Genomic DNA, 72,089 nt, shown 5'->3' on the forward strand with positions numbered 1-72,089 from the left:
AGCTCCAGCAAACCACACCACCTACTCCCTCAGTGTCAATTTCCTCCTTAGACAGGAACGCCAATAGTCCTGCAGGCCATGTCACTGGCAAGTCTGACGAGTCCTCTCCTAACTGGCTTTACTCCGTTGGATCCTTGAGTGTAACGCCTACTGCTGCTGGCGCTGCTATTGTTGCTGCTGGGAGTCGATCGTCATCCCAGAGGGGAAGTCGGAAGACCACTTGTACTACTTCCAGTAAGCAATTGACTGTACAACAGTCCTTTGCGAAGAAGATTAAATATCACAGCAGTAATCCTGGCAATTGCAGTAATCTTGGCAATTGCGGTGATGTTAAATGTATGTCCGGTATCCACCGTTAATTCACAGGGAATTAGAAAATTGTTTGAGGTACTGTGTCCCCGGTACCAAATACCATCTAGGTTCCATTTCTCTAGGCAGAATGTACACAGACATCAGAAAAAGAGTCACCAGTGTTCTAAAAAAATGCAGTTGTACCCAATGTCCACTTAACCACAGACATTTGGACAAGTGGAGTAGGGCAGACTGAGGACTATATGACTGTGACAGCCCACTGGGTAAATGTATTGCCTCCTGCAGCAAGAACAGCAGCGGCGACACCAGTAGCAGCATCTCGCAAACTCCATCTTATTCCTAGGCAGGCTACACTTGGTATCACCACTTTCCATAAGAGGCACACAGCTGACAACTTCCTACGGGAACTGTGTAACATCATCGCAGAATGGCTTATTACAATTGGACTCTCCTGGGGATTTTTGACATCGGACAACGCCACCAATATTATACATGCATTACATATGGGAAAATTCCAGCACTTCCCATGTTTTGCACATACATTGAATTTGGTGGTGCAGAATTTTTTTTAAATGACAGGGGCGTGCAAGAAATGCTGTCAGTGTCCCGAAGAATTGCAGGCCACATTCGCATTCAGCCACCGTGTGCCGAAGACTGGAGCACCAGAAAATACTCACGAACCTGCCCCGCCATCATCTGAAGCAAGAGGTTGTAACGAGGTGGAATTCAACCCTCTATGTGCTTCAGAGGATCGAGGAGCAGCAAAAGGCCATTCAAGCCTATACATCTGCCTACAATATAGGCAAAGGAGGGGGAATGCACCTGACTCAAGCACAGTGGAGAATGATTTCAACGTTGTCAAGGTTCTGCAACCCTTTGAACTTGCCACACGTGAAGTCAGTTCAGACACTGCCAGCCTGAGTCAGGTCATTCCCCTCATCAGGCTTTTGCAAAAGCAGCTGAAGAGATTGAAAGAGGAGCTAAAACAGAGCGATTCCGCTAGGCATGTGGGACTTGTGGAGGGAGCCCCTAATTCGCTTAACCAGGATTCACGGGTGGTCATTCTGTTGAAATCAGAGCACTATATTTTGGCCACTGTGCTCGATCCTAGGTTTAAAGCCTACATTGTATCTCTCTTTCCGGAAGACACAAGTCTGCAGAGGTGCAAATACCTGCTGGTGAGACACTTGTCAAGTCAAGCGGAATGTGACCAGTCAACAGCTCCTCCTTCACATCCTCCCGCAACTGGGATTGTGTGGAAAAGGCTAAGAATTCTGATCCCACCCGATGGCGGTGATGCAGGGCAGTCTGGAGCGAGTGCTGACATCTGGTCCGGACTGAAGGACCTGCCAACGATTACTGACATGTTGTGTACTGTCACTGCATATGATTCTGTCACCATTGAAAGAATGGTGGAGGATTATATGAGTGACCGCATCCAAGTAGGCACGTTAGACAGTCCGTACGTATACTGGCAGGAACAAGAGGCAATTTGGAGGCCCTTGCACAAACTGGCTTGATTTTACCTAAGTTGCCCCCCCTCCAGTGTGTACTCCGAAAGAGTGTTTAGTGCAGCCGCTCACCTTGTCAGCAATCGGCGTACAAGGTTACTTCCACAAAATGTGGAGAAGATGATGTTCATCAAAATTAATTATAATAAATTCCTCCGTGGAGACATTTACCAGCAATTGCCTCCAGAAAGTACACAGGGACCTGAGATGGTGGATTCCAGTGGGGGCGAATTAATACTCTGTGAAGAGTATGTACATGGTGAAAGGGCTGAGGAATCAGAGGAATGATGAGGTGGACATCTTGCCTCTGTAGAGCCAGTTTGTACAAGGAGAGATTGATTGCTTCTTTTTTGGTGGGGGCCCAAAACAACCAGTCATTCAGCCACAATCGTGTGGCAGCCCCTGTGGCTGAAATGATGGGTTTGTTAAAGTGTGCATGCCCTGTTTATACAACATAAGGGTGGGTGGGAGGGCCCAAGGACAATTCCATCTTGCATCTCTTTTTTTTATTTATCTCTGCATCATGTGATGTTTGGGGCTTATTTTTTTAAATGCCATCCTGTCTGACACTGCAGTGCCACTTCTAGATGGGCCAGGTGTTTGTACCGCCCACTTGGGTCGCTTATCTTAGTCATCCAGTGACCTCGGTGCAAATTTTAGGACTAAAAATAATATTTTGAGGTGGTGTGAGGTGTTCAGAATAGACTGGAAATGAGTGGAAATTATGGTTATTGAGGTTAATAATACCATGGGATCAAAATTACCACCAAATTCTATGATTTAAGCCGTTTTTTTAGGAGGTTTTGAAAAAAAACACCCGAATCCGACAAAAAATTTTCAGGGAGCTTTTGCCAAAATGCGTCCGAATCCAAAACACGGCCGCAGAACCGAATCCAAAACCAAAATACAAAACCCGAAAAATTTCCGGTGCACATCTCTAATTAAAATCACCATGCAACATTATGGCACCCTTAGCATATTTATGTACCAGCGAACATAGCTTCGTACAAAAAGGGAGTTGTTTAAAATTTGGGGCATAACACGAAAACAGAGTGACATCAACGTCAGCTAGGTGTTCTACTAAGATTAGATAACGTCCCGCTGGGTCTATATATTGGGAAGATAATATAAAAGGGCAGTGAAGTGAAATAAGAATAGCTACTCCTGCCTTTTTAGTGGAGCTGTTTGACATATGGCAGGTTGGGAAATTATTATCAGAAAAGCGCAGCATGTCAGACTTCTTAAAACGGGTTTCCTGAATAGAAACTATGGCCCTCATTCCGAGTTGTTCGCTCGCTAGCTACTTTTCACAGCAGTGCACACGCTAAGCTGCCGCCCTCTGGGAGTGTATTTTAGCTTAGCAGAAGGTCGAACGAAGTATTCGCAAAATATAGCAAAGAGATTTTTCTTTGCAGTTTCTGAGTAGCTCGAGACTTCCTCCTCCAGTGCAATCAGTTCAGTGCTTGTCGTTCCTGGTTTGACATCACAAACACACCCAGCGTTCGCCCAGACACTCCCCCGTTTCTCCAGCCACTCCCACATTTTTCCCAGAAACGGCAGCATTTTTCCAAACACTCCCCTAAAACGGCCAGTTTCCTCCCAGAAACACCCACTTCCTGCCAATCACACTATGCTCAGCAGAACGAATAAAAAACCTTGTAATGCCGTGAGTAAAATACAAAACTTCATAGCAAATTTACTTGGCGCAGCCGCAGTGCGAATATTGCGCATGCGCAGTTAGCGGAAAATCGCACCGATGCGAAAGAAAATAACGAGCGAACAACTCGGAATGAGGGCCTATGTCTGCTTTCATTTCATAAAAGGAAAGGGCCAACCTACGTTTTTGCGGGGAATTCAAACCCTTAACATTCAAAGATACAAAATTGACCATAGAGAATACAGAAAAGTCTGATATTGACAAGAAAACCTAGAAACTTGAAAAAGCCACATTCTGATTCCTGGGCACATAAAGGGGGAAACAAAAAAATAACAGACAACACACATGAGGGAGATAAAACAGGAAGATAGAAAAAAAAGATAAACAAACATACTCTATGTAGAGTTATGGTAAGGTGCCAAAAGAGCAAAGCCTCACCCATCAAAACAGAGGGGGTAGTAACTGACGACCCCACAATCACCAGGTTAGCAAACATACAAAACACCTGGCATAACAGATATAAAACTATCATTAGAGTGAGAACCCCATATACAGGGCACAGAACTAATTTCCCACAAAGTAGTAAATCCACTGAGAACACATAGCGGAAAACGCTGAGCAAATCAATTCAGCTAGGACCAGAGATCCATGCATATATCCAGGGGGCTCACATCTGCAGTGACAACACCAATAAAAAAAATATTTTTCCTTTTTTTTTCTTTTTTCAAACCCAAAAGACAAAACATCAAAACAGAAAAGAAAGGGTCGTAGCAAGAAAAGTCAAAGAAACAAATAGCAACAACCCTTCAAATGAGCCATGGTCACATTAACAATTGGAGATGTCAACAGAAGTATAGAAGGCATCATTAGCGTAGTTAGCGGTAAAGATGAGCATATAAGGTTACTTCACCACCGTCAACTAGTCCTGCTGAAGCCGTTGATCTGGAGTAGGAACATTCTGGCCTCCAGGCAAGTTCCATTTAATGATAAGGTTCAAGCCATCTTCCACATTAGATATAGCAATAGTAGAGCCCTCACGGGAATAAGTCATCGAGCGTGGAAACCCTACCTACTGCCTTAAGGGAGGGCAACTGTAACCGGTTGAAAGTAGCGTCTTTTAGAGAGTGTAGCTTGTGACAGGTCTCCAAAATGTTGAAGCGATCCCAACACATCTGCTGTGTCCAATGAGGGTCTTGCCACTTTGAGTAGAGATTCCTTAATGTGAAAGAAGTGGACCCTCATCAGGACATCTCTAGAGGTACCCTCAGGAGCATTCCGAGCTTTCGGTACACTGTGGATACGGTCCAGAAGCAAATTGGTGAAGGAAGCAGAGGGCAAAAGCTTCTTGAAAACATTAATAGCATAATCATGGAGGCTACTGTTAGATACAGTCTCTAGGACCCCCCAAAGCTTTAGGTTATTTCTTCTCGAATGATCCTCCAAATCCGCCACCTTGTCTCGCAAAGCTGCCACCTCTCCCTTGAGAGAATCATGTGAGTCAATTAAGGCATTATGGGATCCAACCATTTCACCATTTTAGTCTCTAGATGACCATTGCACCCCCCGGTCATCAATAGAATGTTGACATGTCTGCAACATGACAAGTAACTCAGACTCTTCATCTTTCAATTGGTGCAGTGAAAGCTTCATCGTGCTAACTGTTAAGGCTTCACTGTCTTCAAACTGTAGCGGGAGAGAGGAACAATGAGATGTAGATCGGTCCGCCATAAGGGTTGAGGCGCAGGGGGGGGGGGCAGGGCATACGCTAGGGTTACCTACACCTTGAGAGTTAGAGCACTGGGGGGATGGCTTAAAAAAGGAGTGACAGACTTGGAGACTTTCTGTTTCTTCAGAGGCATAATGTGAGGAATTCAAAGAAATAAAATATCACTTCAAAGAGCCCACGAGGAGACTCGGAGAAAAAAATAAAATAAATAGCTGCTATGCCATATGAATAGATCAATCCGAGGAAGGTGACTGTGGGGTGTCACGGGGAAGGACCATTAACAGTGGCAGCTACATCCAGCCATAAATCAGCCACCAACGAGAAGCATGTAAGACAGCTTGAAGGGGAGCACTGAATAGTTGTGTACACATATATTGAAAGTAGTGATGAGCGGATTCGGTTTTACTCGGTTTTACTCGGTTTTACTCGGTTCTCAAAACGGCATCTTATTGGCTCACGGATGTCACGTGTTTTGGATAGCCAATAAGATGCCGTTTTGAGAACCGAGTAAAACCGAGTAAAACCGAGTAAAACCGAACCTCGCTCATCACTAATTGAAAGTCCAGACCAATATATCAGCTGTCGTAGGAACTGCAGGCTATAGGGTGAAGACAGCTGTATTATCCCCTCATAGTAACAGCTGTGACTGTCACCAGCAAGAAGGTCTCACAAAACAATCACAGGGGGGAGACATAATGGCTGTGTCAGAATAATACAGGCTCAATTAGTGTAGTCAGAGAAGCCCTGCAGCAAGAGCTACAGCCCTGCAGTATGCAGCCAAGATGGCCTCAGCAGTACAGGAGGAAGTCAGAGAGAGCCAGTCACCACGTAGTTCATAGCCCTGCTATGCTGCCTATCCAGGCTCTGGGACGGCCGCCCAGTGTGTGGAGAGAGGTCCGCAGTTGCCAGGCAGATCATGCAGCGGCAGTGACAGGAATGATTTCTGCGCACCTGTCACTGAGCTTAGGGAACAGGACCGTGCCGACCACAGCCCCTGGCCGCACACTAAAGGGAGGCCGCAACCTGCAGGGAGGGATTACTTCATCCCCTGGCTCCACGGCTCACTCCACTTCAGCACAAAGAGGGTCAGGAAGGTAAGTGCAGACAGGGAATGAGGGGAATTAGAGGATATTTAGGAGTCTTTATGCCGGAGCTCCAGGAAAGTGCTGCCGGTTTCCTTTCCATCCAGGCCATGCCCCCCCTGCACCCCTGTTTTTTGACAGCATTCAGGACCAGTGCACTTTTATTTAACAACAGCACCCCTGTATTTTTACAGCATATAGGACCAGTGTACTTTTATTTTAACAACAGCACGACTGAATTTGTACAGAATACAAGACAGGGCCAGTGTACATTTATTTTAACAACAGCACTCCTGAATATTTTTTAGCATACAAGACAGGGCTAGTGTACATTTATTTTCACTGCACCCCATAATTTTAACAACATACAGGACAGTGCCAGCACCCCTGTATTTTCACTGCATACAGGAGGACAATGTCCCTGCCCCCTGTACAACACAGTGACCAACCAGGACATCAACGCCCATGTACAGCTGCAGCACTCCTAACAGCACATGAAACACCAGTGACAGCCAGGACAGCACCCCTAACATCACAGGGACACCACAGTGACAGGAACAGCACCACTACAGAGCACACACTGACCCCACCCGATGCCACCACCCACAGAGAGGCAGAGGCCTGTCTCCATCACTCTCCAAGTCCAGAGTGAAAATGGCGGTGATGCGCGAGAATCCAACAGCGGGATGATGATGTTTTGCCTCATTCTGGTTTCCGAGTCTGGCGGGAAGTACCGAGCTGGACTCGGATTCTGACTCGTAGCATGAAGTTCGTGGGTGGAGGGGGGGGGGAGGGATCGGTTCTCTGAGAACCGAACCCGGTCTTCTCTAACAGTTACCATTAGAGAGCAAAGGTGTCACAATCTCAGTCAGGATTAAAAAAAAAATCTGTATATAGGAGTATTCCTTATTTTGGCATTTGTGCGACCATTGTTTATTCAGGTCACTATGCCTGATGTATTTTGTAAAGTGCTACTTGCACTTTATGTGTGTCACTTATATTTATGGAAGATATACATTTATAAATATTAATTTAATCTTGTTGAACACACTTATGTTCAAAAACAGTTTATGCTCCTTAAACAGGTATGAATCTACTATTTCTGTCATTCAATGGGATAGAATAGAAGTTCACATTTTTCTGATTATTCCAGAATATATTATATCTAACCTGTTCAGGAATGAGTATAAAAGTACACGTTTACACTAGGGATGTGCACCTGAAATTTTTCGGGATTTGTGTTTTGGTTTTGGGTTCGGTTCCGTGGCCGTGTTTTGGGTTCGAACGCGTTTTGGCAAAACCTCACCGATTTTTTTTTGTCGGATTCGGGTGTGTTTTGGATTCGGGTGTTTTTTTCAAAAAACCCTAAAAAACAGCTTAAATCATAGAATTTGGGGGTCATTTTGATCCCATAATATTATTAACCTCAATAACCATAATTTCCACTCATTTTCAGTCTATTCTGAACACCTCACACCTCACAATATTATTGTTAGTCCTAAAATTTGCACCGAGGTCGCTGGATGGCTAAGCTAAGCGACCCTAGTGGCCGACACAAACACCTGGCCCATCTAGGAGTGGCACTAGAGTGTCACGAAGGATGGCCCTTCCAAAAACTACTCCCCAAACAGCACATGACGCAAAGAAGAAAAAAAAGAGGCGCAATGAGGTAGCTGTGTGAGTAAGCTTAGCGACCCTAGTGGCCGACACAAACACCCGGGCCCATCTAGGAGTGGCACTGCAGTGTCACGCAGGATGGCCCTTCCAAAAACTACTCCCCAAACAGCACATGACGCAAAGAAGAAAAAAAAGAGGCGCAATGAGGTAGCTGTGTGAGTAAGCTAAGCGACCCTAGTGGCCGACACAAACAACTGGCCCATCTAGGAGTGGCACTGCAGTGTCACGCAGGATGGCCCTTCCAAAAACTACTCCCCAAACAGCACATGACGCAAAGAAGAAAAAAAAGAGGCACAATGAGGTAGCTGTGTGAGTAAGCTAAGCGACCCTAGTGTCCGACACAAACACCTGGCCCATCTAGGAGTGGAACTGCAGTGTCACACAGGATGGCCCTTCCAAAAACTACTCCCCAAACAGCACATGACGCAAAGAAGAAAAAAAAGAGGCGCAATGAGGTAGCTGTGTGAGTAAGCTAAGCGACCCTAGTGGCCGACACAAACACCTGGCCCATCTAGGAGTGGCACTGCAGTGTCAGGCAGGGTGGCCCTTCCAAAAAATACTCCCCAAACAGCACATGACGCAAAGAAGAAAAAAAGAAAAAGGAGGTGCAAGATGGAATTGTCCTTGGGCCCTCCCACCCACCCTTATGTTGTATAAACAGGACATGCAAACTTTAACCAACGCATCATTTCAGCGACAGGGTCTGCCACACGACTCTGATTGAAATGACTGGTTGGTTTGGGCCCCCACCAAAAAAGAAGCAATCAATCTCTCCTTGCACAAACTGGCTCTACAGAGGCAAGATGTCCACCTCATCATCATCGTCCGATTCATCAGCCCTTTCACTGTGTACATCCCCCTCCTCACAGATTATTAATTTGTCCCCACTGGAATCCACCATCTCAGATCCCCGTGTACTTTCTGGAGGCAATTGCTGCTGGTGAATGTCTCCAAGGAGTAATTGATTATAATTAATTTTAATGAACATCATCTTCTCCACATTTTCTGGAAGTAGCCTCGTACGCCGATTGCTGAAAAGGTGAGCAGCGGCACTAAACACTCTTTCGGAGTACACACTGGAGGGAGGGCAACTTAGGTAGAATAAAGCCAGTTTGTGCAAGGGCCTCCAAATTGCCTCTTTTCCCTGCCAGTATACGTGCGGACAGTCTGACGTGCCTACTTGGATGCGGTCACTCATATAATCCTCCACCATTCTTTCAATGGTGAGAGAATCATATGCAGTGACAGTAGACGACATGTCAGTAATCGTTGGCAGGTCCTTCAGTCCGGACCAGATGTCAGCATCAGCAGTCGCTCCAGACTGCCCTGCATCACCGCCAGCGGGTGGGCTCGGAATTCGTAGCCTTTTCCTCGCACCCCCAGTTGCGGGAGAATGTGAAGGAGGAGATGTTGACAGGTCGCGTTCCGCTTGACTTGACAATTTTCTCACCAGCAGTTCTTTGAACCCCTGCAGACTTGTGTCTGCCGGAAAGAGAGATCCAACGTTGGTTTTAAATCTAGGATCGAGCACGGTGGCCAAAATGTAGTGCTCTGATTTCAACAGATTGACCTAACGTGAATCCTGGTTAAGCGAATGAAGGGCTCCATCCACAAGTCCCACATGCCTAGCGGAATCGCTCTGTTTTAGCTCCTCCTTCAATGCCTCCAGCTTCTTCTGCAAAAGCCTGATGAGGGGAATGACCTGACTCAGGCTGGCAGTGACTGAACTGACTTCACGTGTGGCAAGTTCAAAGGGCCAGAACCTTGCACAATGTTGAAATCATTCTCCACTGTGCTTGAGACAGGTGCATTCCACCTCCTTTGCCTATATCGTGGGCAGATGTATAGGCTTGAATGGCCTTTTGCGGCTCCTCCATCCTCTGAAGCATATAGAGGGTTGAATTCCACCTCATTACCACCTCTTGCTTCAGATGATGGCAGGGCAGGTTCAGGTTTTTTTGGTGGTGCTCCAGTCTTCTGTACACGGTGCATTGCACGCCGAAAGTGGCCCGCAATTCTTCTGGTCACCGACAGCATCTCTTGCACGCCCCTGTCGTTTTTTAAATAATTCTGCACCACCAAATTCAAGGTATGTGCAAAACATGGGAAGTGCTGGAATTTGCCCAGATGTAATGCGCGCACAATATTGCTGGCGTTGTCCGATGTCACAAATCCCCAGGAGAGTCCAATTGGGGTAAGCCATTCTGCGATGATCTTCCTCAGTTGCCGTAAGAGGTTTTCAGCTGTGTGCGTATTCTGGAAAGTGGTGATACAAAGCGTAGCCTGCCTAGGAACGAGTTGGCGTTTGCAAGATCCTGCTACTGGTGCCGCCGCTGCTGTTCTTGCAGCGGGAGGCAATACATCTACCCAGTGGGCTGTCACAGTCATGTAGTCCTGAGTCTGCCCTGCTCCACTTGTCCACATGTCCGTGGTTAAGTGGACATTGGGTACAACTGCATTTTTTAGGACACTGGTGAGTCTTTTTCTGACGTCCGTGTACATTCTCGGTATCGCCTGCCTAGAGAAGTGGAACCTAGAAGGTATTTGGTAACGGGGCACACTGCCTCAATAAATTGTCTAGTTCCCTGTGAACTAACGGCGGATACCGGATGCACGTCTAACACGAACATAGTTGTCAAGGCCTCAGTTATCCGCTTTGCAGCAGAATGACTGCTGTGATATTTCATCTTCCTCGCAAAGGACTGTTGGACAGTCAATTGCTTACTGGAAGTAGTACAAGTGGTCTTCCGACTTCCCCTCTGGGATGATGATCGACTCCCAGCAGCAACTACAGCAGCGCCAGCAGCAGTAGGCATTACACTCAAGGATGCATCGGAGGAATCCCAGGCAGGAGAGGACTCGTCAGACTTGCCAGTGACATGGCCTGCAGGACTATTGGCTTTCCTGGGTAAGGAGGAAATTGACACTGAGGGAGTTGGTGGTGTGGTTTGCGTGAGCTTGGTTACAAGAGGAAGGGATTTACTGGTCAGTGGACTGCTTTCGCTGTCGCCCAAAGTTTTTGAACTTGTCACTGACTTATTATGAATGCGCTGCAGGTGACGTATAAGGGAGGATGTTCCGAGGTGGTTAACGTCCTTACCCCTACTTATTACAGCTTGACAAAGGCAACACACGGCTTGACACCTGTTGTCCGCATTTCTGTTGAAATACTTCCACACTGAAGAGCTGATTTTTTTGGTATTTTCACCAGGCATGTCAATGGCCATATTCCTCCCACGGACAACAGGTGTCTCCCCGGGTGTCTGACTTAAACAAACCACCTCACCATCAGAATCCCCCTTGTCAATTTCCTCCCCAGCGCCAGCAACACCCATATCCTCATCCTGATGGACTTCAACACTGACATCTTCAATTTCACTATCAGGAACTGGACTGCGGGTGCTCCTTTCAACACTTGCAGGGGGCGTGCAAATGGTGGAAGGCGCAAGCTCTTCCCGTCCAGTGTTGGGAAGGTCAGGCATCGCAACCGACACAATTGGACTCTCCTTTGGGATTTGTGATTTCGAAGAACGTACAGTTCTTTGCTGTGCTTTTGCCGCAAGTCTTTTCTTTTTCTCTAGCGAGAGGATGAGTGCTTCCATCCTCATGTGAAGTTGAACCACTAGCCATGAACATAGGCCAGGGCCTCAGCCGTTCCTTGCCACTCCGTGTCGTAAATGGCATATTGGCAAGTTTACGCTTCTCCTCAGACGCTTTTAATTTGGATTTTTGGGTCATTTTTTTACTGATCTTTTGTGTTTTGGATTTTACATGCTCTGTACTATGACACTGGGCATCGGCCTTGGCAGACGACGTTGATGGCATTTCATCGTCTCGTCCATGACTAGTGGCAGCAGCTTCAGCATGAGGTGGAAGTGGATCTTGATCTTTCCCTATTTTTTTAACCTCCACATTTTTGTTCTCCATATTTTGCGCACAAGTAAAAGCCACCACAGGTATACAATGTAGATGGATGGATAGTATTACTTATACTTATGGACGACGAGTGACGAGTCGACACAGAGGTAGGTACAGCCGTGGCCTACTGTACTGCTGCTTAGTGCTTATATATAAATATAATATACTGTATAACGGACCTGGTGGACAGTGTCAGCAGACTGCTAAACTAGTATGAAGAAAGAAAAAAAAACACCACAGGTATACAATGTAGATGGATGGATAGTATTACTTATACTTATGAACGACGAGTGACGAGTCGACACAGAGGTAGGTACAGCCATGGCCTACCGTACTGCTGCTTAGAGCTTATATATAAATATAATATACTGTATAACGGACCTGGTGGACAGTGTCAGCAGACTGCTAAACTAGTTTGAAGAAAGAAAAAAAAACACCACAGGTATACAATGTAGATGGATGGATAGTATTACTTATACTTATGGACGACGAGTGACGAGTCGACACAGAGGTAGGTACAGCCGTGGCCTACTGTACTGCTGCTTAGTGCTTATATATAAATATAATATACTGTATAACGGACCTGGTGGACAGTGTCAGCAGACTGCTAAACTAGTATGAAGAAAGAAAAAAAAACACCACAGGTATACAATGTAGATGGATGGATAGTATTACTTATACTTATGGACGACGAGTGACGAGTCGACACAGAGGTAGGTACAGCCTTGGCCTACCGTACTGCTGCTTATTGCTTATATATAAATATAATATACTGTATAACGGACCTGGTGGACAGTGTCAGCAGACTGCTAAACTAGTATGAAGAAAGAAAAAAAAACACCACATGTATACAATGTAGATGGATGGATAGTATTACTTATACTTATGGATGACGAGTGACGAGTCGACACAGAGGTAGGTACAGCCGTGGCCTACCGTACTGCTGCTTAGTGCTTATATATAAATATAATATACTGTATAACGGACCTGGTGGACAGTGTCATCAGACTGCTAAACTAGTATGAAGAAAGAAAAAAAAACACCACAGGTATACAATGTAGATGGATGGATAGTATTACTTATACTTATGGACGACGAGTGACGAGTCGACACAGAGGTAGGTACAGCCGTGGTCTACTGTACTGCTGCTAGGTGCTTATATATAAATATAATATACTGTATAACGGACCTGGTGGACAGTGTCAGCAGACTGCTAAACTAGTATGAATAAAGAAAAAAAAACACCACATGTATACAATGTAGATGGATGGATAGTATTACTTATACTTATGGATGACGAGTGACGAGTCGACACAGAGGTAGGTACAGCCGTGGCCTACCGTACTGCTGCTTAGTGCTTATATATAAATATAATATACTGTATAACGGACCTGGTGGACAGTGTCAGCAGACTGCTAAACTAGTATGAAGAAAGAAAAAAAAACACCACAGGTATGCAATGTAGATGGATGGATAGTATTACTTATACTTATGGACGACGAGTGACGAGTCGACACAGAGGTAGGTACAGCCGTGGTCTACTGTACTGCTGCTAGGTGCTTATATATAAATATAATATACTGTATAACGGACCTGGTGGACAGTGTCAGCAGACTGCTAAACTAGTATGAATAAAGAAAAAAAAACACCACAGGTATAATGTAGATCCGCGTTTTTCAACCGCTGTGCCGCGGCACACTAGTGTGCCGCGAGCGGTTGCCAGGTGTGCCTCTGCCCGCCACTGACATCACCCACCGGAAATGCCCGCCGCCTGTCAGAGGTGGATGCCGCTGCCATCACTCGCTGCCTCGGCCAGCGATGTCCTCTTCCGCAGGCAGACCTATGGTGACGTGCGTGACTCATAGGTCACGCACGTCACGTAGCCCTGCCACCCGCCTGCTGCTGCCGGAGTCTCCGTCCCTTCTCAGCGTTAGTCACTGCTCTTGCCACAGACTGAGAGGGAGAACTCTTTTTTATGTACAGCAGCAGGGTAAATTAAATGAATGATGTTTTTATTTGTGTGTGTAATTACTGTGCGGGGGAAGGGGGGAGTAGGAAAGAGAGGGAGGCAGGCTATGTGTGCTATTACTGGTGTGGGGGCTGTGTGTGGTATCACTGGGGGGGGGGGAGAGGCAAGCTGTGTGTGGTATTACATGGGGGGGCAGGCTACAGAGTGTGTGGAATTACTGGGGGGGGGGGAGGGGTGGCGAGCTGTGTGTGGAATTGATGGGGGGGGAGACTGTGGAATAATATGGGGGGACAGTTTGTAGGTTTACTGGAAAGGGGGAGGGGGAGGTGAGGCCAATGAGTGGAATTACTATGGGGAGCAGTGTGTGGAATTAATGTGGGGGCCAAGGTGTTTTATTACTGCAGGGACTGATGTGCTTTATTACTTCTGGTGGCCAAAGTTCTTTATTAAAGTAGGGACCAATGTGTTTTATTACTGTGGGGGCCAATGTGCTTTATTACAGTGAGGGTGAAAGCATTAGTTTTATTACAGTGTTGGCTAATATATGTTGAGATTTGTAATTATATATTATATTTGATTTAAAAAAAAAAAACTGATGGTGTGCCTTGCCAATTATAAAATCTTTTTCAGTGTGCCACGGGTTTAAAAAGGTTGAAAATCACTGATGTAGATGGATGGATAGTATTACTTATACTTATGGACGACGAGTGACGAGTCGACACAGAGGTTGGTACAGCCGTGGCCTACCGTACTGCTGCTTAGTGCTTATATATAAATAAAATATACTGTATAGCGGACCTGGTGGACAGTGTCATCAGACTGCTAAACTAGTATGAAGAAAGAAAAAAAAACACCACAGGTATAATGTAGATGGATGGATAGTATTACTTATACTTATGGACGACGAGTGACGAGTCGACACAGAGGTAGGTACAGCCGTGGCCTACCATACTGCTGCTTAGTGCTTATATGTAAATATAATATACTGTATAACGGACCTGGTGGACAGTGTCATCAGACTGCTAAACTAGTATGAAGAAAGAAAAAAAAAACAGGTATACAATGTAGATGGATGGATAGTATTACTTATACTTATGGATGACGAGTGACGAGTCGACACAGAGGTAGGTACAGCCGTGGCCTACCGTACTGCTGCTTAGTGCTTATATATAAATAAAATATACTGTATAGCGGACCTGGTGGACAGTGTCATCAGACTGCTAAACTAGTTTGAAGAAAGAAAAAAAAACACCACAGGTATAATGTAGATGGATGGATAGTATTACTTATACTTATGGACGACGAGTGACGAGTCGACACAGAGGTAGGTACAGCCGTGGCCTACCATACTGCTGCTTAGTGCTTATATGTAAATATAATATACTGTATAACGGACCTGGTGGACAGTGTCAGCAGACTGCTAAACTAGTATGAAGAAAGAAAAAAAAACACCACAGTTATAATGTAGATGGATGGATAGTATTACTTATACTTATGGACGACGAGTGACGAGTCGACACAGAGGTAGGTACAGCCGTGGCCTACCGTACTGCTGCTTAGTGCTTAATTATATATATAATATACTGTATAACGGACCTGGTGGACACTGTCAGCAGACTGCTAAACAAACTAGCATGAACAAAGAAAAAAAAAACACCACAGTGTTTTTCAGGCAGACAAACGTATACTGGACTGGTGGTCACTGTCAGCAAAACTGTGCACTGTACTCCTGCTATAACTGCTCCCCAGTCCCCACAATTAGGCAGTGTGAGCAGTGCAGTCAGCACAGATATATCATGCAGCAGTGCAGCACACTGAGTGAGCACAGATATGGTGGAGCGTTTTTTTTCAGGCAGAGAAACAACGGATTAATTAAACTCAAAACCCTGCACTCCCTAACAGCTGCTCCCCGTCCCCAATCCTCCCCACAATTTATAACGAACTAAATTTTACTATAGTTCTACTATAAAGGAGAGGACGCCAGCCACGTCCTCTCCCTATCAATCTCAATGCACGTGTGAAAATGGCGGCGACGCGCGGCTCCTTATATAGAATCCGAGTCTCGCGCGAATCCGACAGCGGGATGATGACGTTCGGGTGCGCTCGGGTTAACCGAGCAAGGCGGTAGGATCCGAGTCTGCTCGGACCCGTGCAAAAAAGGGTGAAGTTCGGGCAGGTTCGGATTCCGAGGAACCGAACCCGCTCATCACTAGTTTACACACATATATTATTTAAATATTTTAAAAAAATCAATTTGATCTTAATAACTTTATAATAAAAAGTAAATAAGGTCATAAAGTCTGTAACTATTTTATTTTTTATTTTTCTAGCAGCATTCATTCGTTGTTTTCATTGACATTATTTTTCATGAATAATTTGACACCATTGCCTGTAGATAATATTGTTAAACAATGGCACTGTGTACTGAAGCTGTGCTGCACTTTTTTGTTAAGTGCTAAATATGCTTATTTATGGTAGTCTCTCACTATGGGGTAAATTACTAAAGTCCGTGTTTGCCCAAGTTTAAATTTGGTGGATATCAATTGTACATGGGAGTATTTTTCCAAATTTAACACAGGTATTTTCTATAATACTGCATTTTTTGTGACATGTATACACATATAGCTCCTCTCCGCAAACCCCTGTGGTGTCCATCATTTGCAGGGTCACCATCCAATTTGCAGCTGCTGCTATGTAAAATCCCACTGATTGATTAAGAGTGGCCTGACTCAGTCAGACTGTCATTTAGCAGCAGCTTGGCTCTTGACTGAAAGTAAGGCCGCTCACAGCTAATCAGAGGGCTGTTCTAACAAAAGTGGCAGCTGATTGGCAGCTGATTGGCTGGCAGCCTTGCAAATGATGGAAACCATGAGGGTTCCGGCAATGGTGGAGAGGAGCAATTTGTGTATACACATCAAGATCCTCTTGGTCCGGCCTGGTTTGGGACATTTGTTTTTTTTATTGTTAACCCCCTGGATGCCTGCTGGAGAAGAGGACCAATCTCCATGTGGTAGGTGAGTATGTTTTATTATTTCCTATCCATGTAGCAGAAACTACTTGGAGAAGCAGACTAAGCAGCACCATGGACAAGGTAAGTATATGTGTGAGTGTGTATTTTAAACTTGTACTGTCTGCAGAGTGTGTGTACTGTCTTTGTTTTAATATTTATTTTGCAAGAGGACTGTGGATACTAGGTACCAGTGGGCCCTTAATGCCCCGCTTGCTAATACTTGTGGTTTTTCTAGTATTGGCATATGGGTGAGGCTTGCTGGGACTTTTAGTCCTTCTGTAAAAGACAAAATTAGTCTAACTATAACAGAATGCTATCAACTCAGCACCCACAGCTCAGGGATTGTGAGAAGTCACATGCCCAGCCCAGGCATTGGACACCGTGGAAAGTGGAAACCCCATTATTGGGGGACCCCACTTCCTCAGCAATCCCCAGCTTGGGCTGTCTAGTTGGGGGGGATGCTTTGACCAGAGGACTCTGTCAAGAATGTCTTCCCCCACCTAGTGGAGCCTGGTGCTGGTTTATTAAATGCAGGGGGCCCTACGCATTTTCCCCCTCTATTTTTTGATCTGGGTCCGGCAGTTCATTTTCGTTTTTTTTTAACCCTATAACTACTTTTACACTGGGAAGCACTGCACAGATTACACTGATTTGTGCAGGATTCTCAAAATACACAGATCAGTCTATTTCAAATTAATATTTTGGTTCGAGGTTACACGATTCACGGGTATGTTTGCAAACACGATTATTAGTAAATTCACATGTTTCACTGTCTATGGAAAGTCCTCCCTAGTTTGGCTGATTATGTATTTGATTGTGTTAGCGTGTTTGCCCGGAAGTACTATTCCATTTAAAACTCCCATATTTTTGCCTATAGTAAATTCCTATGTTTGCAAAAATGGCCAAACACACCTGAGATTGCAAACCCAGGCAAACACAGACCTTAATAAATTTGCCCCTATGTTACAGTACTGTGATTTGCTTCACTATTTATACCAGTGTGTGCACTGTTAGTGTTATCATATTACACCGATCACAGTATGCCACTGAAGTGTTGCAGTGTTGTTCAAAGTAATAAATTATTACATTAGGTGCTTGGTTACAGAAATGTCAATGCATCAGCGTGATTGCAAATTGATGATAGTTTTTATAACTGAAGTCCTGTCCTCATTCGATATTGTCACTATTACATCATCAAGGGTTGTGTTTCTTTTTTTAATTGATGATTGGTTCTTCAAGTTGAGATATCAGCCTTCCAGCAGCTGGTCCCTGCTCCAACTCCAGACTCTTGGTATGCAGTTTTATATTTTCAATGGTGGATTGCTCTGACTCCTGAAATCTGATCACTAAGTCCCCATTATTTCCTTAAAGATGGGACTCTCTAGATTTGTATCCAACTGAAAGCCATTAAATTTATTTCCAGGATCTGGAGATATCTCCAGTAAAGCAAGCTGCCCTCCCACCGTAAAATGATGAATATGAAGCCCACTCCACTATCCACCCCTTTCCTGCATAGTAAACACCCCCTTCCACCCTGGAAGTGATGTAACAGGGCCCCTTAATTCAGCTCATTGCCCCCTTCTACTGTTCTGTGTTCTCCTACCATCTGTGCAGTAAAGGAGTAATTAGAAGAAATGACTGCTCCAGGTCATACAGGCTGTGCAGAAGATAGAATACATCTTACTGCCAGCGGGACATCAAATCTGCTGCTGATAGCACCCCCACCCCTGCCACTGGAGGATGGTTAGGGGCTCCAGTGCATTGCTTTTCCCAGGGGCCTACATTGCTGCTAAGATGGCCCTGTGGGTGGACCGAGTTTACTGTGGCAAAGAGACGCAGGGTGGAGATTCGGTTCTTGAAATTCAACTGCTTAGAGAGGGAAATGGCAGCATTGTAGGATGGGAGCATAAATTTGAAATGGATAAGTCCTCCTTTGAGCTTGATTTTCTCCACTGTTGTTTGGAAGATATCTGGTATGTTTGGAATTCCATTGTTGAGGTGTTGATCTACAAGGGTGAATATTGGATGCCAGAGGAACCTAGTCAAGAGCAGAAGTAAGGTAAGTATAGTATATGGAAGTGGCATGCTCAGCATGGGATAGATAGATAAAAGGAGAGAAAATTCAAGCAGGGAGGATTAGGAAACCGTGTTGATGGCCTCAATGTTATGCTTAGTGATAGTAGCCTTACTGTAGTAGGCAGAGGCGGAGAAGCAGAGGGAGATAAGTTAAAAGAGAGTAGGTGGTGATCAGGGAGGGGAAATGGAGCTTTGGAGTAGTCATAAATATAACAATAGTGAGTGAAGGCAAGATCAAGTGGGTGCCCACTCACATGAGAGGGTGAGGAGGTCCACTTGGAGAGACCAAGAGATTATTGGAGGTTAAGGAGTTTAGAGGCAGAGGATTCTGTGAAGATGTCAATAGGGATGTTAAAGTCACCTAAGATAATGGAAGGAATGTCTGAAGAGAGGAATTTAGTGAGCCAGGAAGAAAAGGGATTGAGGAATTTGGTGGGAATTCCAGAGGGATGGTAAATGACAGCTACTTGTCTGGGTCTGGTGGTATGAGTTGGTAGGAGTACCCGGAGGATAGAAGGGCCCCAACACCACTAAGACATCAACCACCAGGCTGGGATGTGTGTGTGTGAGAATGTGAGGCCCCCAGTGGAGAGAGCAGCAGGAGATGTTGTGTCAGAGGGGGAAACCCAGGATTCAGTAAAGGCTAGGAGATTCAAAGAGTTGGAGATGAAAAGGTCATGGGTTTGGACCAATTTGTTACTGACAGATCTGGAATTCCACAGGGCACAGGAGAGGGAGAGAGTTTGAGGGAGTTTGAGGGAGAGAGTTTGTGGGAGTGATGTGAATGAGATTGTCAGGGATGCTGTAGTGTTGAGGTGAGATTCATTTAGAAGGAAGGGATGATGTGAGAGTAGTGATAGGGTACCTGAGCTAAGAAGGGAAACTGCAGGTGGTGGGCAGGGAGGGAGTTCAGTATGAAGGTGAAGGTGAGGTGAGAAGACATAGAGATGAGGGAGGAAGCAGGGCTGAGAGGTGATGTAGAAAGACAGTGTTGACATAGAAGAACAGTGGTGCAGAGGTGAATGAAAGTGTTGTAATAGGAGTGGAGGGGAAGATGAGCAGAAGGATGGACAGGAAACAATGGAGGGTACAAAAGAGGAGATGTAGGAGCCTATGGGGGAAGGATAGAGGAGGGAACAGGGGGCAAAATAAAGTATTAGGTAGACCCAGAGTTATGTGAGGGTTGATGAAAAACTAGTCATACTGTTGTATGGATGAGGTAAATGGTTGGTGAAAAAATTGGAAATAGGAGTGAAGACTGAGACAGAACAGTAGAATTGCAGGAGTACAGGTGAAAGTACAGTGGCCTCATTCAGACCTGATCGTACACTGCTGATTATCACAGCGGTGCAATCAGGTCTAAAGTGCACCTGCACATGGGTCGCAATGTGCAGGCGTGTCACTCCCTGGCAACGCCCATCGCCAGGGAGTGACGGATTTAACGAAGAAAGTGATCACACTGGCGATTGACAAGAAGAGGTCGTTCGTGGGCGTCAACTGACCGTTTTCAGGGAGTGTCCATCTGAACTCATGTGTGCCCGGCCGTTTCCGGGGAGGGATCCTGACGTCAGCTCCATACTGGATCATCGCAGTGGGTAGAGTAAGTCCTGAGCTGTGCAGAGACTGCACAATCTTTTGTTTGTGTAGCTCTCTGCACAAGCATTTGCAGCCCTGCACATTGAATCCCCCCCTCCCCTGTAGGCGGTGACTACCTGATTGCAGCGGTACTAAAAAAAGCCTGTGAGCGATCAGGTCTGAATTATCCCAAGTGTTGATAAATGTGTGCGCTGTTACATGTGTATACTCAATGCAATAATACAGTCTCAAGATTATAAGGATGCATAAGTTGTATTATAAAGTAGACTCTTAAGACAATATTAAAATCTTTCTGCCCCTTCCACACCCGTTCTGTATCTGCTGTCTGGTGTGGTATAATAACTTCAGCTCACTACCCCAGGGTAGTGAGGTGCCCAACCCTTTATGCAGCTAAACCTGATTACTTTGGGATGCAATATGCGCGATAGCGGGGATCACTTTAGAAAGGAGATTGGGCGTGATATATCATTTGAATACAGCCCTTAGAATTGAGAGGTTGTGAGAGGTTGCGAGACTAGGGAAAAAGCAATGGTAAATCTGACAGGATTTAAAAAAATATATAAAAGGAAAATTTACATTGTTACAGCTGTGAGCTCAGATGTTTGTGGTAAACTAATAGCGTAAATATAAGTAGTTGCAGATTGGAATCACTATGATTTACCGGCAGGCGGGATGTCGGCTGTCTATTTCCCCACAGCGGCATCCCGCCTGCCAGAATGCTGGCAGTGGGGCAAGTGCAAAGAGTCCCCGTGCGGGCTCACTGTGCTTGCTACACTGTGCTTGCCATGCTGTGGGCTCGGTGGCTCACTGATCTCACTATGTGTGTCGTGGACACCCAAGAGTGGGAATAGTCCTGTTTTACCGGTATTCCGGCTGGCGGCATTGTCAGCTGTCAGGATTCTGGCATAAGGATCCTGACCATTGGGATCCCGACAGCTGGCAAATTGAACTTGATCCCTGCAGTTTAAGAGGAAAGGTCTCACAGTGTTCCTAACTCAGAATTAAGTGATGTGTGCTTAGGTCAGTGGTGCCAGAAGGCGTGTATGGGGGGTGCCGCCCACACCCAAGTGTCACCCTCTGAAGGGGTGACACCAAAGTGCCGGCTTTTCTGCAGTGACAGGAGCTGAGTGCTGCAGTGTGATAATCCCCTGCAGCACTCGGCTTCTGTCACAGATAAGGAGCCAGCACTGCAGCTGCACAGTTTCCAGGGGTAGCCAGCATCTCCGGGGAATCTAGACACACCTCAGGAGAGAAGGAGAAGCAGAGATCTGTGAGACCACTCCTCTTTAAGTTAGGCCATGCCTTCTTTTCGGGCAGCCATGGCTCTGGCGGGGTGAGTGGGGGGGGGTGTAGTAATGCAGAGTGCACACCAGGTGTCACCACACCTGATGATGCCTCTGGTTCAGGTGAAGCGTAAGTGGACTGATATTTGTTGTTTGAAAGCTGTCCTTATTTATGCCAGATTTTGTGCAGAATGTTCTCCTTCTGTTTTCCTTTAGTTTAACGTTAGTATAACGTAAAAATTATGTTTGCAATTTTAGCTATGCTTTCAATAGGTGTACAGTATTTAGAATAGATGGACACAACCCTCTATCAGCCAAACCTCTATAATTCTCATTAAAGCTTATCATTTTAATCAATTGCTGTATTGGAAAAACGTTTTCAAACCAGCGCTCCAACACAGCAGTGCTGCACACTCCGCTGAAGTGGTTACCCCCACTTCCAAAGAAACGTTGAAACAATTCACAAAATGCAGATATGCGCACCCCGGGGTATTACGGGATAATTGTTCGAGTGTAGGTTTTGTGAAGAACGTTCAATATTCAGATGTTCAAATCCTTCCGTTTGAATCAGAACAGAGTTCCTCCTTTTTCCCTCAAAGAAACAGAAGTGAGGGAATATATAGTAAAGTACAGTTTTATTGTGGGTGTAAATAACATAAATAAATAATATACAATTCCACCAACTTGTAGTGGGGCAAATATGCGTACCAGAATATGTGGGGTCCCCAACAATGGTTACCCTATAGCATTTGTGAGGTGTTAAACAATTACCTGCCGGGAACTCAGCACTGCTACTCCTCTGGTCGTGGTAATCCTGGGTACTCCCGCTCTTACTGGATCTGTCGCAGTCTGTCGCACAGCACCAACGCGTTTCTGTTCTCAAGGAGCCTTTCTCAAGGTGTGTGGTGGAATGAAAACTGGGAGAATTTATACCCAGTGCTGTGGTGTGATTGGCTCAGACTGGACCTTCCATTAATTATAGTTCCCTCAGTGGATTATCTTATCCTGACTATTTCGGTGGGTTTCCTCTAGATACTTTATAGCCCCTGATATGGTGAAGACTTAAATAAATTTTAATAGTGAGTTTTAAAACTTGGAATTGGTCAAAAACGCAGAGATTTGGCGTGCGTTCCAACTCGTGGAACGCACACCCTACTTCCGGTTCTGCCCGCCGCGCCTCGTAATACATGTCCATCGCTATGGTGACTACCACGATGCATGCGTTCCATGTGCTGGAACGCATGACATTTCCGTTTCCGCCTACGACCCTGGTGGCAGAGATGTAAAAGTTCACTGTTCAAACTTCCGGTTACGGACATATTCCGCTGTGGAACGCAGTGATTAATATGCGTTCCAAGGCTTCCAAATACCGGAAGAACCCTTTAAACCCTTTTAATATCTCCCCTTTTTTCCTTTTGCCCACTTCGCAGAGATATTTAAAGGGTTCTTCCGGTATTTGGAAGCCTTGGAACGCATATTATTCACTGCATTCCACAGCGGAATATGTCCGTAACCGGAAGTTTGAACAGTGAACTTTTACATCTCTGCCACCAGGGTCGTAGGCGGAAACGGAAATGTCATGCGTTCCAGCACATGGAACGCATGCATCGAGGTAGTCACCATAGCGCTGGACATGTATTACGATGCACGGCGGGCGGAACCGGAAGTAGTGTGTGAGTTCCATGAGTTGGAACGCACACCGAATCTCTGCGTTTTTGACCAATTCCAAGTTTTAAAACTCACTATTAAAATTAATTTAAGTCTTCACCATATAAGGGGCCATAAAGTATCTAGAGTAAACCCACCAAAATAGTCAGGATGAGATAATCCACTGAGGGAACTATAATTAATGGAAGGTCCAGTCTGAGCCAATCACACCACAGCACTGGGTATAAATTCTCCCAGTTTTCATTCCACCACACACCTTGAGAAAGGCTCCTTGAGAGCAGAAACGCGTTGGTGCTGTGGGACAGACTGCGACAAATCCAGTAAGAGGGGGATTACCCAGGATTACCACGGCCAGAGGAGTAGCAGTGCTGAGATCCCGGGAGGTATCTGTTTAACACCTCACAAATGCTATAGGGTAACCATTGTTGGGGACCCCACATATTCTGGTACGCATATTTGCCCACTACAAGTTGGTGGAATTGTATATTATTTATTTATGTTATTTACACCCACAGTAAAACTGTACTTCACTATATATTCCCTCACTTCTAATCAATTGCTGACCCGTAAACTCAACATGCAACACCATCATACATCTATTTGCATCCATGATGTGTGGTCACCATGATGTGTGCCTCACCTTACACAGTCCAGTATTCTCCAGAGATTTGACTATAAAAATGATTAGAATAATGAAAAAATAAATTTTATAACTTGTAATTAAAAAGGCTAATCTTCATTGGGATCATCGGGATCCCGGGATTTAGGGCCAAAAATGGCCGGGATTCAATCCCGGGGATTGAGGGATCAACATTGAGCATCCATAGGATGCTCAGAATCTGCCCTGCTTCCTCTTTCCGGGTCCCCTGGCCCAGCGTGAGGTCATGCTGCGCTGTCAGCTGCCGCTGGGGGAGAGAGAATTTGGATCTCCCCATCCGCGGTATATGGTTAGTTGTGTGTGCGGGGCGGGCGGGCGGGCGTGGCGAGGGGGTGGCCACATAGTTAAAACCCAATCCCAGGTATCCCGGGAATGCCTATTTTTCAATCTCGATACCCGGGATTGAAAAAATGGCCCGGGATTGGTTTCCCTACTTGTAATTTTATTGTATTATTCTAATCATTTTTGAAGTTAGTTGCATTATTTTAATATTTTTTATGTTTGTAAACCTGTCTGTGATGCTAGTTAGTGCCTGAACAGCTACTGACCTCTACACACCTCACTTATATCCATCCAACCCCCACCACCTTTCCCACCCCTCTCAATGTTACTTGTTAATTTCCTTCTTGTTTTTGTCAGTATGTCTTTGTATTTTTCTTTTTCATTTTGTTTTTAAAATATACTCACATTATGCTTCTAATCATTGATTCTTTTATTGATGTCACTGTTTTAGTATATTTCTGACTACAAATATATATATATATTTATTAGAAAAACAAAAATTACATGTGAGGATCTGGTCCTGTAAGCCCACATTAAATTCCAACAGACAATGCTGCCGGACATGTAAAAAAATTTACAATTCATTTAACACCTAATTTCATTTTAATAACATAGATATAGAAAAGCTATATTAGGATATATGTCACATTATAATATTAATTGCAGGCAGTTTTACATTTTTACAACAAGACTATGTAATAGTGGATGAATTTAAAAAAAAAACATTGATTAAATGTGTTAATAACATTGATTACATTTTTTAATAACTTCTCATTAACAAATGTGTTTTACTGTTTATTTCAGGTCTCAGGAGAATATTGTAGCACTTAGGAAAAAATATACAGCTCAGTATTCCAATAGCTGAAGCCAATATAGCAAACACCTCTACAATGACCACGTGTTTCCCCTTACTGCTCAGATAGGCTGGGATGGCACAGATCCACACAGTGCAGAACAACAGCATGCTGAAGGTGATGAATTTGGCCTCATTATAGATGTCAGGTAATGTCCTCACCATGAAAGCTAGAAGAAAGCTCAAAGCTGCCAGGAACCCCATGTACCCCAACATGAAACAAAAGGCCAGCACAGAACCTTCTTTACACTGAATGATGATCATCCCAGGAGATGAGTCCCTGTCATACTGCTGATTAGGAGGAGACACTGACAACCAAATAGCACTGGTGAGAACTTGAACACATGAGCAGATAAACACTACAGAATACGGCAATTTAGCACCCAGCCATTTTCTCCAGGAACTTCCAGGCTTAGTTGCTTTGAAAGCAATGCAAACCATGACAGTCTTGGCCAAGACAGAAGATAGAGCAACAGTGAATAGTATTCCAAATGATATTTGGCGTAACATGCAGGTGATGTCCACTGGATGACCGATGAACAGATGCACACAGAGTAGGCTCAGCTTGAGGGAGATGAGAAGAATGAAGCTGAGGTTTCTATTATTGGCTTTTACTAAAGGAGTGTCCCGGAATGAAACAAATATTCCAATTATAAACACAGATAAGATAAAAAATATGACAGATATTGAAGAAAAACCTATAGCTATCATGTCTGTCTTGTATGATAGAAACACTAATATTCTGGGAATACACTCATCTTTATATTCATTAGACCACTCATCATCTGCACATTTCTGGCAGTTTTCACTGTCTGAAAAATTAATTGAGAATAAAATGTTATAGCAAACTGTACAATATTACCACATTGTCCTGTATAGTTATGTAATACCCCTTTCACACTGCTGAAAATACCTTGATTATTGCTGGGTTAACCTAGGGCACAGATCAGTGTGGAAGGCTCCCCAAAAAATAGCCAAGATCCAGTGACCAGGGAATCCTACTTGGGTAGCGACCTGAGTTGGTCCCAGCATTACCCATGATAAGGGGCAGCGTGATCCGCAAGAGCAGAGTGTTCTCACCTAATGTGCCTTTCCTTCTCTTACTGTACTTACACTATCTTTTACTCAATACTCCCTTTGATGGCACCTAACACTTGGTTTTGTGCATATACCTTGTTCTTGTTCTATATTATCTCAAACTGTAAGTGCTTTTTTCTTGTTTTGCTATTTGTTTATGTACTCTGTTATGGGCTCTGTGGATCCCTTGTGGCATCATATAAATAAAAGATGATAATAATAATAATAATAATAATAATAATAATAATAATCATGTAACCAGGGTCTTGTTAACCCTCTATTGAGAGCCGTCTCAATGGTGCTTAGAGATGATCTTATCTACAAACATCTGCAGAGGAGAAGCCCTAACAATAACCCAGGTCTGTGGTATAAATGGGTTTTATGCCGTTGTGACACTGCTTGAAACCATTTACATTAAAGACAAAAATAGATGTATAAATCTCCCACATTTGGATTGAAACACAAAGCGCAGCCAATCCATTGTATTATTTTATTAGAAGCCCTGCATGGGATAAACACAAGAATATCCTTACAAAGTATTACAGATGTAGAGACGCTCATCGTGGCTTCACTGCAGCAATATGTGCACACCTGGAGCGCCTTGTTGCCGAGCTTTGGCAATTGACGCTCAATACATTCTTAATTTGTGCGGGCACGGCAGAGGCTCAAACGCATGCACGCGGTCACAGCAAATGAGGTTTAAATGCCCCAAGGTGAAGCCACAATGAGCATGTCTATATCTGTAAGGATCAACTAGTGTTGAGGTTGCCAAAAGGAAAAAAGGAACAGACTAGTGGCACCAAGTGGTTCTTATCTGCCGCAAAATTCTATGGGGAAAATTTACTAAAGCTTCTAAAACAGAGAACTGTGATGTTGCCCATAGCAACCAATCAGATGACCACAGCAACCAATAAAATGCATTTTCTAAAAGGCAATAGAGAAATAAAGACAGCATCTAATTGGTTGTTATGGGCAACATCATCAATTCTCTGTTTTAGAAGCTTTAATAAAATTACAACGCTAATTGAACTGAACAGTAACTTACTGTAGAACCATTTAGACAGAAATTAATTGGCCAATTTAGTTTTTAGTCTACATAATTTAGTGACTGTTCTCAGAGTGGGTCCCATTCACCTTCTGGGTCCTTGGACATTTGCAAGTCTGTAGTTACGCCACTTCTTCAGTGGGTGACACTAATTTAGATGTACAGTATTATATCACACATTGATTACTTATGTACCTTAATTTAGACTCACCAGTTTATACAAAGTAGAACATTGCTGCCAATGTATTGTTACTGTATGTGCACAATATTTTCTGTACTATTAGATGAATCACAACAGTGGACTTCAAGACAGCAAAATTATCTAAGCTGTTCATGGATATCATGCATCCAGCTTGTATTTATCTGAGGACACCCATTTATTAATATTGTGACATATTGTATTGTACACAAAGGATAAAATAGACAAATTACGGCAAACTATGCTGACGTTGCTGCCTGCTGCCTCAAGTATACATATAAATACACAAAAAAAGACAAAAGAAGTCATTAAGTGAAAGTGCACTCTGATCCCCTCTAGCAATAAAAAAAATCTATGTTTGGCTTCCTGCACTTAGCACCAATGTGGTAGCTATCTGTCTACACATGATTTGGTTCATGAGGACTGTGTATGACTGAAATAACGTGAGTCCCTTCTGACATATAGTTTATGTATGGTTGTGAACATTTGTGTACATAGTGTGAGCCTATTGTTTAAGTGCATTCCTTAAACTGGAACACAAACTGGGGCTTATCGCATGTTGTGTGGGTTTCTGCAGGAGGGTAATATTACAGCGGCCTGGTGAGGTGTGAGGGTGATTGCTGCCCTGATATATTGTGACTTGTTGTATGGCTGCCTGTAAGTTAAGCTAACAGATGCATGAGATTTATGTCTTGAGTAAGGTCTGTTATCAGACTGAAATGTCGACATTGAACACTGATATTGAATTATTGATTATCCTGAAAAAGAAATAAAGCTAAGGTAAAATGATTAGTAAGTAAGTGCCCTGGTGATCACCATACATGGTTCACCTCCTGAAGATATATTATGGATGTTATTTCATGGAACAGACCACAGTATTTAATGCTTTATCTGAAGATGAGAGTGTGGAATACTAACTGACTTTACTTATGATTGGTACCTATGCAATTTTGATACTTTCAGTTCTGGCACCCATCATACAGTACTTATTATCTGATGATATAAGGACAGCAGGATTTAATCTGTAGATTTGGACAAACAGATTGTTTGTAGATACTAAACTAATAGCACATGGAAGTGGATTACTACTGAATGAAACACTCCTATCACTGGCTGAATAGGGTACTGTAGTGTTAACGGATGATAATGCAGACTAGCTGAATAAACTCCATATGAGAAGCCACTTATGAATCTGATGGTACCCATTAAGACCAAAGTTGATACTGTATTTTCTATGGGCTTAGCTCAGAGTTGGCTGAATGATTCCACATGTAAATTTCAGACTGTTGATTATCCCATTTGTCCCATCCTGTACACACTGCCCAAGGTCCACAAAAGCCTTAATAGACCACAAAGGAGACCTAAAGGTGGGTCCATGGCCTAGGCACAACATGATTTATTAGCATAAACCATTCATCTATTGTTCTCAGCTGCAATACAATACAGAGAACTATACAGCAGGGGATTAAGTCATTACAGCAAGGGATTAAGTCCGATTGGCAAATCTCAGTTAATACTATTAAAGGTCAAGATAAATGTGGACCCATCTGTATAATCTCTGCTAGAGGATCACTGTTACAACTGTTGGCTATTTTTTGTCAACCAGATCCTTCAGCTGTTTGTATCAAAAAGCCCCATTTACTTCATGGATATAAATGACTAATGTAGACACTATTAGTGATTATGTTAAACTAGCTTCCATGGATGTCTGTTCCCTATTCATTATTATACCACTTTTGCAGGGCCTTGAAGTACTCCAAGTGGCTTTGTCAATGACGTTACAAACTGAGTTAGCTGTCAGTTATATCTTAGAGTTGGTAAAATTGGTGCTGAATGGTGTTGTATGATGTACTATTTACAATGTTTGGGCACCACCATGGGCTCCAATCTGGTGACCTCATATGCAAATTTGTACATGTTGGCATGTGAGGTTACAAACATTTTGACCCCATTTGGCTGTAACTTTATCTGCTTGAACGGTTCATTGATGATGTATTCCTGCTAAAGAGAGGCACATAGGAGACTTTCATTGCAATGGTTGAGACTCTGAACAACCTTTATCATCCAGTCAAATTAGACACTCTGTGGGTCCAGTGAAAGTAAACATTCTGAAGATTACAGTTTCAAAAGTTGGTGATAAACTATACTTTATACCGTAATGAGATGGATAGAAATTAGTGATGTGCACCGGACATTTTTCGGGTTTTGTGTTTTGGTTTTGGATTCGGTTCGGCAGCCGTGTTTTGGATTCGGACGTGTTTTGGCAAAACCTCCCTAAAAAGTTTTGTCGGACTCGGGTATGTTTGGGATTCGGTTTTTTTTTACAAAAATCCCTCAAAAACCGCTTAAATCGTAAAATTTTGGGGTAATTTGATTCCAAAGTATTATTAACCTCAATAACCATGATTTCCACTCATTTCCAGTCTATTCTGAACACCTCACACCTCACAATATTATTGTTAGTCCAAAAATTTGCACCAAGGTCGCTGGATGACTAAGCTAAGTGACCCAAGTGGCCGACACAAACACCTGTCCCATCTAGGAGTGGCACCAGGGCCGGCTCCGGGGCTTCTGGTGCCCCGGGTGGCATTAGGGGGCGTGGCTTTGTACAGGGGGCGTGGTAATTTACGCCCCCTGTACAGACTGAATTGCTGTGCGGTGCGCGATGACGTCATCGCGCACCACACAGCAAAGGTCCTCTCCACGAAGGGAAACTAGACACGTAGCGTCTAGTTCCCTTCGTGGAGAGGACCTTTGCTGTGCGGTGCGCGATGACGTCATCGCGCACCGCACAGTAAAGGACCTCTCCAGGAAGGGAAACTAGACGCGTACGCGTCTAGTTTCCCTTTCCAGCGGCAGCGGCCGGGGGCAGCGGGCAGCGGGGTGCACACACCAGCAGCGGATCTTGCCCTGGTGCGGCGCCCTCCGGAGGGTGCCCTGCGCCCTCCAAAAGGCGGCGCCCCGGGCAAAAGTACTGCTTGCCCGTGGCAAGATCCGCTACTGAGTGGCACTTCAGTGTCATACAGGATGGCAGATAAAAAAATGTCCCCAAACAGCACATGATGCAAAGAAAAATGAAAGAAAAAAGAGGTGCAAGATGGAATTGTCCTTGGGCCCTCCCAACAACCCTTATGTTGTATAAACAGGACATGCACACTTTAACAAACCCATCATTTCAGCCACAGGGTCTGCCACATGACTATGACTGAAATGATGGTTTGGGCCCCAAACCAAAAAAGAAGCAATCAATCTCTCCTTGCACAAACTGGCTCTACAGAGGCAAGATGTCCCCCTCCTCCTCATCCTCCGATTCCTCACCCCTTTCACTGTGTACATCCCCCTCCTCACAGATTATTAATTCGTCCCCACTTGAATCCACCATCTCAGGTCCCTGTGTACTTTCTGGAGGCAATTGCTGGTGAATGTCTCCACGGAGGAATTGATTATAATTAATTTTGATGAACATCATCTTCTCCACATTTTGTGGAAGTAACTTCGTACGCCGATTGCTGACAAGGTGAGCAGCTGCACTAAACACTCTTTCGGAGAACACACTGGAGGGGGGTCAACTTAGGTAAAATAAAGCCAGTTTGTGAAAGGGCCTCCAAATTGCCTCTTTTTCCTGCCAGTATATGTACGGACTGTCTGACGTGCCTACTTGGATGCTCCAGACTGCCATGCATCACCGCCAGCGGGTGGGCTCGGAATTCTTTGCCTTTTCCTCGCACCCTCAGTTGCGGGAGAATGTGAAGGAGGAGCTGTTGACTGGTCACGTTCCGCTTGACTTGACAATTTTCTCACCAGCAGGTCTTTGAACCTCTGCAGACTTGTGTCTGCCAGAGAGAGAGATACAATGTTGGTTTTAAATCTAGGATCAAGCACGGTGGCCAAAATGTAGTGCTCTGATTTCAACAGATTGACCACCCATGAATCCTGGTTAAGCGTATTAAGGGCTCCATCCACAAGTCCCACATGCCTTGTGGAATTGCTCTGTTTTAGCTCCTCCTTAAATGTCTCCAGCTTCTTCTGCAAAAGCCTGATGAGGGGAATGACCTGACTCAGGCTGGCAGTGTCTGAACTGACTTCACGTGTGGCAAGTTCAAAGGGTTGCAGAACCTTGCACAATGTTGAAATCAATCTCCACTGCGCTTGAGTAAGGTGTATTCCCCCTCCTTTGCCTATATCGTAGGCAGATGTATAGGCTTGAATGGCCTTTTGCTGCTCCTCCATCCTCTGAAGCATATAGAGGGTTGAATTATACCTCATTAACACCTCTTGCTTCAGATGATGGCAGGGCAGGTTCAGGACTGTTTGTTGGTGCTCCAGTCTTCGGCACACGATGGCTGAATGCTGAAAGTGGCCCGAAATTTTTTCGGGCCACCGACAGCATCTCTTGCACACCCCTGTCGTTTTTAAATAATTCTGCACCACCAAATTCAATGTATGTGCAAAACATGGGAAGTGCTGGAATTTGCCCACATGTAATTCACGCACAATATTGGTGGCGTTGTCTGATGTCACAAATCCCCAGGAGAGTCCAATTGGGTTAAGCAATTCTGCGTTGATGTTCCTCAGTTTCCGTAAGAGGTTGTCAGCTGTGTGCCTCTTATGGAAAGCGGTGATACAAAGTGTAGCCTGCCTAGGAACGAGTTGGCATTTGTGCGATGCTGCTACTGGTGCCGCCGCTGCTGTTCTTGCTGTGGGAGGCAATACATCTACCCAGTGGGATGTCACACTCAAATAGTCCTGAGTCTGCCCTGCTCCACTTGTCCACATGTCCGTGGTTAAGTGGACATTGGGTACAACTGCATTTTTTAGGACACTGGTGACTCTTTTTCTAAGGTCTGTGTACATTTTCGGTATCACCTGCCTAAAGAAATGGAACCTAAATGGTATTTGGTACCGGGGACACAGTACCTCAATCAAGTCTCTACTTGCCTGTGAATTAACGGTGGATACCGGAAACACGTTTCTCACCACCGAGGCAGCCAATGCCTGAGTTATCCGTTTTGCAGCAGGATGACTGCTGTGATATTTCATCTTCCTCGCAAAGGACTGTTGGACAGTCAATTGCTTACTGGAAGTAGTACAAGTGGTCTTCCGACCTCCCCTCTGAGATGATGATCGACTCCCAGCAGCAACAACAGCAGCGCCAGCAGCAGTAGGCGTTCCACTCAAGGATGCATCGGAGGAATCCCAGGCAGGAGAGGACTCATCAGACTTGACAGTGACATGGCCTGCAGGACTATTGGCTTTCCTGTGTAAGGGGGAAATCGACACTGAGGGAGTTGTTGGTGTGGTTTGCAGGAGCTTGGTTACAAGAGGAAGGGATTTAGTTGGCAGTGGACTGCATGCGCTGTCACCTAAAGTTTTTGAACTTGTCAATGACGTTTGATGAATTCGCTCCAGGTGACGTATAAGGGAGGATGTTCCGAGGTGGTTAACGTCCTTACCCCTACTTATTACAGCTTGACAAAGGCGGCACACGGCTTGACACTTGTTGTCCGCATTTCTGTTAAAATAATTCCACACCGAAGAGGTGTTTTTTTAATGTAATTTGACCAGACATGTCAATGGCCATATTTGTCCCACGGACAACAGGTGTCTCCCTGGGTGTCTGACTTAAACAAACCACCTCACCATCAGAATTATCCTTGTCTATTTCCTCCCCAGCGCCAGCAACACCCATATCCTCATTCTGGTGTACTTCAACAGTTACATCTTCAATGTGACTATCAGGAACTGGACTGTGGGTGCTCCTTCCAGCACTTGCAGGGGACGTGCAAATGGTGGAAGGTGCAACCTCTTCCCGTCCAGTGTTGGGAAGGTCAGGCATCGCAACCGACACAATTGGACTCTCCTTGGGGATTTGTGATTTAGAAGAATGCACAGTTCTTTGCTGTGCTTTTGCCATCTTAACTCTTTTAAGTTTTCTAGCAGGAGGATGACTGCTTCCATCCTCAGGTGAAGCTGAACCACTAGCCTTGAACATAGGACAGGGCCTCAGCCGTTCCTTGCCACTCCGTGTCGTTAATGACACATTGGCAAGTTTACGCTTCTCCTCAGACGATTTTGATTTAGATTTTTGGGTCATTTTACTGAGCTTTATTTTTTGGGATTTTACATGCTCTCTACTATGACATTGTGCATCAGCCTTGGCAGACGACATTGATGGCATTTCATCATCTCGGCCATGACTAGTGGCAGCAGCTTCAGCACGAGGTGGAAGTGGATCTTGATCTTTCCATATTTTACCCTCCACATTTTTGTTCTCCATTTTTTTATGTGTGGAATTATATGCCAGTAATAAATCAACGTATAATACTGGTGGTCACTAGTCAGCAAAACTCTGCACTGGACTCCTCCTACATAATATACTGGTGGTCCCCAGTCCCCACAATAAAGCAGTGTGAGCACAGATATATGCAGCACACTGAGCACAGATATGGAGCATTTTTCAGGCAGAGGAGAGAATGTATAATACTGGTGGTTACTGGTCAACAAAACTCTGCACTATACTACTCCTATATAATATACTGGTGGTCCCCAGTCCCCACAATAAAGCAGTGTGAGTACAGATATATGCAGCAAACTGAGCACAGATATAGAGCGTTTTTCAGGCAAAGGTGAGAACGTATAATGTTGGTGGTCACTGGTCAGCAAAACTCTGCACTGTACTCCTCCTATATAATATACTGGTGGTCCCCAGTCCCAACAATAAAGCAGTGTGAGCACAGATATATGCAGCACACTGAGCACAGATATGGAGCATTTTTCAGGCAGAGGAGAGAATGTATAATACTGGTGGTTACTGGTCAACAAAACTCTGCACTATACTCCTCCTATATAATATACTGGTGGTCCCCAGTCCCCACAATAAAGCAGTGTGAGTACAGATATATGCAGCAAACTGAGCACAGATATGGAGCGTTTTTCAGGCAGAAGAGAGAACGTATAATACTGGTGGTCACTGGTCAGCAAAACTCTGCACTGTACTCCTCCTATATAATATACTGGTGGTCCCCAGTCCCAACAATAAAGCAGTGTGAGCACAAATATATGCAGCACACTGAGCACAGATATGGAGCATTTTTCAGGCAGAGGAGAGAATGTATAATACTGGTGGTTACTGGTCAACAAAACTCTGCACTATACTCCTCCTATATAATATACTGGTGGTCCCCAGTCCCCACAATAAAGCAGTGTGAGTACAGATATATGCAGCAAACTGAGCACAGATATAGAGCGTTTTTCAGGCAAAGGTGAGAACATATAATGTTGGTGGTCACTGGTCATCAAAACTCTGCACTGTACTCCTCCTATATAATATACTGGTGGTCCCAAGTCCCCACAATAAAGCAGTGTGAGCACAGATATATGAAGCACACTGAGCACAGATATGGAGCATTTTTCAGGCAGAGGAGAGAAAATATAATACTTGTGGTACTGGTCAGCAAAACTCTGCACTATACTACTCCTATATAATATACTGGTGGTCCCCAGTCCCAACAATAAAGCATTGTGAGCACAGATATATGCAGCAAACTGAGCACAGATATGGAGCATTTTTCAGGCAGAGGAGAGAATGTATAATACTGGTGGTTACTGGTCAACAAAACTCTGCACTATACTCCTCCTATATAATATACTGGTGGTCCCCAGTCCCCACAATAAAGCAGTGTGCGCACAGATATATGCAGCACACTGAGCACAGATATGGAGCATTTTTCTGGCAGAAAATGTATAATATTGGTGGTCACTGGTCAGCAAAACTCTGCACTGTACTCCTCCTATATAATACTGGTGGTCCCCAGTCCCAACAATAAAGCAGTGTGAGTACAGATATATGCAGCAAACTGAGCACAGATATAGAGCGTTTTTCAGGCAAAGGTGAGAACGTATAATGTTGGTGGTCACTTGTCAGCAAAACTCTGCACTGTACTCCTCCTATATAATATACTGGTGGTCCCATGTCCCCACAATAAAGCAGTGTGAGCACAGATATATGAAGCACACTGAGCACAGATATGGAGCATTTTTCAGGCAGAGGAGAGAAAATATAATACTTGTGGTCACTGGTCAGCAAAACTCTGCACTATACTACTCCTATATAATATATTGGTGGTCCCCAGTCCCCACAATAAAGCAGTGTGAGCACAGATATATGCAGCACACTGAGCACAGATATGGAGCATTTTTCAGGCAGAGGAGAGAACGTATAATACTGGTGGTCACTGGTCAGCAAAACTCTGCACTGTACGCCTCCTATATAATATACTGGTGGTCCCCAGTCCCAACAATAAAGCATTGTGAGCACAGATATATGCAGCAAACTGAGCACAGATATGGAGCATTTTTCAGGCAGAGGAGAGAACGTATAATACTGGTGGTCACTGGTCAGCAAAACTCTGCACTGTACTCCTCCTATATAATATACTGGTGGTCCCCAGTCCCCACAATAAAGCAGTGTGAGCACAGATATATGCAGCACACTGAGCTCATATATGGAGCATTTTTCTGGCAGAAAATGTATAATATTGGTGGTCACTGGTCAGCAAAACTCTGCACTGTACTCCTCCTATATAATACTGGTGGTCCCCAGTCCCCACAATAAAGCAGTGTGAGCACAGATATATGCAGCACACTGAGCACAGATATGGAGCGTTTTTCAGGCAGAGAACATATAATACTGGTGGTCACTGGTCAGAAAAACTCTGCACTGTATTCCTCCTATATAATACTGCTGGTCCCCAGAATAAAGATATTTGCAGCCCCCTGAAACAAAGTGAGAGGACGCCAGCCATGTCCTCTCACTATAATTTCCAATGCACGAGTGAAAAATGGCGGCGACGCGCGGCTCCTTATTTAGAATCCGAATCTCGTGAGAATCTGACAGCGGGATGATGACGTTTGGGCGCGCTCGGATTAAACGAGCAAGGCGGGAGGATCCGAGTCTGCTCGGAACCGTGTAAAAAAGGGTGAAGTTCGGGGGGGTTCGGATTCCGAGGATCCGAACCCGCTCATCACTATACTGTGCTACAAGCACAGAGCTATCTTCCACTGGCTATGAAAATTTGTCTCCCCAAATCCCAGTTTCTGACATAATAACTCCATTTTTGGGGGGGGCACTCTTCGTTAAAGAATCAGAAGTACAGTACTTGTATGTGCATTGTGGCTATTCCTCTAAAACGTAGCTATTACTGTATTATTACATTAAAATGAATAGAGATAGAAACCCCAAATAAATGAATATGCTTCTAATGCTATAGATATAAATTTTGCATATAAACATTGAATACAAAAATAAATACTGTATATAACAATTTTTGTGGTGAGACTTAAAACCACACATATTATGTATGTATGTATGTAAGTATGTGTGTGTGTATGTATGTATGTATGTATGTAAGTATGTATGTGTGTATGTATGTATGTATGTATGTATGTATGTATGTATGTATGTATGTGTGATACTTTTATACTGATATAATTCAACACTTTTATTTGTGCCACACTGTAGGAGATCCCATACAGTGTGATATGAATAAAAGTGTTGAATTATATCAGTATAAAAGATTCAATGTATGTACACTAATATTATATTTATTGCACCAGGCGCTTATTACTTTATTCAGGGTATCTATCTCTTTTCATTTTAACTTAATAATATATTAAAAGCTACAGTTTAGACTAAAAGCCAAAATTCTCATACAAGTATATCTTATTCTTTAAGTAAGTCTGTTCCCCAAAAATAGTCTTCCTTGTCTCTATATCTACATTATGTACATCTGACTCAGGGGAGCACCACCAACCCTTTTTCATATACTTGACTTTATCCAGTGTAAATATTAAGGTATTTGGTTTCTACAGATATTGGGACTACTCCTACCCCTCTATTCCATAACATATCTCCAACTAAGGGAATGGGACAGGAATTAAGTGCGTATACTCAACCCCAGTGTTTTGTCCATAATAACTCTGTTTCAAAAGTGGCAGAGACACAATTAAGGGAAATGAGTGAGAGGTTCCTGGAATGAGATTATACTAAACTGATTATATGGAAATGATAGGAAATGAGACATTTTACACTCCCACTGAAGAAATTACTATGACTAAGAAACCATCATCATGTTGATTTTACCAATGATGGTCTTTAAAAGAGGTTCAAGCTTAAAACAGCTGTTGCTCAGACCAGCAATGACCCCATGAGTGTGTACTGGTTATTTCAGCAGAAACAAGGATGTGTGAGCTGCAGGTACTGTGTTATTTGTAGGAGTTTGATACAGAGCCCCTATTTTCCACATCCTCACTCAGTAAAGCAGATTAAAAGCCAATATTGCCTACACTATTTGATGGATCATGTCATTTAAATCTTGATAACTACATGTAGTTTGTACTACTTTGGACTCACTACTCATGTTTTTCATAAAATAATAGTGAATTATAGGACCAGCATTAGACCTGCAATTCAGATTTGTGTGTTCCATACCAGTGGCCAGACACCTTCTTGAAAATAATCATCAGGTGGCTCCTTGAAGTGTAGGATAATTAGGGGAAGAGAGAGAGAGATACATCTGCACACTTGATAATCTACAGGTTCCCGCAATCAGTCCCAGATATACAGAGTGTCCATGGGGATGGGTCGAGCCAAACATGTGACCGTATCCACTGAGACGATTGGTCACACCTATCATGTAAATTACGTCTGCGGGAGACAATCGGGTCCAGCCTCGTTAAAGCTGCCCGTACAGCGAAACATGCATGTCGGCTCTCTAGTGGGCCACCACACTCCTTGAAAATTCAAAGCAATATTGTATATTATGTGTATTAGATACTTATAAACCTACCCGCACCAGCACCGATTTGAAAGCAGTTATAGCACTTAGGATCTGCAGAGCAAGCTGGGTGTGGGAGGTTAGGAAACAGTTTGATTACCACTCCAGACAACAGCCTACAGGACTACCTAGGGTCCTTTAGGCATTAGAGGAACCAGTCACTATTCGATAAAACAGCACACTTGTTATATAGAATATATAGAATTCAATTCATCAGTATAAATGCAGGAAAAGTAGATACAAATTTATAGATACATTTAAGTTTTCCTTAGCAACAAATTGCAAATGTGAGAACGGAAGTGATTACTGGTCTGACTCAAAGTATACCTGTGGGGGAGAACCTCATTACCTGATTAGATACTGTAACAAGGTAGCATTGTTAATAACAACTTAGCACAGCACAGCACTTCCTGCAGATACGTCTCATCCGTGCTCAGTAACAACTGCACTATTCAGAACCCAACTATAGGGATCAGAAACCAGACAGTAGACTTTTGATTCAAGCCACACCACAGCTCAGTGGTCAGCATAGCCAGCGGCAGTTGAATCAATAGGGATACTTATGTCATATATAGATTAGAATACAGCCGCAATATTGCTATGCATTAACGCACACGATCTCTTTAGAGGGCACTATCATAAAGTGCATACACTAATTATTCCTATAATACAACTGATCAGCCTCTCAAAAGGTTTTATATATCTGACCCACAAAGGCAACAGAGGGGTACACACATGTAATGCAAGCAATTAGCTTTCACAATAATGATGCATAGGTGTGACCCACAAAGATAATAGTGTACCGCACACTGATAGCCCCCAAAAAAATCCCAGTCATCAAGGACTACTGTAAAACTCGATATATCAGTGCAGTTGCATATTACAAACCTTTATTCTATTCTGTGCACTTGCATTGCAACAAATGTTGCTTTTATGCAATATAGTCTAAGGACATTTGGCAACATCCTATAACAAGTGTGGATTGAAGTGGATACAATATGTACCCACAATAGGAAATAGCCTTAAATTTCAATCTCTAGCTAGGAGAAAGTGCTCCTCATATGAATACTGAGTGAGCATCTGACAAGCACTTACATTTACAGTGGTCAGAAATTATCTATAGTTAATACATCAGGAAACACACAGTTTGTATAGACCCCACTGTATCTCCACACTAGATGCAGTAAATATAAGAAAGCTGGGTTAAGATGACAGACATTCATCAAGTATAACCAGGAACGTTCATACCCTATCTAGTTGTTGTCCTGAGTGGTTCATGTTTCACACATAAATCAATTATACTAGTTGCAGGAGTCATTGTGGTGACCCCACTTTTTAGAATCTATCTCACTCAACTTTCTTTTCTTCACCACGTATGTGTTTGTATATGTCATATTTTTAACCTCTATATTTTGCTGTATGTGTCCTATGACAAGGACCCTCTGAATATTAATAGAAGCAATAAAAGCTACGTTTTAACTTTGATAATCAGTTCAACAAAATTGACATAGTGCACCCAACTCAACAACCACTTCTTTAGCCTTTTTGTATACAGTGTAGGATAATTGACTGGAAACCTATCCTAGAACATTAAAAAGACTGGGTGGTTAAATGACATCAAAGAGAAAATCAATGGTTCAGCCACTTAGACATTGTCACGCCTAGAGGGCTTAATGAATACAATCCCTTATTAGTATTACTTTATTCAGCCCTGAATATACTGACCTCGCATTCATTACATTTTTGTTTGTTTATTTCTTATTTTTATTTTATTTTGGCTATTTTCATTTCGACTTTTGATCCTTTTTGTTCTCTTGGTGATGTTTTTTCTGATATATGTATGTATTTATGCTTATGAATGTGGGTATCATGTGTCTTTGTAGGTGTATGTGTGTAACTGTGTGTGTGCATGTCTGTGCATCTATACATATGTGTATGTGTATATGTATATAAATGTATATATGTAGGTATATTTAAATTATTTTTTTATCATTTTGCTCTGTTTTTTATTATTTTTTGTTCTTATTATCATTTTTATTTCTTTACTCTCAAATGTTTCTATATAGTTTACTCTATATTCAATTATTTTCTGTTCTATATATTTTTCGCTATATTCAATTTCAAAATGTATTGTGGAAGTTTATATCTTATCCATTTTTGGTATGTTGTACATTAGTGGTTCCAGTGTTACATTAGACTCCATAATTTGCTGCTCTTTTTTTGCAGTGTCCACTTTTTTATGATCCAGTGGTACTGTATCTATTATTTAAAGTTATATTTTAAGAGTTCTGAATAAGTTTTTTGTGTTTTTTGTATATGTGTATAATATGTGCTCTATTCTTATGATGGCATTGTATGCGTGAATTACTTAACGCTATTACCAGTGAAAGAATGCCATATTTTAATAATATGCCCTTAGTAATGTACAAGAACATGTTGAATTAACATGCATCACCTGACCGGGTCTTTTTTTTATTTAATACCTATAATATGGGGCCAATATGGTCCACATTTTTTGATAGTAGAGATGAGCTAATTTATGAATTGTTTAATTACTGGATTCTATTCTATAGTAATGAGCTGATAGGAAATTGATTGCTTGGCAACCGCTCTGGATCTTCTCTCTAATTTATGCCTGAGCGTATGCGCAGTTCATTTTAGTCCCTAAGTAGAATTCAGTTGGATAATGCTTACACCAACTATGTTAAGGGTTGGGTCTGACTTAGATAGATGTGGGTGGAGCTGAAAATTATGGAGCATGGAGGAAGTGTAGAGGCTTGATCCAGCTCATAATCATGGAATTAGGAGGCTAGTAATGGCAATAGGAACTGCTAGCAAGTGGACTAGAGAAGAGTCATTGGTGTTTTAGCAGTGGCTGGCCCAAAGGCACAAAAAAACAATAAAAGTATATAACTTTATTAGACTGGAATTGAATGTGGCTTGACAATCTGACTTGTGTTGAAGACAGGGGAGACTGGATAGATGATTCAGGCTGGAACTGGATGTGAGCCATGCTAGAACTGGATTGGTAACTAGACCGGGCTGGAACTGGATTTGTAACCGGACTGGAACCAGATAGATGACAGGGCTGAAAACAGATTGGTGACCGGAATGGAACCGGATAGGTGACTTGACGGGAACCAAATAGGTGACTGGTCTGGAACAGGAATTGCAAATGGACTGAAACCAGGCAGGTGTTAATAGAACAGAGTTTCTGTAGGACCAGACTTGAATTGGAGAACTGCAGTATAGCAGACACTAATAGTAACAAGATTGGAACTGGATTTGGATGGACTGGTACTGTATGGACACAGAGTATCAGGTAGTTCAGCACAGAGCTGTAACCTCATGGTAAACAACATTGTACTGGAAACTTTTAAATGTCCAGAAAGCTCCCCTTATAGGAAATAATATTCCCTCATTGAATGCTGCATTAAGCTAACGGAAGCAGCACTCAGAGTGGCTGGAAATGAGCAGGTGATGGAATCCAACATGACTGCACCCATACTCTGGTTTTAGATGAAACTCTAGCATGAGGCCAGAGTGCCAGCATGCTGAGGGAGCATAGAGGGAGCAGAGAGCTGCAGAAAGCCACACCCAGAGTCAGCTACAAGCTGCTAAGAGCACTGTGCAGAGACAGCGTGAGTGGACCTCAGTGGCAGCCGGGAATGATGTGTGGATGCAGTGTGATGCAGGCCTCATTATCAGTCAGGACAGACACAGCAGCGGTAATAAAACTTGATTTAAAACTCTGTGACATCCGATGCTTAGCGCCAATGTGGAAGAAACCAGTCTGCATGTGATTTGACACCTGATAACTGTGGATAGCTGGATAGCTGGATTAATGTGAGTCCCTACTGACATATATTTATGGCGGTGGACATTTGTGTGGATAGATTGATCCTATTGTTTGAGTGTGTTTCTTAAACTGGAACACAAACTGGGATTTATGGCATTTTGTTTGGATTTCAGCAGGAGAGTATATTGCTGCCCTGATGTAGTATATTGTGTCTTACTTTACAGTATGTCTGCCTTTTAAGCTAACAGATGCAAATGAGTTTCATGTCTAGAGATAGGTCTGTTATCGGACTGAAACTTTAACAACGAACACTGACATTGAATTATGGATTACACTTATTAAGAAATAAAGCTAAGGTGAATTGATTACCAAGTCTTGTGAGTGCCCTGGGGATCAATATACATGACTCACCTCCTGTAGATATATTATGGATGTTATTCCATGGACCACAGCATTAAATATTGTATAAGAAGTCGATAGTGTGGAATTCTGACTTCCTTTATACATACTGTAAATATATATAAATATATATATATAGACTATGTGTATGACTGTCTGTGGCACTGTGTATAAATGTGTAACTGTCATTGCTAGGTGACCTGGATGCTGAATTCTGCCTACTGCACTGCCCCAGTGATTTCTAGGCAACTGGGACTTCAGGTGGCCGCAGTGGTTCCTAGTTCCGGCTGTTGCCTACCAGCTGGACTGATTGGGTGTCTTTTCTGTTAAAAGGCAGTCAGTCCCACACACCCCTGCCAGTAATAGCTCCATGCTTACTGTAGGTGTCTTGCTATCTGGTCCTGTTTCTGTGCTCCTTTAATCCTGGTCTGCAATTGTGGTGTGTGCCTTGGCTTTACCTATTGCACCTCATCTTGTCTGTCATACCCAAATCATCCAGCCTTAAACTTGAAACTCTGCTTCACCCCTGCATTACTATTATTCCTTCCTGCAAGTCCTGTCACCTATCACAGATTCTCCCTGCATTTGAAGACTGGTAACTCCTGCACTGCTACAATCCCATCTGTCAGCTGATATTGGTTCAGATCTATCCAGTGGTTGTTCAGCCCTGCTGCATCTATCATCATATTACACCTGCTGCTGCCCTGTAGACATTCCTATCTCATTACACATTACTATCATTGCCTCAGTCCTGCTCTGTGGTAACACCAGCTGCTATAATACTCTTGTCATTGCCACTGTCCTTATCTATAATATCCAGTATCTATCTGCTCCAGCTTATCTCCTGTGATAACCTGCTGATTAGATAAGCCCCTACTGTCCAGAGTTTAAGACCTGGTGGCATCCAAAGTACCAGTGAGTGTGTGTAACTCTAAGGGAACAATTATTGGTTGTTATAGGTAGAAGACCTCTTTAGTATGGCTCTAGTGGTCTTATAGAATTACTTGTGTGTATAATGACAATATATCTATGTGTATGACTATGTACAGATGTAGCCATGTTCACATTTGCTGCATGGCATGCCAGGCTGCATCTTATCACAGCAGGAGATCGCTCCATTAATTCCAGTCAATCACTTTCCCATGAAATCCTCATTGCGAGCGGTATTGCACTGGCATCTTGGCACATGCGCATTGCACCTGCAGCACTTGCGCTGTCTGATGATAATTTCTCACTTGCATAAACAATGGCTATAACATAAAGCGTGAATTAGGCCCAAAGTCAAATAAGCAAAACCGTCAAAAGAGCCATACACGGACGCTACAGCATCCAACACAGAATCAGGCCCTAAGTGTGTCAGATACTGGGGAGAATATTCATATTTACTTATTCACAGCAGTCAGAGATTTGACACTCTTAGAACCACATCTGTGACTCTGCATCAGGCCACATATGTTTATGGCACGGGCAATAACCTTGTCTATTACACTTTATCATAGTGATGTATCTATGTAGCAGATCTTATGGCAGTGTTTACATATAATGACAAATGATTATGGACATTTATAGACATTAAATATAAAGATGTGCCAATTAATTCTTCCAATTATTTTCTGTCATTATAAGAAAAATGTATTCTTTTTGCTAAATTTGAAGGTCAATTAATGACCAAATCTGTGATATGTATCATCTCTACCACTCTCCACACATGGACACAGGGCTGCAGGAATGTAACATGAAGACATATAAGATAAGTACCAGACACATTGGATATCTCCCCCTCTGAGCATGGGATACAGTCATAGCAGCAGGTGTGGGATCCTTTCCTCAGGGCCCGTCTGGTTCCTGGACGACAGACTGCAGTACACAAGCCTTGTGGAACCTGGGAATGAAAAATATTAAAACTGTTCCCAGTATATGAGCTGATTACATTTGTATTTCTATACTTGTGGCCATTGTTATCTTCTGGGCATGGCCTGATCACATACAAAGCATCATCTCAGTAATGGCAGATAGCACTTCAGGACACAGATGCTGTATAAGTGAGGGCGGTGTTATAGAGAAGGTGACAGATTATGGAAGAAACACATTTTGATTTTTTGTGTGTAGAGAATATACCTGGGGAGTGTGATTGTGGCATTATGAATGGTGCACTAAAGTATAATTAGCTCTTTGATGTACAGATACTACGGGTGGTGATACTATGGGGGAATTCAATTAGCTGCAACAATTTACTGCCGGATTATTGATCCCCCAGGGTTATTCAACTAGCCCCGCCGGCAGCTATTATTGGGGATTTTGGGGGGATCTCGGTAGGTTCATCAAAAAATCCCTTAATAATAGCCCATTCTTGCAATTGCAGCTGCAATAACGAGTGTACTTGTAATGGAACCAATGTAATTTCACCTGAAAATGTAAAAAAATTTGGGTGCAAAATAATGGCTAGTTGAAAAGCCTATGTTTTGGGGGGGTGGGGGGGCTAATTTAATTGCCCTACAATGGTTGCAATGGACTGCATTACAGAACTACAAGTGCCTACATGCAATGAAGTTGGGGCCTCTCTGGGTTCTATAATGTCATATAAATATTTAAAATATTGCAATAGAAAACACAAACATCATTGAAAAAGTTTAGAAATAAAATTGAACAGATCACTATTAATGGTGTCCCATGTCAGTTTCGGATCATATGTGCCAAAGTCAGAGGTTCTGGTGGAAATTTTTCTATAGTGTGTTATTTAGGATGCGGAAAGGATTCACTGGAAAGGGCCACATTGTGGGGGTTATTCAGGTTTGTTAGCAAAAAAGAAAAGTTAGCAATTGGGCAAAACCATGTTGCAGTGCAAGTGGGGTAGATGTAACATGTGCAGAGAGATTTCGATTTGGGTGGGTCATATTGTTTCTGTGCATGGTAAATACTGGCTGCGTAATGTCTACACTGCAAATTAGATTTAATTTTGAACACATCCCACCCAAATCTCTCTGCACATGTTACATCTGTCCCACCTGCACTTCAGCTTGGTTTTGCCCAATTGCTAACTTTCTTGGTTTGCTAACAAACCTTAAGAAGTCCCTATGTATTCCTATGGGAGATTATGAATTAATAAGTGTAGTTGATTCAAATTTAGAATTAGGGAATACCTTCTTTGGATGTTTTTGATTGGTCAACAGTGATATAAATCCTGCTGTGGTCATTTCATCCTCATGCCTTGACAAAGATGACATGAGTATCAAAATGCCCTACCTAGCGATTCAAATGAAACCAAAGAAGAGATGAATGTCTGTCTGTGCGCCATATTCAGATTCTTCTCTTCCTTGGATTAAATTTGATCATTAATAGTCTGAGGCAGCATCCCCTTCGACCTACACTATTGGTAGATAAACTTTACTGCAGGGGTAATTATAGCATACATAGTAACATAGTTATTGAGGTTGAAAAAAAGATAAAATGTCCATCTAGTTCAACCTTTTTTTATAATTCTTACACTTATCTATATTTAATACTAGTTTAACTATACTGACCCAGATGAGGTTAAGTTAATATGTCCAATTAACACTATAAATCATGCATTTTCTAAAATGCACTTACTTTAAATGCTATTCTTGGATATTTCTTTGTTAGGAATTTATCTAATCCATTTTGAAACATATTAATTGAATCCACCATTACTACCTTCTCAGGCAGTGAATTCCAAATCCTTACTGCCCTTAATGTGAAGAACCATTTCCTTCATTGGGTATGACATTTTCTCTCCTCTAACCTCAGACAGTGTCCACGTGTCCTGGGCAGAGATTTAGCAAAAAACAAATCTCCTGATAGATCCTTATATTGTCCCTTTATATATTTGTAAATATTAATAATGTCTCCTCTTAGCTGCCCTTTTTTCTAGTGTGAACATATCTAACCTATTAAGCCTTTCCTCATACTCCAGTGCCTCTAACCCCTTTATCAATTTTGTAGCTCATCTCTGAACCCTTTCAAGTTCCAAGATGTCTTTTTTGTGGAGCGGTCCCCAGTTCAGAACACAATATTCAATGTGTGGCCATACCAATTATTTGTACAATGGCAGGATAACACTCTCATCCCTTGACTCAATTTCCTGCTTTATGTATGCAAACACCTTATTTACTTTTGATGCTGTGCTATGACATTGGGTACTGCTTCTAAGTCTATTATCAATGAGCACCCCAAAACATTTTTTAACTACCTTTTCCTTTACATTTGTCCCATTTAGTTTGTAGGTTGCATGATTGTTTTTAGTCTTAAAGTGCATAACTTTCCGTTTTTCTATATTGAACCTCATTCTCTAATTATCTGCCCAATCTTCCAATTTCAATAGGCCATTCTGTAGATACTCAACATCCTTGTCTGAATTAGTTATTCTACACAGTTTAGTATCATCTGCAAAAATGTACATTGTACTTTCCAGAACTTCTCTTAGTTCATTAATAAATATATTAAACAGTAATGGCTTGTGTACAGACCCTTGCGGTATTCCACTGTGCACTGGTGCCCTGTCGGAAAAAATCCCATTAACCACCACTCACTATTCACTCTTATCCAGTCAATTACTTACCCAAGTACATATATCATTTCCTAAACCAAGCTCTCTTAATTTGAAGATCTGTCTGATGTGTGGCACTGTGTCAAATGCTTTTGCAAAATCTAAATAGACCACATCCACTGCTTTACACTGATCATTATTTTCGCTCACTTTCTCAAAGAAACTAATTAAGTTAGTCTGACATGACATGTCCCTCACAAAACCATGCTGGATCCTATTAATCACCTTTGGTGAAGTCCATCTGGACCTGGAGATATACTGTAGTTATCTTAATTTTACTTAATCTCTCCCGGATTGCTTCCTCATTTAATCAAGTACTTAGCAACGGGACGCTATCACAGCTTCTGTTGTGCACTACTCCCACCAACTGGTCCTCTCTAGTAAACACGGATGAAAAAAATGTGTTCAAAAAATCTGCTCTATCTTTGTCATCATTTATCAAGACACCCAACTCCCCCTTTAATGGTCCTATATTTTCCTTATTTAACATTTTGCCATTTATATACTTAAAAAGAACTTTTTAGGGATTATTTTACTCTCCCTGGTGATTTTCGGTTTCTATTTTAGTGAATCTCTTTTCTAAATATTTTTTTACATTCCTTGTAGTATTGGAATGACCCCGTCTTCCCGTTGGATTTAAAAGTTTTGAAAGCACGCCTCTATTTATCCATTTATTCCTTAACCTTTTTATTAAGCCACATTGGTTTTCATTTAATACTCCTGGATTTGCTGCCCATGGGAATGAACATATAAGTGTACTCATCCAGCTAAATTTTAAAAGCATCCCACATTTCAGCCATATTCTTACCATGAAACAGAATTTCCCAATCAATGTCCTTTAATTCCAATTTCAACATGATGAAATTAGCTTTTCTAAATATAAAATTCTTAGTTTGACCCTTATAATGATGTTTTTGAAATAACATAATATCAAATCTGATCATATTATGAGGGTGATTCACACCTGATCGCAGATGTGCTAAATTTAGCACATCTACGATTAGTTTCTCTGACATGCGGGGGGACGCCTACCCCCCATGGCACGGGTGCAAATGCATCGCACTGTGGTGATGCTTTTGCACCCACCTTGTAGCTCCCTACCAGTGCAGCCTAGATGCTGTTGCAGGCGGCCACCCGCCGTATTTTGAGTCACAGGGCTGCTTGTGATGTCACAACCCTGCCACGGGCCGCCCGCGAAACAGCCCGGTCATGCTTGCATTGTCCAGACCACACCCCACCAACAGCATTCTAACACTTTGGCACACCCCCTCCTGCACCATGACCACCTCTGCCTGTCAATCAGGCAGACCCGATCGCAGCAGTGAGATGCTTTTGCATCTCACTGGGTCTTTCTGGGTGCGCACATGCAGTGCGGCCGCTGCGGCGTGCATACTCCAGAAAGGAGTTCAGGCTGTGATCACTTTTGTACCAGCAATCAGGTCTGAATTAGGCCATATGATCGCTATTTTCCAAGGTCTCCAAGGTAGATATAAGTAAGTACTAGTGCAATAGAACTCTGTCCTTCCTTCCCACATTGATATACAGATGGGTCCTCTGTTATCTTGGCTGTTTCTGCAACTAGACAGATGTTTAGTCATGCCTAGGTGATAGCTTAGGTTGCTGAGTTTAATCATGGACAGAAGCATTGAGTCACGAGCATGCAATACACATCTCCACCACTGGGTGTCTAATGATCCACTAATCCAGTACTTTAGTTTGAATATCAGCGGATTGATCTACAGTAAAAGCTCTGGCAAATGGTCAGTGATGACTGTAATGTTAACATACAGTCCTGTACTGCATAGTGTACACAGAGAAGGTGACCTATGGTCAGATGGAGAGAGTAAAAAAAAAAGCTTATACAGACACAAACGAACGTGTTAAAACACTTGTGTATGAAGACACAACTAATGTGTGAAAGGAATAATGAAGCTCATTGACTTAAAAGTATGTACAGTGCACTAAATACTGTGTCTTGCAATATGAGTGTCTGAGTCCCCTAACAGCATAAACAAACACCAATGGGAAGGAATAGCTGCTTGCATTACTTTTACACATGAACTTGTGTAACTTCCATGCAGCGATGTGGGTGGGCAAGCAGTGAAGGCTCCTGCCTCCCATGCTGAGAGTCCCAGGATCGATTCCCAAATTGCAAATCCATATTTTTTTTCCTGACATTAACTTTATTATTTATTTATTTTTTTCCTTTGTAATCCATTGTAATACATTCAATGGAAGGGTGCACACAGGTTTCACATAAATCAATGTAAATCTTCAGGAGAGACTCCACTATCTAAATTACAGAGCGGTAATGAGCACCCATAGACATACCAGTAAATATAAATTAGTGTATTCTGATGCAACTAACTGTAGATCATTGGCATTAGAGAACCTGTGTTGTACTTTATACAATTTGGTTATTTACTAAGAATTTTTATTCTCAATCACTGCCGACAATAGCCAAACACTGCAGGGAAAGCATAAAATTAGTTTAAAAAATAGCTTTCAAATAGACCTGCTTTTTGCTGGTGTGTTCAGATAGTCATGCATGGCTCCGTGCATGCTTCTCTGTGGAAAAGGGTCAGAAATAGTTAAAAATGTAAAAACATTTTTTTGCGTGGGGTCCCCCTCCTAAGCATAACCAGCCTCGGGCTCTTTGAGCCGGTCCTGGTAGTTTAAATACTGGGGAAAAATTTACTGGGGTCCCCCTGTATTTAGACAACCAGCACCTGGCTCTTGGGCCGGCCCTGGTTCCAAAAATACGGGGGACAAAAGACATAGGTGTCCCCCATATTTTTCAAACCTGCACCGGGCTCCACTAGCCGAGAAGATAATGCCACAGCTGGGGGACATGTTTATGTATGTCCCTGCGGCCGTGGCATTACCCCCCCCCCCCAACTAGTCAACCTGGGTTCGGGGTACCCTGGGGGAGTGGGGACCCCTTAAATCAAGGGGTCCCCTGCTCCAAGCACCCAAGGGCCAGGATTGAAGCCTCATGCTGTCCACCCCATCCCTGGGCTGTCCCCCCATCCCGATATTCGGTGAAATGGGTTCCATGTGTAAACATGGAACCCCTTTAGTCGCATTGACCAGAATTTTTTTTTTTTTTTCAAGGCCATTGATTACTTCAGGAATGAAAAGTGCCAAGCTTTACTGGATTGTTTGTAAGTATATTTTACATTTTTACAGGTATTGGATTCTACAAGGAGAAGGGGACGTGATTGCCCGGCGTGGGATGTAGGTAAGTATATATGAGTGTGTAAGTGTGTTTTAATAAAACTACTGTCATGGTGTGTGTGTCTTGTTTTTATTTGGGTATTTCTTTTGTTGTAGAACTACAGATACCAGTGGGCCCATTATTTCCCTGCATGCTGGTACTTGCATTCTCCAAGTACCAGCAAGCAGGGGAGGCTTGCTGGGACTTGTAGTTCTAAAACAAAAGAAAATATTCTTTTTTTACAAACAAAAAGGCTATCTGCCCCCTTACACTGCCCAGGGATGGGGGGACAGCCTTGTGCTTCACCCCTGGCCCTTGGGTGCCTGGAGGAGGTGACACCTTGATTTAAGGGGTCCCCACTACCCCAGGGTACCCCAACCAGGGGTGTCTAGATGGGGCAGTAATGTCACGACCACGGGGACCTACATAAATGTGTCCCCCGGCTGTGGCATTATCTACTCGGCTAGTGGAGCCCGGTGCAGGTTTGAAAAATATGGGGGACCTCTACATCTTTTGTCCCCTGTATTTTTGGAACCAGGGCCGGCTCAAGAGCCCTCTGCTGGTTGTATAAATGCAGGGGGACCCCAGTCAATTTTCTCCCAGTATTTAAACTACCAGGACCAGCTCAAAGAACCCGAGGCTGGTTATGCTTACGAGGGAGGACCCCACGCAAACATTTTTTTTCCATTTTTTATATATTTCAGACCTTTTTCCACAGAGAAGCATGCACGGATCTCATTGATCCATGCATGACTATCTGAACACGCAAGCAAAAAGCAGGTCTATTAAGCTCCTTTTTTTCCGAATTCTATGCTTTCCCAGCAGTGTTTGGCTGTTGTCGGCAGTAATTGAGAATACAAATTCTTAGTGCTATTTAGTATTCAAATACAAAATACTGTATGGAGACGCTAAGCACAGTGATTTGGCATCCAGGAACTTAGGGGGGAGCTTTTATCTCTCTCCATTATACTTAGAAAGATAACACTTGCAGCTGTACGTTACAAGCTGTTCATGCTATTTAGTACTCAAATACAAAATACTGTACAAAGACACTAAGCATTTGGCCTACAGGAACTTAGGGAGGAGCTTTTATCTCTCCCCATTATACTTAATACTATGGGATTTGGACACTCACATATCCCTAACATCAATAGACCATACTGTACCTTTAACACATTTGTTTGCATCTGTATATGCTATACTATTTGTGTCTGTACTTTATATACTGTTATATACTGTATGACATACTGTAGCATATTAAAGTGTAATGAGATGCACCAGTAAAGTACTTCTTACACTGTAGTTCAGTATTGTATTTTAATGGATACCACACACATGCGCATTGGTGATTTTAAAAAGTAACATCTGGTGGATGATCGCAGGTATTACACCCAAAGGTAACGCCAAATGCTCTGTGCACCTCCCTACGACTAGGCGTTCCTTCCTATGACTAGGTACGCTGCGGATGCCCGATCATGATTAATGCCTCAGCCAGCCAAGATAACAGAGGACCCATCTGTATATGGCAACGTTTATTAGTTTTCTTTCTATTTAGCACAGGCCAATTTAGACCTATTCAATTTATTACTGCTGGGAATTTACTATTTTTTCCAGGACAAAAGTATTGAACCCTTGGATTCCATATTGAGAATTTGCCACATTTTGTCTACAGTATGTCAAGAAGTTGTAAAGAGAAAATACGGAATGGTTTGGAGAATGTCTTTGGCAACTATATTGAGACACAAAAGATGAATTACATGGATTAGTCTGAGGATTTGTTTTCCCTCAAGTTATTACTTTTTAAGCAGACTAAAACAAGGTGGAATAAGGCTACATTTGAGAACTATCTTAAACTTTATATGATTCTGAGGGTGATTTCATCCCAAGGATTCCCCTACATTTTAGCTGGCTACAGGTTATCTAAAGCTAGGATGGGAAACATTTAACACAATGTACCAGGGAAGTTATAAATATACTCTCCAGATATGATGAACTGATGCTTACCAAATATTATTCAGAGATATCTATACATAGTGAGAAAATTTTAAAAAAATTGATAGTATGGAGAAGTTTCAGCAGACATATGAAAAATACAAAAAGTCTAACATGTATGCAAAAAGAATATTACTACAGAGATACAAAAATGATCTTACACACAATAAAGTATTCATATGGTGACAGAAAACGACCCCATAGACCCCTGAGAACCCATTAAATTACACCACTTCAGATGTTGAATCTTCTGAGGGAGAGGGTAAGAATATGCCTCTACCAAATAAAAGTTTTAATCAGGCTTTTAAGAGCAAACACCCAAACAAACACAAGATGGTATAGACAAAAACCAAAGAAGATCAGGATGGGATTGGGGGAAGGCAAAAAAGAAAAAGAGAGGCTGTACAAAAGAACCCGGAGAACAATAAAAATATCGAAAGTGACTTCCCAACAAATGTATTCCCTAAGAATGATTAATCTTTCAGATAAATCATTAAGTCTGGATTAAATTATTCTTCTTAAAAAAGGCCTTAGAATGCCATTGGCGGGGCACGGTCCGGACAATGCCCGGACCATTACTGGGGTGGGTCGCGGCGGCTGCATGATGTCATGTCTGCTAGGATGTGCACTAGCTGCACAGGAAGGGAGCTACTCACTGAGTGCAAAGACATCACTGCTGTGTGATGCTTTTGCACCCATGTGGAGGTGGCAGAGCCAGACATGCGAGGTGGACTAGCCCAGTGCTTGGCGTCCTCGCGCATGTCTGAGAAAATTATTGTGGATGTGCTAAATTTAGCACACCTACGATCAGGTCTGAATTAGGCCGTTTGTCTGCAATGAAGCCTCATACCTCTAGGTAAGAGGTACAGTGATGGGGACCACATGTGTCCCCACATATGCTAACTTCTACTTGGGGAAGTGGGAATGGAGATTGTTTTTGGAGAGCAGGATTACAAGTATACCGAACATGTGGTAATTTGGCTTTGTTATAGAGACTATATCTTGATTATCTGGGAGGGTGATAACAATATGCTTTGGGAATTCATCTCAGTATTGAATTTGAATCAATGAAATCTCAAATTAACACCTGTGATAGGTAAAAGCCAGATTCATTACCTGGATTTGACTATCAATGGTGGGAATTTATCCACGGACTTGTACCATAAAACAACTGCTCTGATCCAAATGTCTGTCGAGAAAGGTGTAGACAACTGACAGATAAATTGTAAACTAGAGGGTACAGAAAAAACACCATTCAGAAAGTGAGTCGAGAAACTGCCAACCATGCTAAAGATTCATTACTTACTCCTAAAGCAAAAACTTTGAAGGAAGATTCCCCCCAAAAAAACATATTCCAAAAACACTGAGATACTGTATACTAAAAACTGATAGAGACCTGGCACAGATTTTACCAGACCATGTACAAATCAGAAGATCAAAGAACATAGGTGACAAATTGACACATAGTCAGCTCTCAGCTCTCAATAAGGATCCATGTAACAGGAAAGGGTTCAAGGATAAAGTAAATATGTAAAAACATGGCCTATAAAAAATAAAATCAATCGCACATCTACATGAGTCATCTACCAAATTGAGTGCCCATGTGGAAAAACTTGCATAGAAAAAACTATAATACCTATGAAGAGAGGAATTTTTTAAACACATTGGCACTACTTCCAGATACCTGGCAAATCTAAAAATTCTCACTCCCATCACCAGACATTTCTTGAGACATCACAACAGCTTCCCAAAAGGTGTAAAGGCCTTTGCTTTGGAAAAAGTCAATCTGGGCATCAGGGGTGCTGCACTAGATGAATAATTTTTAAAAAAAATGAAACAAGATGGATTAGATGCCAGGTGAATCCAATAATATAATATATATATTGTGGAATGGACAACATGATTCCACATGAGGTTAATGTAGAATGGATTTTGCAGGATTGGAGCAGCAGCAACAGGTCTGATGGAATCCAGTATGAGTTTGGCTGAGTTTGTTGTAAGCCATAGCTGGGCTACTTACTAAAACTTGTCTGCTACCTTTAGAAATGTGTTTGTTCAGTAGGTAATGGCTTCTGATGGTGATTAGCATCCAGGAGGGGGTGTGGGGACATTAGGGCCACTGTTCCTGTACCAATATGATCCTTTACTGTTATGGACTTTTACGGATGTAAACCTGCACTGCTGTGCTGAAAGATCCCTGTGATGTCCTGCCTAACAAAGAAATAAAGAAACTGGTGAAGTTTATCTGGTCTATGTGACACATGTCACTAATATATATATATATATATATATATATATATATAATATATACACTGCTCAAAAAAATAAAGGGAAAACTAAAATAACACATCCTAGATCTGAATGAATTAAATATTCTTATTAAATACTTTGTTCTTTACATAGTTGAATGTGCTGACAACAAAATCACACAAAAACTATCAGTGTAAATCAAATTTATCAACCCATGGAGCTCTGGATTTGGATTCATCCTCAAAATGAAAGTGGAAAAACACACTACAGGCTGATCCAAATCTGATGTAATGTCCTTAAAACAAGTCAAAATGAGGCTCAGTAGTGTGTGTGGCCTCCACGTGTCTGTATGACCTCCCTACAATGCATGGGCATGCTCCTGATGAGGTGGCGGATGGTCTCCTGAGGGATGTCCTCCCAGACCTGGACTAAAGCATCCGCCAACTCCTGGACAGTCTGTGGTGCAATGTGGCGTTGGTGGATGGAGCAAGACATGATGTCCCAGATGTGCTCAATTGGATTCAGGTCTGGGGAACATGCTGGCCAATCCATAGCATCAATGCCTTTGTCTTGCAGGAACTGCTGTCACACTCCAGCCACATGAGGTCTAGCATTGTCTTGCATTAGGAGGAACCCAGGGCCAACCGCACCAGCGTATGGTCTCACAAGGAGTCTGAGGATCTCATCTCGGTACCTAATGGAAGTCAGGCTACCTCTGTCAAGCACATGGAGGGCTGTGCGGCCCCCCAAAGAAATGACACTCCACACCATTACTGATTCACTGCCAAACTGGTCATGCTGGAGGATGTTGCAGGCAGCAGAACGTTCTCCTTGGCATCTCCAGACTCTGTCACGTCTGTCATATGTACTCAGTGAAAACCTGCTTTCATCTGTGAAGAGCACAGGGCACCAGTGGCGAATTTGCCAATCTTGGTGTTCTCTGGCAAATGCCAAATGTCCTGCACGGTGTTGGGCTGTAAGCACAACCCCCACCTGTGGATGTCAGGCCCTCATACCACCCTCATGGAGTCTGCTTCTGATCATTTGAGTAGACACATGCACATTTGTGGCTTGCTGGAGGTCATTTTGCAGGGCAATGACAGTGCTCCTCCTGTTCCTCCTTGCACAAAGGTGAAGGTAGCAGTCCTGCTGCTGCGTTTTTGCCCTCCTATGGCCTCCTTTACATCTCCTAATGTACTGGCCTGTCTCCTGGTAGCGCCTCCATGCTCTGGACACTACGCTAACAGACACAGCAAACCTTCTTGCCACAACTCGCATTGATGTGCAATCCTGGATGAGCTGCACTGCCTCAGCCACTTGTGTGGGTTGTAGGGAGGTGATACAGGCATGTGGAGTCCACATACACTACTGAGCCTCTTTTTGACTTGTTTTAAGGACATTACATCAAAGTTGGATCAGCCTGTAGTGTGTTTTTCCACTTTAATTTTGAGGGTGAGTCCAAATCCAGACCTCCATGGGTTAATAAATTTGATTTCCATTGATCATTTTTGTGTGATTTTGTTGTCAGCACATTCAACTATGTAAAGTACAAAGTATTTAACAAGAATATTTCATTCATTCAGATCTAGGATGTGTTATTTAAGTGTTCCCTTTATTTTGTTGAGCAGTGTATATATAGATAGATAGATAGATAGATAGATAGATAGATAGATAGATAGATAGATAGATATAAGCCAATTTGCACTGGCACTCTGGTCTTGTATTTTACTTGCTCAGGTGCCCTCATGAGGGGTGCAAGCCCCAATCAGAAATAGAAACCATATACCAGGCAAGTAGAGAGAGCACCACTTTCTGTCAAACTCAATCTGACAGGTCGACACGCCCCTAAATATGCAAAACACGCCCCTAACCACTCCTTTAACCACACCTCTGACACTCCCACTGTTCATTCCCTTCTGATGTTGTTTTTATATAAAATAAACTTACAAATGAGTTATAAGCATTGTTTCATCATTGAAAAGCCTCCTGTTTATTAAATCTTAGATGTTACATCATTGTATATTATTTCCAATCAATTTGTGTGTTGTTAACTCTTAGTTGCATCAGTAAATGTTATTTCCAATTGATTTATAAAATAAGCATGCAAGCTATGAATGCTGCTTATTGGATTCCAGTGTGATATCTATAAAAGTGTATGCTGCTATGCCTGCGGACAAAAGAAGCATTGTGTTACGACGCTCAGCTAACCGAAAAAATCATATGCAGAAAGCATATTACACCGTATTAAACCCAGGGAGTTATAGCGGCGTTGATAAATTGTATGCGTCAAATAAATCTGTGTTTAAATGTGGCGATATTAAAGAATGGCTGCAAAAACAAGATGCGTTTACATTACATAAATCAGCCAGGAAAAACTATAACAGGAACATGATCTGCGTATTGCATATAAATCGACAATGGCAATGTGGCTTAAACGTATCTAGCATTTTTTTTGCACACATAGTGGTATCACACAAATAGTATGGGAATCTGTGATCGATAGGTGATCTCAAGCTATGAGGTTTGTGACAGATGAATAATCCATTATTGACCAGAACACACAGACAAGACAGCTGTGTGCATTAAGAGAAGACTATAGGCCTGTGTATTTTTATTATGATGTGTACATTGTTACATATAAGTAATACATTATTGACCAGTACACACAGACAAGCCGTTTGTTTTATTTAAGAGTTGACTTTAAACTTGTGTATTTTTATTATGATTGTGTATATTTACAGATGAGTAATACATTATTGACCAGTACACACAAACATGCTGTTTGTTTTAATTAAGAGTTGACTAAAGGCTTGTGTATATTTATTATGATTGTGTATTTTCACATATAGTTGAATGAGCCACGCAAACAGACAAGAAAGCTGCAGGGTAATTAAGGTCTGTTACAGCTATGAGAATTTGTAAAGCTGTACACATTGTCACGGATAAGTTATCTCTTAATATGTCATGCAAACAGATCCCCAAAAACATATTGAGCTCACACAAGTTGTACGGGAATTTTCTTGTGACCGATGGTTGAACTAATAGTGCAAACAGACATGACCAGGCATGTCTGGGCATTAATCAAGATCTATCACTAGTGCTATGAGAATTCAGGTTTGTAATTGATGTGTTGTCGGATGTAAAATTGCATGTTCGATGTTTTAACATATTTAAAATATAGTATACAATATTTTTGTGATTCATAAGTTTTGTGTAAATATGATATTTAGCGTATATGTTTTATTCATGTATATTTAAAATACATTTATTATAATTTTTGTCTTACAGCATTAAGATTATTTCAAGACGCAGCAGCGGATAAAATAATAATGGCAGTATGTATTTATGTACGGTTTATTTGATCATAGAGTCATTAAAATATCTTTACAAGCTGCATTATTATGTAAAAACATATGTTAACGATAAATATAAATATAATATACATTATATCTTTTTTAACAGTCAGCAAGTTGCAAAGTATTTGACATTTCTGATGTTTTTGTTATTTTAGCATTCAATAAAATCTTGTATAACATGGATCAGAACGGATATTGTTGTATAAATACATCGGATGATGAAATGATCGAAGAAGCAGTGCCCCGTACAAGCAGACAGCCGCCGAACAGACATTTACGCCTAGTTGGTTCTAAGCCTTTGATAATGAATCATATGTACAGTAAAATTAATCCAAACAGTCGTGTGAGTGATGTGCAGCGCACAACGCATTGGGTGAATGAAACACCTAAACAACGGGTGTGAAGAGGAAATTGGATCATTCAGACAAAACCTAGTCTAAAAGAAGGAGGTTGACTGCATTACAAGATGCACCAATTAGCTGTAACATCAGCAACAAATTCAAGATGTTGCCCAAACATGATGATGATGATGAACAATCGAACTGTGTTAGTGATAAAACTGCTGACTCAGAGATTGTAAAAGGTAAGAGGGTCAATAGGCTCTCAAAAAAGTACAAGATCAAACATACAAAAAAATAGGATTATAATAACATCAGTCACTCAGAATGATCCCATTATAATTCCATATACACAGGTTGATCCCATTATAATTCCAGACACACAGGTTGAACCCATTATAATTCCAGATATGCAGGTTGACCCCATTATAAATCCAGACACACAGGTTGATCCAGTTATAAATACAGATGTTGGTTATGATTTACTTCAAGACGCACAGTCGTTTTAGATATCCGACGTAGAAGCTGTGGATGGTCACGAGTGTGTTAATATTTCAGAAGTTCCAAACAAAGGGGTTAGAGCATCTGTGGTTGAGTCGCGTTCGGCAGCGATGGACAATGTTGTTGTCGTTCCATTAAGTATTGATGTTAGACAACAACAATGGCCATTGCGTCAGAGCACAATGGCTGAGGCTGACGACGGTCCATCAGTTGTAGGTTCAACAGCTGCGGGTGCTGGTCGACAAAGCACTACAGGCAAACCCACGAGGGCAGAGCGCGCGAGTAAAGCAGCAGAATTTAAATATAATGCGCTGTTAGGGGCAGTTTGGAGAGAGGTCACTTACATGAACCACACATCCACAGGGATGTTAACACGACTCGCATAAATAATACACAGCAGAAAACGAGATCAGCGAGCGCTTAATAAATGCTTTAAACGCTATCTGGAACTCGCAATAGAACGGAACAACCTAGTTAGGGAGACTTGTGATTTACTAGAGTTCAACCCATTCGGTAAAAAAACACAGACATGACTATTCATGACAGGGTGCGGTTTGAACAGCATTGCAATGCGTAGAGCATTGGGGTCATAAAAATACAAACAGAAATTTAAAAGTAAAACGGGCCATAAGAACATTAATAAACTTAAGAAAACAAAAACAACTTAGACTGGCACGACAAGGCACACATAGATTTAATAAACAGAATGACAACATACCATCACGACACATAGATAGACGGCCATCACAGATGGACAGTGATGAACGCGTAGCATCATCCGAACTGGCTGGTCAGGAAATGCATAGTAATAACGAGGCGAAGCACCCTGTTTTTTTAGAAACCATAGCCAGGTATGAACGAAATCACCCCAATTTCAGGGCATCTGAATTATTTCCGTTTTATCAACTTGAATAGAATCAACATCATTTCCATTTTATCAACTTGAATAGAATCATATCATTTGTAGATGCTATGAGGGCAATACACGAAGCAATACAGACTATGCTCGACAGCTATATGATTAATGTCGACCCTAACCCTCGTATACAGTTAAGGTTGGAAGGTGGAGGGTTACACAACACCATCTATTCACACCGTAAGCCGCGCGAGTCATTAGACTCCGTCAGTTTTTTGAATCAGATAACAAACACGCTGCAAAGTAATGCTGAGGTTTTATTTGATACAGAGTTGAAATTTGTGATCTCTGTTTTCAAGAATCGCGTAGGCGGAGCCCTGATGGGCAGGAGCCTACGGAGAATACCACACAGTCTTATTATTGAGAAACGCAGACGTTATACAATTTCAATAACAGTGGTAACAACCTATGTCTGGCGGCTAGCCTCTGCAAACTTCAGGACAAACATAACTCCACAGACTAAGTGATACACGAAAGTGCGCACGAGATTCATAAATCTTTGAATTTGCCCCTTGATAAAATGATCAGCTTTATTGATGTTGCATGATTTGAAAACCATTTAAAGTCATCAATTTAGATTATCTATTACAGTAACGGAAGCTGGAATTGTTATAGCAAAGAGTGTCGATACAAAGACGACATACTGTACATCCTATGGCACGATGATCATTACTATGGCATTTTGGACATTAAAGCTTTTGTGGGTGCCCGTTACTACTGTAAATTTTGCAACACTGTGTATCACCACAGAAATAAGCAGGACTGTCTTTTCTTTTGTAAGTCGTGTCTAAGACAGGATTGTGTTGATACAGGTCAGGCAGCGCTAAGGTGTACACAGTGTAGGGTGTTTTGCAGGTCAACAGACTGTTTAGAGATGCACAAGTCTTTAGCGTTGGCTATGAAAATGCTGTGCCTTCAAAAAATGTATTGCGATCGCTGTGGGATGTACACCAATCCCAACCACGCTTATCGGGGTATGAAATGTCCCATTTGCAAAGTGAATTTGAACAATTTTGCGCATCATTTGTAATACATTCAAACAATTAAACCTGCAATTCCTACTTTAAAATAAATTTTTATGATTTTGAATGCATGCAAGAAACGAGCGTGCACATACCTAATTTCTGTTACGCATTAAGGCTAGTGGATGAGAAATCCTGGGAGTTTCAGGGCTCCGATTGTATCGAAGATTTTGTAAAAACATTCATGAGACCAAAATTTGTGGGATACACATTCATAGCCCATAATGCCGGGCGTTATGATGCGTACTTTGTAATGCGACAATTGATTAAGGAAAAATTGAAAACATCTGTCTTGGCTCAAGGCGGTAAACTGTTGTGCATAACGGTGAGTGATTTAAATATTCAATTTATCGATTCTTTAAATTTCTTGCCCATGCGCCTTGGTTGTTTATCAAAAGCAATGGATTTTGAAGGTTCAAAAGGATATTTTCCACATTTTTGTAACAAAGCCACTAACCAAAATTATATAGGTGCAATGCCTGATATTCAGCATTTCGGCATGCAATATATGATTGGGACAGAAAAGGTTGAATTCAAAGAGTGGTATGAGAGATGTAAGCATAAGCCGTTTAACTTCCAGGATGAATTTAAACGCTATTGCAAATAGGATGTAGTAATATTACAGAGGGCTTGTAAGGTGTTCAGAGATGCCGTTGTATCGATGACCGAACAAGAAGTTGTCGTATATAAGAAAAATAAGCCGGTTATTGTTAAGAGATACGTTGATCCCTTTTAACTGGTCACTCTGGCCGCTGTTTGCATGGCCATGTTCCGATGTAAATTTTTAAAGGATAACACGTTGGCGCTTGTACCGGGTTATAAATATCACAAAATTAAGAAGCGTTACTCAACACCAGCCATACAGTGGTTAATGTACGTAGCGCATACAGAAGGTGTAGACAAAGACACGCATTACAAGGAGGTGAGAAGAAAGTTGGTAGCTACTACCTGGATGGCTATTCACTGATCGATGGGGTACAAATGGCGTTTGAGTTCCAAGGTTATTTTTTTTACGGTTGTAGCGCTTGTTACAACCCCAATGAAAACAAAGTGACTCAAACTACCTACGGTCAATTACACCACAAGACACAGGTGAGAATTAATTTTCTTAAGATCTGCGGATTTCACGTGCATATTATTTGGGAGTGCCAGTGGAAAAAAATGTTACAGGACGATGCCCATCTACAAGAGTTTCTTAAGGGCAAAGGTTTGCCCGAACCATTGGACCCACGAGTTTAGCTTTACGGCGGACATACAAATGCCATAAAGCTGTATCACAAAGAACAGCCGGATGAACAGATACACTACTATGATTTTACCAGTCTGTACCCATTTGTCAACAAACACAAATCATATCCTGTAAAACATCCCAGGATCATTTATAAAGATTTTGATGATATCACAACATATTTTGGTATCGCTAAAGTAAAAGTGTACCTGCCGCGTGAGCTTTTCTTTCCGGTTCTACCAGTTAAAATGCTCGGTAAACTAATGTTTCCTTTATGTTGCACATACGCTGAGTCTGGAATGGCAAAGTTGTGTGAACATAGTGATGAGGAATGAGTACTCGTCAGTACGTGGTGTTCCGTAGAAATACATTTAGCAGTTGACAAGGGCTACAAAGAGTGTAAAATGCATGAAGTGTGGCATTTTGATGAACGATCTGATGATTTGTTTTCAGGTTACATTAAAATGCATCATAGGTATAAACAAGATGCTTCTGTTTATCCCGATTAGTGTACAGACTCTGAGAAACGCCGGGCGTATATAGACGCCTATCAAAAAAATGAAGGTATGTCTTTACGACCCAATCACATAGAAATCAACCCGCAAAAATACATATTTCAAAACTGTTTTTAAACTCCTTATGGGGAAAGTTTGGTCAACGTAATAACATGCCCAACACTAGTCTAGTGTCTGATCCCGACAAGCTTTTTTACCTCACTATGAGGTGTTTGCTTTAGACTTTATCGATGACGACACTGTCATGGTAAATTGGTAGTACGCAAAAGAACATTACACCTGATCAAGTAACTGTAATGTTTTTATAGCTGTGATTACAACAGCGCATGCTAGAATTGAACTGTACAAACTATTGGATGAATTACAAGAAATTGTATTTACCACTATACAGACTCTGTTATTTTTGTCAGCAGACCCGGTGATTGGAATCCGCCATTGGGAGATTATCTAGATGAACTGACTAGCGAAATACCTGCCGGTACGCATATAACAGAGTTTGTCTCATCAGTCCCCAAATCATACGGCTATCATCTAAATAATGGAAAGACCTGTTTAAAAAGTAAAGGTATCATGCTCAACATTGATAATGCGCAACATGTCAACTTTGACAGCCTTAAAGAGTTGGTCATGGAATACCCTTTAAATCCCGAAGGTGACGACCAGAAAAAAATTGTGATACGTCAATCCGGCATAGTGCAGATTAAAAAGTATTAGTAAATTGAAACGTGCATACTACAGAAAATGCAAAAGTGTGTTTACACTAAACGGAGGCTTACAGATAACTTCACAATGCTATTGTTTGGTTATTAAGATGGATATCAGACTGCAACACCCCTTTTCATATATTTTAGCAGGCCCCTCCAATTCGGGTAAAAGCTATTTTGTTAAACTGATGCTACAAAATGCAGCTACGCACATATCACATGTGACTGATAATATTGTTTGGTTTTACGGCTGTTGGCAACCTATGTACGACCAGCTTCTTTGTGATTACCCAAGCATGTGTTTTATAGAGGGTCTACGTGATACTTTTAATGACAACCAACTTTTTCCCCGATAGGATTAATTTAGCGGTTGTTGATGATCTGATGGAGTCGGCTAGTAATAATTCTGAGATTAAGAAAGCATTCACAAAGTATGTACACCACAGAAACCTCAGTATCATGTAACTAGTGCAAAATCTCTTTTGCCAAGATAAAAAGAGCAGGATGATACATCTAAACCCAAAATATATGGTCCTTTTCAAAAATTCACGGGATAAATTGCAGGTGACGACGCTGGCTAGACAAATGTACCCTGGTATTAGCCGGTTCTTTCTGGATGCATTCCAAAATGTGACAACCGTACCGTATGGCTATCTACTAGTTGATTTAAGAACCAATACGCTTGACGAATACCGTTTGCGAAGCGGCTTATTTCCACCAGATGAGTCCGTGGCTTATGTCATTAAAAAGTATGCTTTAAAAAAGCTGTAATTCTACAACTTTTACTCATTTATCTTAGCTCCACTGACAGCGAGCATGTCGATGCGTTTACGTCATAATTGGACACTTTTAAAAGCGTTAATAAAGGCGACACCTGCTCAAAGAAATGCTATTTTATCCAACACTTCAAACGATTTGGTGACAACCATTTGTGAGATAGCCCTCAACATACTTAAAGGTAAAATACCATTGTCATAACGTCAGTTGAAGTACCTTAAAAAGAAGCTGGCCCTTATAAAATCACTATGCAATAAGAAATGCAAGATTGGTAAAAAGGAGCGGTTGGTGAAACAGTCCAGTGGCTTTATTGGCTCGTTGCTTGGTTTTGCCATACCATTAATAACGGGTCTCCTGACTAATCATTGATGGAATACGCTGAGAAAATGTATCTAGTGCTTCAGCAGCAGTTAGAACGTTTACGCAACAAACTGGTTAATGATGATATTCGTAAACAGTCACTCAAGGTCTGGATGTGAAAATCATAAACATACTACAGAATAATGATTTATCGGAATATGATAAAGCTAAACGTTACACAGCCGCTTTGCAGAAATATCTGGTGTTGAGTAAGCACTCTGATAGAGAAATGTCATCTTTAACTCTTTTAATGCCCAAAATGCCAACTGATCCTCAAACAAACAACTCTGATCAGTCAGACGGTTCTGACTCTGTTTATCACGATGTTGTGGAAGGCGTTAATGCCTGGTATAGGAAGAACTCTGAAATTATTTTGAGTAAAATTGTCGGGTCTAAACACATCACAAACTGGAATGCTAAAGCCGAGTTTCTGTATAAAGGTAACGCTGTACAGGGATCCAACATGTTAGATTTAATAAGACACATTACGCAAAGCCACGGCGTGTCGAGCCGTAAAATGCAGAAAGGATGAAGTGAAATTATGCACGCTATGGCTGAATTAAATATTCCATCCACTGTAGTCAGCAACGCATCAAACAGAATGTACCTAGACCGTTTAAAAGCAGAAACACAACCCGTTGATGATGGCTTTTTATTAACACCATCTCTAGAAGCGTATAAAAGAAGACGCTTAAATGTTTTAAGCAGTCCCGGTTTAACAACAACTCACGGTTACTTAATGCCTAGGAAACGAACTGTAGGAATGTTACAGGATTCACCGTGGTTGAGTCTATGATCTATTTCTATTATATATTGTTTTTAAGTGGTGGTATTGTAATACATTTTAAAATCATTGTTTATTATAGTTATGAAACATTGTATATAAAATGCTTCAAACATCGTACTGATTACAATTGTTATAATATTGCAATGTTAATGTATCTGTAAATATGCTTTTTATGTTACAATAAAATATTCTTATGATTTATAATGGTCTTTTTTGTTCTTTGTTTCTAATCGTGTTTTAGGGAGAAGATCACACTCGCACAACAACATAAAGTTTAAAATCTTTGTTTATTATAGTTATGAAACATTGTACATAAAATGTTTCAAACACAGGCTGATTACAAGTTACACATTTCTGTATACATTTAACCATATAACGACTCAAACAATGACTTTTCGGCAGGCACCTTACAAACATTGCAACTAAACGGCCATTACATTATGTATCATTACTAAATAGGATCAGAATTTCCTCATATTTGTAGTTTTTACACATCATAAATATAAAGTAAATACAGTATTGACCACATACAGCGCTTGAAAAATCTTGTAACCGACTGTTTTGGTGACAAATACTTTTTGAATTAAAATTTAAAAACTTTATGATATTCTTTGGGAAAATGTCACTGTGTGGCGAGAGACCGTAGGAATCAAAGAAATAACAAATGCCGTGTTAATTAAAATAAACGGCCAACCAGTGTTTGCCCGTCTGCCCACTGCTATGCGTATTGATTACAAACGCGTAGTGGTAATGCGCCAGTTTATTCGTAGGCAACAGATCACATGGATACGTTCCTTTAAAAATATGCCTTGTGCTTTGCGCAGCGTTACAGAATACAGTTTATCTGTAATGTGTTCATTTTCCAGCAGCGTAATGTTAGTTTATTTCAATTATAGAAAATCGAAGAGCACATCATGCCTTTGATTAATCTTGATGATGTTATCAAATAGAGCATACAGTATATTATCACATTGACTGTCCGGTCCAACGCTTCTGCAGATTCTTATTAGGTAAATGTGTTCTCAGCATTCCTGCTCCGGCGACAGATTAAAAGCGAATAGCGTATAGCCGTTGAGGTACTTTTGGCGGTTAATCAGTATGCCGGCGTTAGATTTCTGCTTATTTGTGATTTGTATGAGCGACATATACTCTCTTACGGCATTACTGTTTTCAAAGTCTGGTTGAAATGGTTTTGCAGGGTGCGGTGTTCCATCCAGATAAAGGGATGCAAAGCTTACATTTTTATGTTCAAAACAAAGTGGATTCCGATTAAGGACTCCTGAAAATGCTTCGTTGTCCGCAAAGCCGGCTATGACCGTTTTCGGAACTTGTCCTAAAAATAGATTTTCTAGATTAAATACTCTACTTCCTGCGGGTACGCTGTAGATTTTCATCCCAACGTGGTCAACAGCGTATTTTGCATTGCCATTTAGCAGGGCCTGCGCGTGCCCAATCCGCACAGCCGGTGAGACATGTACTCTTTTCACAAACAGGGACGCCGCTGTGATCTGTATTTTAAAGGCATCCGCTTCAGCCGACATTATGCAGAATGAGTCTTTGTTTCTGGTGAGTTTAATCTTCAGGTCAACAGCATTTAAAATTAGTTTATGTTGGTGGAAAAGGTCGCAGTGTAGTGGTACTAGCAATTCAACCGTGCGACTCTGCGCTGTTGCTTCTGCTCATTTTTTGAACCCGCTATTCAGGCCATCCAGCGCCCTGTTGTTATGTTCTCCAGCAACATCTTTGTAAAATAAGCCTGTGGTGTGCTTTGTTGACAAAGATTCTGAGCTATAATTCAATATAGTCTCAATGCACGCACAATAAGCGTAAAGGTTGTTGGATTGTGATATGAGCCTGTCGCCCAAAGTTACATTCACTTGGCTGAATAAAGTCACTATGGGGTAATTAATAAGGGCATGTCAAAGTCGAAAAATATTGCAGTACACACATCACGTACAAACCACACACATGGCCTCCGTGCACATACTTGCTCTGCCGTGCGTTGCCATATTCGCAATTTGCGTATGGTCATTCCCGTGGTCCGGCGCATTAGCGCGTGATATGAGTATTTATGGTAGAGTTTGTTAACGCATGGAAAAGCCATCAAAACACATTACATATTTAATCCAAATAGTGCACAATGTACACATAGTCTCCCTGCAACACATCATCAAGTTACAACAGTTTAAATGGTTTCAGAACAAAGGGATTCACCTTTACAGGATAGGAGGGGACAGAATAAGGTTATAAGGTGATGTTTGGTATCCAGCTGTAGGGAATTTTAAGGGTAATATTCCGCTGTTGGTTTGCTGAAGATTGCATGTTCCCACGGATAGTTATGTGCAAGAGCAGAATAAAGATATAAACTGTATTTACTATACATTATGTATGCGGCGGGAATCCAGAGGAGACCACCCACAAGAGCAACTGAAACTGACATCGCCCACCTATTCAAACCGACCTATGACCTCTCCTGTACTGTAAATGACCATCCCTGTGTCCAATGGACAAAGAGATTACAGTATCCATTGCGTTAAGTTTTGGAAGATTGTATAAAAAGAGCCTGCTGCAGGCATGGTCAGACATATGACTCTAAAAAGTTATCTATCTAGATGACCAAGGACCAGACTGGGTAGCGCGGCAAAATCACGTATGTACCATTGACTGTAGCCATTATTCTGTTGTATTGTATTGTATTGTATATATTGAAACCCCCTTTCAGTAATAAAATGTTGTGGTGTCGGAACCCAGCATTTTAAATAGCAAACCGGTGTCATGTATTCCTTTCCCTGCTAAGGTTTAAAGTGTATTACTATCGCATGCATTGATTTTAAGGGTTCGCGGTGTATCTCTGGGTGTGTACGTGCTGAGTGTACTTTGTACCATCAGCGCAGTGTTTGTACCCAAAGTCCGTACACGGTACGAGACTCTGTATGCTAATGGTGTAATAAGTACGTAGGTTGTGCATTAAGTATAGCGGCCGCAGCGGCTCCATGTTAAGTGTATTTAAGGTGTGTTTAAGGCATAGCTTTTTATTCCTGTATATAAATCAGCATTCTCAGGCATCCCGAGCCCCTTGGTCCAGCTGTGTGTTATCGGTTCGTACGAACTTACATGTCACTTACAGCAGTGTGTTGTTCAGATCATAGTAGTGTTCACCGCTGGCCGCTATATAAAATTCAAGCAGCGCTGTGTCTGATAATGCCGCTAAAGGTTGAACTTCGATGTATAGACTTTTCTCTATGCTAGTTTGTGTCGGGGGCACGTCAAAAAGATCCAGCTCTGTTTTTGCACATTCAACGGACTTGGAGTTTATGAAAGACATGTTGTTTAAAAAATATCACCAACGGAGCGCATCGGCTTTCTCTTCTTCTTTGATTTGCATCGTCTCTGGTTTTTATTTAAAAAGGGTATATGCTTCCGTTTTCTTTTAGACACACCTTTTCTTGTACATATTAGTCCTGAACTATCTTGTTTCGCTTGGTTTGCATCGTGTATTTTATTCATCACGGCCGTTGTGGCTTGTCCGATTACGTCTTTCGCAATATTACATGCTGTGGTATTCATGTGCGGTTTAGCTAACTCTAAGCCTCTCCGTGAACAGCTTTTCTAAAAAGACTTCGAAAAATACCGCCTAAACTGCATCCTTACATGTACATGCTGCCGTGAAAATCCATTACCGGCTTGCTTTTTATAATATTGCGCAGAGAGACCCGGATCACCATAATTTTTAACAGCTACCATTCTGTTTAGTTAATTAATATTGCATTTGCGACATCTAAAGTGTAGTTTTACGATCACTTTACCAAACTTAAATGAGTTGTTCTTATTCTGGTCGTTCTTTATCTCTATGGCTACTGTGTCAAAATGCACTTTGCACAAAGGTACGTAATCGGGCTTCTCATATCGTATTGTGATCACCTCATTGTTATAGCCCTTAATTTCAACAGTGCGGAGTAACGGTACATAACTATCTCCGACCCTCTGGTGTTCGATAATGTCTGTGTACACATACAGCGTATATTGGCCTCCTTTAATGTCAGCGCATGGTTTAGAAATCTTAGTTTTAGGCTGTAAAGCCAGTATCCATGTCAGTTTAGAACCGGCGTGGATTTGATACATCCGCTTACTGTCGCATGTAACAACGCGTGCAAGTGGATCGTAAATTAGTCTTAATCCAACATCCAGTTTCTGTTGTACAATTTTTGCGCTAATTTTGTTTAGTAGTGCATCGATTGTTTCATATAAAACAGGTTTAATGCACACACTCACGACTCTCACCAACGGCTGATCCGTTGTTCCACCCCATGATATTTGCAGTCTACAATCTTGTAAATCCAATGTATTCCAAGTGTGCGGATATTGTATCTCTGTAAGAGCGACTTCCCACTCACCGCTTAAGTGTATCGACTTTGCAAGTTTTGTTGTATAGTTGGAAATCTTATTTTGCTGAAAAGTAACAGCCGAGGTATTTCTGGGTAAGGTTATGTAGAATGACTTGTCATCCATAGCTCTTCTTGTTTAGATAGTGATGCGCTTTATATATCTTTTATCTCTGATGCCGCGACCCAACTGTTAAATTTTTGCGGGGTAACCACGCCACTTGACTAACGCGTATTTTCGACCTCTGACCGTCTTATTTTTTAAAATCTTTTCCACTTTGTAAATTCTTTTATAGTTTTTGGGTATGCTTTGAAGTTCTTCTGGGTAAAAACTACCTGTTATAACTTCACCGTACAGATCTGTCAACTTATTAAGCGGCTTAAGACCTTTAGTGTTCACACTCTGTATGACAAATATTTCCTCAGAATAATTCTCTTCGTAAACCTTTCTGAAATATATCCTTATATTTGGAAATGCGCACATGTTCACTGACGGATAAACGCGGTGCGTGTTTACCGGCCTTAAAGTAATCGCCGTACACCATCTAGAAAATCCTCAAAGCGTTAGAGGTCTTCACTTCACACGTAGCACACTTAATCGTTCTGTGGTACGTATTATTATAGCTGTATATAAAGTCCTGTAAAACATCTATATATCTGTAAGTATTCTGCGCTGTGATATAGCGTCACATCCATGTTTTTAAAGTTCTATTAAAGCGCTCTATGACAGCTGCCTTTACATAATTATTAGTCGGAAAATTATGTATATCTTATTTTTCTAACATTTTTTTTAAGGTTTTGTTTAGAAACTCTTTACCGCAGTCGGTTTGTAGTTTCTTTGGTACGCAACCCTGCTGAAATATTTTTTAGTCATTAGGCTTTCAGCCCACGATCTCTTACTGAAAATATCGATGATGGTTAGTATGTACTTAAATCCATCATTGTACTTTGCAAGATCTATGAGCGAAACCAAGTCGCATTAGCATTGTCGATTTATATCCGATACGCAGAACATGTTCCTATTATAGTTTTTCCTGACCGGCTTATGTAATGTATAAGCATCTTGTTTTTGCAGCCATTCTTTAATATCGCCACATTTAAACACAGATTTATTTGACGCATAAAACTTATCAACGACGCTATAACTCCCTGGGTTTAATACAGTGTAATACGCATTCTTCATATGCTTTTTTCGGTTAGCCGAGCATCGCAACACAATGCTTCTTTTGTCTGCAGGCATTGCAGCTTACACTTTAATAGATATCACACTCGAATCAAATAAGCAGCATTCATAGCTTGCATGCTTATTTTATAAATCAATTTGTAATAACATTTACTGATGCAACTAATTGTTAACAAAACACAAATCAATTGGAAATAATATACAATGATGTAACATCTAAGATTTAATACACAGGAGGCTTTTCAATGATAAAACAATGCTTATAAATCATTTGTAAGCTTATTTCATCATTGTAAATTATATACACTGATGCAACATCTAAGAGTTAATATACAGGAGGCTTTTCAATGATTAAACAACGCTTATAACTCATTTGTAAGCTTATTTTCTATAAGAACAACATCAGAAGGGGATGAACAGTGGGAGTGTTGGAGGTGTGGTTAGGGGAGTGGTTAGGGGTGGGTTTTGCATATTTAGGGGCGTGTCGACTTGTCCAATTGATTTTGATGGAAAGTGGTGCTCTCTCTACTCAGGCAGCACTCAGAGGCTTGATTTATGGTTATTTATGCTTTATTATGGTGACATTTCAGGGACTGCTCCCCTTCATCAGACAAAGCAGTATAAAACAAGTGACAATAAATACAATAAATATTGCTGTCAATCTCTTTAATTTTAATAGATGTGTTTTACTATTTCTGTATGTAATGTGTGAATTAGGCAATTGAATTATGAAGTACAGTATGCACTATAACAATGTTGTTCATGCACTGTTTGCACTTTCAGTTTGTTGCCATGGTCCCCGGGGCCGGACGAGTGACATTACTTCCGCTGTGATGGTGAAGCCGCAATCGGAAATACTCGCTGCAGGAAGGCAGCCGGCGGGACCTGAGGACACACTGATACGAACAAGAAGGGGGTAAGGTCTTGTTGTATTTTGATTATTTATTGTCACTTGTTTTGCACTGCTTTGTCTGAGGAGGCGAAGAAGTCCCTGAAATGTCATCTTAATAAAGCACACCCTACGGTGTCTCTCCACATTATACCTGCCTTGTCAAGCCTCTGAGTGCTGCCTGGTATATGGAATATATATATATATATATGAGTTCACTATGGTAGGCAGCACTCAGAGACTGCTAAACAATGGTCATAGCCCCCGTGGGGCGTGCTTTACTTAGTAATGTTTCAGGGATGGCTCCCCTTCTTCAGCCAAAGCATGATTGACAAAGTGACAAACTTAAATACCTAAACAGACTTCCCCCCTCCCCATCTGCTGCAGCTTGATCCCAGTCCCTATGGCCGCCTTCCTGTGGCGGGCACTTCCGGACGAGGCTATGCTCGTCGCAGCGGAAGTGACGTCACTCATCC

At 41.9% G+C, this 72,089-nt stretch overlaps 1 protein-coding gene across 1 annotated transcript; it reads right to left on the reverse strand.

Annotated features, from left to right (window-relative positions):
- Positions 1 to 5,016: 5,016 nt before the first annotated feature.
- Positions 5,017 to 47,385, reverse strand: LOC135051994 (vomeronasal type-2 receptor 26-like). Its single transcript, XM_063957416.1, has 7 exons — positions 47,209 to 47,385; positions 44,391 to 44,514; positions 25,218 to 26,090; positions 24,126 to 24,157; positions 19,193 to 19,299; positions 18,684 to 18,900; positions 5,017 to 5,163 (listed from the first exon to the last, which is right to left on the reverse strand). Exons 1-7 carry the CDS (start codon positions 47,383 to 47,385, stop codon positions 5,017 to 5,019), a joined length of 1,677 nt encoding a protein of 558 aa, XP_063813486.1.
- Positions 47,386 to 72,089: the final 24,704 nt, after the last annotated feature.

This window comes from Pseudophryne corroboree, chromosome 1 (assembly GCF_028390025.1).
Source record: "Pseudophryne corroboree isolate aPseCor3 chromosome 1, aPseCor3.hap2, whole genome shotgun sequence".
NCBI classification, from domain to species: domain Eukaryota; kingdom Metazoa; phylum Chordata; class Amphibia; order Anura; family Myobatrachidae; genus Pseudophryne; species Pseudophryne corroboree.

Coding starts and splice junctions, on each gene's coding strand:
- LOC135051994 (XM_063957416.1), bottom strand. CDS start 47,385: ATGTCATGTCAGACTAACTTAATTAGTTTCTTTGAGAAAGTGAGCGAA. Junction 18,901..19,192: donor GGACCTCCTCACCCTCTCAT/GTGAGTGGGCAC, acceptor GCTCTTGACTAG/GTTCCTCTGGCATCCAATAT. Junction 5,164..18,683: donor CCCTGCGTCTCTTTGCCACA/GTAAACTCGGTC, acceptor CTCCCGCTACAG/TTTGAAGACAGTGAAGCCTT.